This window comes from Coregonus lavaretus, assembly GCF_964263955.1.
Source record: "Coregonus lavaretus genome assembly, chromosome: 30".
Taxonomy (NCBI): Eukaryota; Metazoa; Chordata; class Actinopteri; order Salmoniformes; family Salmonidae; genus Coregonus; species Coregonus lavaretus.
This window is the reverse complement of record NC_140017.1, coordinates 30132226-30195883: the sequence shown is the minus strand read 5'-3', so window position 1 is coordinate 30195883 and position 63658 is coordinate 30132226. Positions and strand designations below refer to the sequence as shown.

Here is a 63658-nt window from a genome sequence, read left to right as displayed (position 1 = left end):
CCAGAAACCCTAGACCCACTCCAATTTGCATATCGCCCCAGCAGATCCACAGATGATGCAATCTCTATTGCGCTCCACACTGCCCTTTCACACCTGGACAAAAGGAACACCTATGTGAGAATGCTATTCATTGACTACAGCTCAGCGTTCAACACCATAGTGCCCCCTAAGCTCATCATTAAGCTAAGGACCCTAGGACTAAACACCTCCCTCTGCAACTGGATCCTTGACTTCCTGACGGGCCGCCCCCAGGTGGTAAGTGTAGGTAACACCATATCCGCCACGCTGATCCTCAACACGGGGGCCCCTCAGGGGTGTGTGCTCAGTCCCCTCCTGTACTCCCTGTTCACTCATGACTGCATGGCCAAGCACGACTCCAACACCATCATTAAGTTTGCCAATGACACAACAGTGGTAGGCCTGATCACCGACAACGATGAGACAGCCTATAGGGAGGAGGTCAGAGACCTGGCCGTGTGGTGCCAGGACAACAACCTCTCCCTCAACGTGTTCAAGACAAAGGAGATGATTGTGGACTACAGGAAAAAGAAGAGGACCGAGCACGCCCCCATTCTCATCGACGGGGCTGTAGTGGAGCAGGATGAGAGCTTCAAGTTCCTTGGTGTCCACATCACCAACAAACTAACATGGTCCAAGCACACCAAGACAGTCGTGAAGAGGGCACGACAAAACCTATTCCCTCTAAGGAGACTGAAAAGATTTGGCATGGGTCCTCAGATCCTCAAAAGGTTCTACAGCTGCACCATCGAGAGCATCCTGACTGGTTGCATCACCGCCTGGTATGGCAACTGCTCGGCCTCCGACTGCAAGGCACTACAGAGGGTAGTGCGTACGGCCCAGTACATCACTGGGGCCAAGCTTCCTGCCATCCAGGACCTCTATACCAGGCGGTGTCAGAGGAAGGCCCTAAAAATTGTCAAAGACTCCAGCCACCCTAGTCATAGATTGTTCTCTCTGCTACCAAGAGGCTTCTAAACAGCTTCTACCCACAAGCCATAAGACTCCTGAACATCTAATCAAATGGCTACCCAGACTATTTGCATTGCCCCCCCCCCCCCCCCACCCCTCTTTTACGCTGCTGCTACACTCTGTTTATTATATATGCATAGTCACTTTAATAACTCTACCTACATGTACATATTACCCCAATTACCTCAACTAACCGGTGCCCCCGCACATTGACTCGGTACCGGTACCCCCTGTATATAGCCTCGCTATTGTTATTTTTACTGCTGCTCTTTAATTATTTGTAACTTTTATTTAGTATTATTTTATATTGTATTTTTTTGTGAATTTTTGGGGGGTATTCTTTCTTAAAACTGCATCGTTGGTTAAGGGTTTGTAAGTAAACATTTCACTGTAAGGTCTACACCTGTTGTATTCGGCGCATGTAACAAATACAATTGGATTTGACTTGATTCAACTCTATATCTGACATGGTACAGGTGTCTTATTAAGCCCATAACCATGTGTGTGAGGTGTATACTTTTGTTTCAAAGTAGATTTGTTTAAGACTACCAAGAAACTCTGATTTAGCCCACTGCAGTAAAAGGTTAAATGTAAATGAATAGGTTACTTAATAAAAGCTTAATTTCTCATTGTTGTTCACAGGTGTCTGACATTAGGGGCAAGGGAGGAGAATGTGTGTCACTCAGGACTCAGATGTGGGTAGAGTATTTTGTAAACTAGCTGTTCATCCTCTCTGAAGTAAGTGCATGTAAACAGTGGTTCAGTACATGCTGCTTGCTCTGCCTGCCTGCCTGTCTGCTTTATATCTGTCTTCCAGTGTAACATCACAAGGGGAAATACGGAGTGGACAGCAGCAAGTGAGAGAGCAAGTGGTGTTTGGAAGCTGTGATGTCAGTTGGTGTTTTTAATCATAGAGAAAGGTGAAGGGTGAAACAGATACAGTGTGTCTGAGAGTAATCAATCCAAAGCATATGTATTGTGACTATAGCTATAGTTTCTATAGTTAGCTCATGAGTAGTCTACTACATCTCCAACAATGCATCTTGCCTAGTAAGTGCCGTTCCAGGCAGTCTTTATTGCAGTCATAATGCACACCGCCCAGTTTTTCAGAAGTTGTCTACTGTAAAACTTCAATTAATAGCCCGGGCATTTTTTTGCTTAAATCACTGAACACAACAATCTCTTATTAGAGATAGGATTCTATTCGAGCCAAGTGCCTATTTCCTTAATGCACACAGCTTTCTCTAATTTGCATAGTTAATTGTTTAATTCCAGCATTCACTTCCACCATTTTAATACATTTCATAATTTCCTGCACTAATGTGTTATCATTTGCACACTGTGTCACGTTTATTTTGTCTTAGTATGCCTCTATTTCTGAAAAAATTAACTTTTCCTTGAAAGAATAATTATTATCCTCTTTGACTGTGCATTTTTGGCAGTTCTTACATTCGCCACTAGACGGCGGTCAGCCTATTTCTGGGGCTCTGTTGTTGACTAGTGGAGGCTGGTGGGAGGAGCTATAGGAGGACAGGATCATTGTAATGGCTGGAATGGAGTAGGTGGAACGGAGTCATGTGGTTTCCATATGTTTGATGTGTTTGATACCGTTCCATTTATTCCATTCTAGGCATTACAATGAGCCCGTCCTCCTATAGCTCCTCCCACCAGCCTCCACTGATGTTGACTGTTGAAAAGATGGCTCGTACGGTATGGCTGCTGTTTTGTGAGCTCTGACCCAACTTTGCTGTTTTGTGATTCTATTGGTGTTTATTTGTACTTTATTTTCACGAAATGTATCCGCTATCATTTCTTATAACCGACAAGAAATGTTGAACATCAGATTAGCAGTTACTTACCTCAATTCTGGCTTCAACTTCAACTTCGACTCATCTGCCCTGGGCTCTTTCTGCAATTCCAACCCAATCGTCGAGGTCTTCAAGAGGAAACACTGGTGTTACAGAGGCAAGAGAGGGGGAGTCCTGGCGAGATTAAGGCGAAGGGAAAACCGCCCACCTCTTCCCTTCATCTATTGGCCACAACGAGTCAACAATCTTGGCCAATAGAATCTCTTGATAATAAGATGAATGACCTCCGATCCCCGATTTGCTACCAATGGGACTCTCGTAACTGCAGTATTCTCTGCTTTTCTGAAACATGGCTTTCTGACAAGATATCCCCCATGGCTATCCAACTCGATGGATTCTCCATTCACCGAGTGGACAGGACAGTGGAGTCAGGGAAATTGAGAGTGGGAGGGGTTTGCCTCTTCATCAACAACAAATGGTGTGCTGACTCGAGCACAGTAGAAGTCTTGACCCATTGTTCACCTGTCTTGGAATACCTGATGATCAAATGCCGACCCATCTACCTCCTGAGGGAGTTTTCAACTATTATCGTGACTGTTGTATACATTCCATCTCAGGACAAGAAAAATAACAAGCTGGCATTTAGCAAACTGTAGGAGGCTATAAACAAGCAGGAAAACTTGCACCCGGAGGCTGCTTTCCTTGTTGACACGTGATGCCCAACTTCCATTAACACGTCTCCTTCGCTACTAGGGGCAATAAAGTCCTAGACCACTGTTACTCTACCCACAAGCAAGCATACAAGGCCCTCCTTATCCCCCATTCAGCAAATCAGATCATGACTCCCTATTCCTGCTTCCTGTTTACAAGTAGAAGCTCAAACAGGAAGTATCCGTGACTAACTCTGCTGAGAAATGGTCATCAGAATCAGAGATTATGCTACAGGACTGCTTTGCTAGTGTTGATTGGAATATGTTCCGAGACTCCAGCGATAACATCGATGAGTTAACCACCTCCGTCACCGGCTTCATCAGGAAATGCATCTGCGATGTTGTCCTCACAATAAAGGTTGGCTGCTTCCCCAATAGAAAGCCCTGGATTAACAGAGATGTTGGCGCTAAGCTAAAGGACAGGGCTGCCGCACACCGGGCTATCGCAGACAACCCTGAGGCTACAGCTGAGGACAGGAACAAGTACAAGAAATCCCGCTACGACCTCCGCAGAGTCATCAAACGAGCAAAATGATGTGGAATCATATTACACAGGCTCCGATGCCCGCCGCACGTGGCAGGGGTTACAGTCCATTACGGATTACAAAGGAAGACCCAGCAATGATTTACCGAACGATGCCTCTCTACCAGACGAACTCAATAACAACACTGTGCTGTGCATTAGGGACCCCACCGACCCAGAGGACTGAGTGATCTCGCTCTCCGAGTCCCACATGAGTAAGGTCTTTAATCAGGTCAACACTCGCAATGCCGCAGGACCAGACGATATTCCAGGGGGCGTGTTCTCACAGCATGCGCAGAACAGCTGGCAGGCATATTCACTGTAATTTTCAACCTCTCCTTGTCCCAGTCTGTAATCCCCACGTTTTAAGATGACTACCATCATTCCTGTTCCCAATAACTCTAAGGCTACATGCCAGAATGACTACCGCCCTGTAGCACTCACATCTGTAATCATGAAGTGCTTTGAAAGGCTGGTTATGGCTCACATCAACTCCATCATCCCAGACACCCTAGACCCACTCCAATTTGCATATCGCCCCAACAGATCCATAGACGACGCAATCTCAATTGCACTCCACACTGCTCTCAGATAAGAGAAATACCTACAGTGAGGGAAAAAAGTATTTGATCCCCTGCTGATTTTGTACGTTTGCCCACTGACAAAGACATGATCAGTCTATAATTTTAATGGTAGGTTTATTTGAACAGTGAGAGACAGAATAACAACATTGCCTTGTTGGCAATCACAGAGGTCAGACGTTTCTTGTAGTTGGCCATCAGGTTTGCACACATCTCAGGAGGGATTTTGTCCCACTCCTCTTTGCAGATCTTCTCCAAGTCATTAAGGTTTCGAGCCCGACGTTTGGCAACTCGAACCTTCAGCTCCCTCCACAGATTTTCTATAGGATTAAGGTCTGGAGACTGGCTAGGCCACTCCAGGACCTTAATGTGCTTCTTCTTGGGCCACTCCTTTGTTGCCTTGGCCGTGTGTTTTGGGTCATTGTCATGCTGGAATACCCATCCACGACCCATTTTCAATGCCCTGGCTGAGGGAAGGAGGTTCTCACCCAAGATTTGACAGTACATGGCCCTGTCCATCATCCCTTTGATGTGGTGAAGTTGTCCTGTCCCCTTAGCAGAAAAACACCCCTAAAGTATAATGTTTCTACTTCCATGTTTGACGGTGGGGATGGTGTTCTTGGGGTCATAGGCAGCATTCCTCCTCCTCCAAACACAGTGAGTTGAGTTGATGCCAAAGAGCTCGATTTTGGTCTCATCTGACCACAACACTTTCACCCAGTTCTCCTCTGAATCATTCAGATGTACATTGGCAAACTTCAGACGGGCCTGTATATGTCACGAATTCCGCCGAGACTGCTCCTCCTCCTTGTTCGGGCAGGCTTCGGCGTTCGTCATCCCCGGAGTACTAGCTGCTACCACTTGATGTTCTCTATGTTTGTTTGGTTTTGTCTTGTTGGTGCACCTGTTTCGTCTTATGTATTGATTATGTCACCTATAAGTTTCCTTAGGTTTTGTTTGCAGTTGTGTGTTGTTGTCTGCCTGTCCGTTGGTGTATCTTTATTGTGCTTTAGTAGTTAGTGTTTTTACGCACTGTTAGCGTAATCGCTCGCCTCCTGTGTTTGAGGCCCGTTATTTTTGTTATTGTCTTTGTGACAATTAAAGTCGTTTCGACTAAGCTTCTGTGTCCTGCGCCTGACTCCAACACCGCATCCACATCAGCTTGTGACAGTATATGTGCTTTCTTGAGCAGGGGGACCTTGCGGGCGATGCAGGATTTCAGTCCTTCACGGCATAGTGTGTTACCAATTGTTTTCTTGGTGACTATGGTCCCAGCTGCCTTGAGATCATTGACAAGATCCTCCCGTGTAGTTCTGGGCTGATTCCTCACCGTTCTCATGATCATTGCAACTCTCATGATCATTGCAACAGTTATTTTGTGTTTCTTTCATTTGCGAATAATCACACCAACTGTTGTCACCTTCTCACCAAGCTGCTTGGCGATGGTCTACAATCTTGTGTAGGTCTACAATCTTGTCCCTGACATCCTTGGAGAGCTCTTTGGTCTTGGCCATGGTGGAGAGTTTGGAATCTGATTGATTGATTGCTTCTGTGGACAGCTGTCTTTTATACAGGTAACAAACTGAGATTAGGAGCACTCCCTTTAAGAGTAGGAGCACTCCCTTCTAATCTCAGTTCGTTACCTGTATAAAAGACACCTGGGAGCCATACATCTTTCTGATTGAGAGGGGGACAAATACTTATTTCCCTCATTAAAATGCAAATAAATTTATAACATTTTTGACATGCATTTTTCTGGATTTTCTTGTTGTTATTCTGTCTCTCACTGTTCAAATAAACCTACCATTAAAATTATAGACTGATCATGTCTTTGTCAGTGGGCAAACGTACAAAATCAGCAGGGGATCAAATACTTTTTTCCCTCACTGTATCTGAGAATGCTGTTCATTGACTACAGCTCAGCGTTCAACACCATTGTCGCCTCCAAGCTCGTCACCAAGCTTAGGACCCTGGGACTGAACACCTCCCTCTGCAACTGGATCCTGGACTTCCTGATGGGCCGACCCCAGGTGGTGAGGGTAGGCAACATCAAATCCGCCACCCTGACCCTCAACACCGGGGCCCTACAGGGGTGTGTGCTTAGGGTCCCTCTGTACTCCCTTTTCACCTAAGACTGCGTGGCCTCGCACAACTCCAACACCATTATTACGTTTGCCGATGACACAACGGTAGTAGGCCTGATCACCGATGACAATGAGATAGTCTATAGGGAAGAGGTCAGAGAACTGGCAGTGTGGTACCAGGACAACAATGTCTTCCTCACCATGAGCAAGACAAAGGAGCTGATCGTGGACTACAGGAAAAGGAGGGCTGAGCACGCCCCCATTCACATCGACGGGGCTGTAGTGGAGCTGGTCGAGAGCTTTAAATTCCTCGGTGTCCAAATCAGTAAGGACTTAAAATGGTCCAAACACACCAACACAGTCGTGAAGAGGGCATGACAACACCTATTCCCCCTCAGGAGGCTGAAAAGATTTGGCATGGGACCTCAGATCCTCAAAATGTTATACAGCTGCACCATCGAGAGCATCCTGACTTGTTGCATCACCATTTGGTATGGCAACTGCTCTGCATCCGACTACAAGGCACTACAGAGGGTAGTGCGTACGGCCCAGTACATCACTGGGGCCAAGCTTCATGCCAACCAGGACCTCTATACCAGGCGGTGTCAATGGAAGGCCCAAAACATTTTCAAAGACTCCAGCCACCCAAGTCATAGACTGTTCTCTCTGCTACCGCACGGCAATGGGTACCAGAGCGCCAAATCTGGGACCAAAAGACTCCTTAAAAACTTCTACCTCCAAGCCATAAGACTGCTGAACATTTCAAATGGCTACCCGGACTATTTGCATTGACCAACTTATTTTTTTCTTATTTATTTGTATTTTTTGTACTGACTCTCATGCACAGGCTCGATGTACACTCATAACCACACACTCACACATAGTACACTGACACTTCAACACACACACACATGCATATTGATGCCACACACACACATACATTCACATTCCTTCACACTCTTCACATACGCTGCTGCTACTCTCTGTTTATTATTTATGCATAGTACCCATTCCTACATTTACATCAGTGGAGACTGCTGAGGGGAAGACGGCTCATAATAATGGCTGGAACGGAGCAAATGGAATGGCATCAAACCATGTTTGATGTATTTGATACCATTCCACTGATTCCGCTCCAGCCAAGAGTGTGCAAAGCTGACATCAAGGCAAAGGAAGGCTATTTGAAGAATCTCAAATATAAAATATATTTGGATTTGTTTAACACTTTTTTGGTTACTACATGATTCCATATGTGTTATTTCATAGTTTTGATGTCTTCACTATTATTCTACAATGTAAAAAATTGTAAAAATAAAGAAAAACCTTTGAATGAGTAGGTGTGTCCAAACCTTTGACTGGTAGTGTATATTCTTGACAACTTTTACTTTTACTTCACTACATTCCTAAAGAAAAGTATGTACTTTTTACTCCAAACATTTCCCCTGGCACCCAAAAGTACTCATTACATTTTGAATGCTTAGCAGGACAGGAAAATGGTCTAATTCACACACTTATCAAGAGAACATCCCTGGTCATCCCTACTGCCTCTGATCTGGCGGACTCACTAAACACATGCTTCGTTTGTAAATTATGTCTGAGTGTTAGAGCGTGCCCCTGGCTATCCGTACATTTTAAAAACAAGAAAATTGTGCTTTCTGGTTTGCTTAATATAAGGAATTTGAAATGATTTATACTTTTACTTTTGATACTTAAGTATATTTGAGCAATTATATTTACCATTGATACTTGTGTGGTCCTCTGTAGCTCAATTGGTAGAGCATGGCGCTTGTAACGCCAGGGTAGTGGGTTCGATCCCCGGGACCACCCATTCGTAAAAATGTATGCGCACATGACTGTAAGTCGCTTTGGATAAAAGCGTCTGCAAAAATGGCATTTTTATTTATTTATACTTAAATATATTTAAAACCACTTTTAGACTTTTACTCAAGTAGGATTTAACTGGGTGACTTTCACTTTTACTTGAGTCATTTTCTATTAAGGTCTCTTTACTTTTACTCAAGTATGACAATTGGGTACGTTTTCCACCACTTACGAAATCCAGAAAGATATAAACTTTTGAAATACTGGGCCCAGATTATCAGATCTCACAATGTCTGCCATAGAGAAGTGTCAGGAACCAACATGATATGATCATCTGCGCAGCCTCACAGAATTTAAAAGACGACCTGGAACGCGGCCACTCTGTCAAACACAATGCAGAAATAAGTAGCCTACGTAGCTCGTGAGAATACACGGAACCAAGTGCAGTGACAGACAGCTAAAACAGTAAAGGTTTTAGATTAACTGTTCTGTTAGTTTCGTTTGCAGCTCTTGTGAGCCTATTACTAAATTCAGTTTATTTGTGTGTACGCGTTCCAGTAGCGTGTCTACTTTTTAGCTGTTCAAACTCAACTCAACTTGTCAAGCCGTGCCAACGACAAGGAATGGATAGTGTGCCAGTCAAAGGTGGGAGGATGGTTCAAAGTAATTAACTATCGGAAGGGGACAGTGAAGGTGGCGCAGCGATGGACATGGACGCACTCCACCAGTGCGAACTCATCCAGAATATGATCGAGATCTCCATCTCTAGTTTACAAGGACTCCGCACCAAATGCGCTGCATTGAGCGACCTCACACAGCAAGAAATACGTACTTTGGAGGTACAGTATGGGTAGCATAGGCATAACATACACTTTCACAGGTATCATAATAAAGTTCCTGCTTGTTGGTGTGTGTGTGTGTGTGTGTGTGTGTGCGTGCGTGTGTGCGTGTGTGTGTGTGTGTGTGAGGGAGAGAGAGACAGTGGAAAATGTAAATGTTTGATGTGTGTTTTTCTCGTGATATAGGCTACTAGATTTTTTATATAGAAATAATAGAATAGACATGGCAGGCACTCCACATTCTTAAATTAAATACAAATGATACTGTAATCTCGTGCATATACAGTTGAAGTCGGAAGTTTACATACAGGTTGGAGTCATTAAAACTCATTTTTCAACCACTCCACAACTTTCTTGTTAACAAACTATAATTTTGGCAAGTCAGTTAGGACATCTACTTAGTGCATGACACAAGTCATTTTTCCAACAATTGTTTACAGACAGATTATTTCAGTTATAATTCACTATATCACAATTCCAGGAAACAGGTACAAAAGTATCTATATCCTATATTGACATAACCTGAAAGGCCGCTCAGCAAGGAAGAAGCCACTGCTCCAAAACCGTCATAAAAAGCCAGACTACAGTTTGCAACTGCACATGGGGACAAAGATCGTACTTTTTGGAGAAATGTCCTCTGGTCTGATGAAACAAAAATAGAACTGTTTGGCCATAAGGACCATCATTATGTTTGGAGGAAAAAGTGGGGCTGCTTGCAAGCTGAAGAACACCATCCCAACCGTGAAGCACGGGGGTGGCAGCATCATGCTGTGGGGGTGCTTTGCTGCAGGTGGGACTGGTGCACTTCACAAAATAAATGACATCATGAGGAAGGAAAATTATGTGGATATATTGAAGCAACATCTCAAGACATCAGTCAGGAAGTTAAAGCTTGGTCGCAAATGGGTCTTCCAAATGGACAATGACCCCAAGCATACTTCCAAAGTTGTGGCAAAATGGCTTAAGGACAACAAAGTCAAGGTATTGGAGTGGCCATCACAAAGCCCTGACCTCAATCCTATAGAAAATGTGTGGGCAGAACTGAAAAGGCGTGTGCGAGCAAGGAGGCCTACAAACCTGACTCAGTTACACCAGCTCTGTCAGGAGGAATGGGCCAAAATTCACCCAACTTATTGTGGGAAGCTTGTGGAAGGCTACCCAAAAATGTTTGACCCAAGTTAAATAATTTATAGGCAATGCTACCAAATACTAATTAAGTGTATGTAAACTTCTGACCCACTGGGAATGTGATGAAAGAAATAAAAGCTGAAATAAATCATTCTCTCTACTATTATTCTGACATTTCACATTCTTAAAATAAAGTGGTGATCCTAACTGACCTAAGACAGGGAATTTTTACTAGGATTAAATGTCAGGAATTGTGAAAAACTGAGTTTAAATGTATTTGGCTAAGGTGTATGTAAACTTCCGACTTCAACTGTAGGCCTAGAGATGAACAGTCCTTGATCTGCTGTAGGCCTATAGTAGGTATATTGTCTTTAGGTTAAACTTCCTTGTTCCTTCCATGCCCATACTCAATAACAGTTTCGTAGCTTAAGGCAACACACAATATGTCACACATCAAAATAGCCTAACAATCAAAGTTTCAACCAATGTGTTAAAACTGTTTATTACAGATTATAAACAAACAATTAACAGTTTATGAATTTATAGAACTGTAAGAAAACAAACGCATTGATGAAAGGAAATGGGGTACAATGAAGGATATGCCTGGCTGTCATCAGGCAAAGTCTGTGTTATATTCTCACACATCTGTCCCTGTAACTGCCTCTGTCGCCAGTTTATTTTATGTATTAGCACTTTAGTTTATTTCATGTATTTGCACTTTTTATTATTTAATTTCTTCTGAATTGTACGTTTACAGCAAGACGGAACTAATTTGGTTCCGCCCGAGTGTTGTCACCCGAGCGCCTTTAGCGACGCACCGAGGAAACTTTACCGCAAAAAGCGAATTATTTTTCCACTGTTATCGTGTTTAAGTGCATACTTACAAAGAAAGTATACAGAAGAAGATAAAGGACATTTAAAAGGATGTTTAGCACCTCTGTGTGATAAGCAGCAATGAGTTCTCACGGGTTGACCAGCATTAAAGCCCTGTATTCAAATCAAGACCTCTTGCCTCATGCCTGTCACTGGAGGAGCTACAGTGAGAACTCATCTGCTCTGCATGAGTAGACGAGGAAGACAGTACCAAAGAGCCGTGATCCATGGACAAGAAGGGACATCTCTACATCCAAGAGTGTGCATCTGCTCCTGACATTTACACAGCCGCAGCATCCACAGAAGAATCCAGGCGCCTTACCATGAATCCAGCTGATGCAAAGAAGCTTAAACTATTTCCCACAAGAGACTGACACATTTTTGCCTTCATATTCATACGGTATAGTTGTGTGTATGTTTAAGTGTTAACTAAGCTACAACCAAGAGACTGAATTTTGCATTTCATAGAACAACGTGATATTGATTTGTGTGAAGTAGATGTGAATATGTTCTAAAAAATAATATTAGTGGTAAAAATAGTATAAATGTGAATAGCTAATGGGAGCTGAATCACTTAGCTACAGGCCAAATTAGATTTAACCCAAATTTAAGTACACCAAGTAACAATGTCAGAGCCTAGTCTTACCTCTGGGAGAAAGCAGGTTAATGTAGGTGAAAGTATAGAGCAGCAGTGCATAGACATGCAACCACAGGCTACTAAAGGCACAAGAGCTAATGACCACACTTCCTCACAAGAACCACGAAGAAGCCAAAGAGACCGAAAGTTAACAGAAAAGGGCCAAGAACTGTACAATGAGCAAATAAGAAGATTTGCTCACCGTTTCACTGTGAGCTATGAGGAGTGGAATGCTATTGCTAAAGACGCCAAGCAAGCTTTGAGTGGACAATGCTCAAACAACCTGCTACATGAACACATAAGCAAAATAAGTGCTGCCTCAGAGAATCTGAACATTGCTTATGATGAGTTAAGGCGCATAGACAACCCTGACCATGACACACGTCGCAGAATTGACACCTGTGATGCAGTAACCAGGAAGATCATCCAAACTGCAAAAGATCGTTTGGAGACAGCAGATAACGGTGGAAGAGATGAACAACGAGGCAACAGGGCGACATCGTCTATATTCAAGTCTGTAGCCTCAGACAAGATAAGTATCAAATCCCAATGCACTAAGTCCTCTCATGCTCAAAGCAGCTCCAGACATTCAAGTCGGATTTCTGTTAGCAGACAAGATGCCGCTGCTGAAGTTGCTGCCAATGAAGCTACTCTAGAAGTACTACTAGAACAAGAGTGTTGCATTGAGGAATTGGAAAGGCTTGAAGCTGAAGCTGCTGAGAGACAAAAGGTGCTAGATGCAAAGCGGAGACAACTGGAGCGACTAGAGACAGTTAAAAAGTTAAAGGCTGCTAAGGCACGTCAGCGAGTGTATGATCAGAGTGAGTGCTCAGATAAAGAAATAAGCAGTCTACTCCATCAAAGTGTCTGTATGAAGGAAAAGGAAGAAGTTAAACATGAAAATAATCTTTTGCAGCACCATTCTTCACCACAAGACCGGGCACATTCAAAGCAGGATGACAGCACAGCAGCTCTTGTTAGAGCACTTGCAGAGTCCATCAGTGCAGGTCGTCTTCCTATACCTGAACCAACAATATTCAATGGCGACCCACTCAGATTCAATGACTGGAAGGTTTCATTTCAGACACTCATTGATCGGAAAAACATTCCAGCCGAAGAAAATATATATTACTTGCGAAAGTATGTGGGTGGACCTGCTAAAAAGGCTATAGAGAGCTACTTCCTGCTTGGTTCAGAGTCAGCCTATCACGCAGCATGGAGGATTCTCGAGGAAAGATATGGAAATCCATTCCTCATAGCCAAAGCATTCAGAGATAAGCTGGAGGCATGGCCCAAGATAAGCTCCAAAGGCAGTATCGAACTTCAAGGGTTTGCTGATTTTCTTCAGAGCTGTGAGGCTGCTATGACTCAGATCAGAGGCCTCGAAGTACTTAATGACTGCAATGAGAACCAGAAGTTACTTGCAAAGCTTCCAGACTGGCTGACCTCGAGATGGAACAGAAAGGTCATAGAAGTGGAGGAAGAAAGTCACACATTCCCAAGCTTCCAGCAGTTTGTAAAGTTTCTCACACGTGAAGCTAAGATTGCAAATAACCCAATAACATCTCTCCATGCTCTGAAACCTGCTGAAGGTGAGCAGATCAAGGTTTTAAAGAACAGAGCTCTCGGAGCAAAGGTACTAGCAACTAACTCAGATGAAAAAGCTTCCTCCACAAGCTGTGTTTTTTGTGAGAAGTCAGGTCACAGTCTACACAAGTGTTGGAAATTTATGAATAAAACCATCTCTGAGCGAGTCAAGTTTGTTCAAGGGATGAAGTGGTGCTTTGGCTGTCTGAAGCCTGGCCATCGCTCAAAGTAGTGTGAAAATAGAAGGATCTGTGATACTTGTGAGAAAGGACATCCAACCTGCCTACACGATAATCGCAGCAAAGAAGAGGAATGTCAACAAGGACTGATGGAGAAATGGAGAGTGACAAGTCAAGAGAAGGAACGACAGATCGTTCACAAGAGAGGGTGACAAAACCACCACGCAAGGTAACATCTAACAGAGTTATCCAGAATGTTAAAGGCACCCATACATCCTCAGTCATTCCTGTGTGGTTGTCCACTACAAGTAAGCCAAATCATGAAGTCCTTGTGTACGCTCTTCTCGATACACAGAGTGACACGACCTTCATCCTTGAAGAGACAGCAAAGATGCTTCACACTAAAAATGAACCAGTCCAGTTAAAGCTCTCCACAATGGCTTCAAGAAATACAGTGGTGCCTAGCAGAAGGCTGACTGATCTACAAATAAGAGGATTCTACTCCGATAAGATAATCTACCTGCCAGTAATTTACTCAAGAGAATTCATCCCTGCAAACAGAGATCATATTCCCACACCAGAGACTGCCAAGGCATGGTCTCATCTTGAGCACATTGCAGATGAAATTGCTCCTCTGCAGAGCTGTGACATCGGCCTACTAATTGGCTACAACTGTCCTCAAGCTCTTGTACCAAGACAAGTGGTTGCTGGAGAAGAAAATGAGCCCTTTGCTCAGAGAACAGACTTGGGTTGGAGTGTAGTCGGCTATGGCAACCCATGTCTTGACTTTGGAGATGCCTTTGGAATAAGCCATCAAGTCATTGTGAAGCAAGTGACATCAGTTCTTCCAAATCTCCCAAACGAAGTGCACTATGTCTGTAGAACACAGATCAAAGAAGTAGTCCTTCCAACAGACGTCATCAAGGTGTTGGAATCTGATTTTGTAGAAAGGGCTTCAGAAGATGAACACCTTTCTCAAGAGGATCTCCAGTTCATGTCAATTATGGATAGTGGCATCAGACTCAAGGATGATGGGCACTATAAAATGCCACTTCCCTTCAAGAAAGGAAGACCAAACTTACCAGATAACAAGGTATGTGGCATCCACCGTCTCAGATGTCTGGAGAAGAAGTTAAAGGGAAATGAGCAGTACTGCAGAGACTATAAGACCTTTATGGATGAGACAATAGCTTGTGGAGACGCCGAGCTTGTCCCTGAAGAGGATATTAGCAAGACCCCAGCGTGGTACATCCCCCACCATGGGGTGTATCATCCCCAAAAGCCCGGTAAGATCCGTGTCGTTTTTGACTGCTCTGTAAGGTTTCAAGGGACAGCCTTGAATGACCATCTCCTGACTGGCCCAGAGTTAACAAACACCTTGGTGGGAGTTTTGTGTCGGTTCAGAAAGGGTCGTGTGGCAGTTATGTGTGACATAGAACGTATGTTCCCCCAGTTCCATGTTAAGCCAGAGGACCAAGATTACCTCAGATTCTTGTGGTGGAAGGATGGAGATCTTAAAGCCCAGCCCTCCATCTATCGAATGAAGGTCCACTTGTTCGGTGCAGCTTCATCACCTGGATGTGCTAACTATGGCCTGAAGCACCTTGCCGCTCAAGGACAAGGACGCTTTAGAGAAGAAACCATCAGGTTCATCCAGAAGAACTTCTACGTCGATGATGGATTGGCAAGTGTAGAATCTGAAAACCAAGCAATCCAACTAGTGAAGGAAGCAAGAGAGCTTTGTCGCACAGGCAAACTTCGATTGCACAAGTTCATCTCCAACAGCAAAGAAGTCTTAGCCACAATTCCTGAGGAAGAGTGTGCTAAAGCCGTCAAGGACCTGACCATGATGTTGGGAGAACAACACATGGAAAGAGCACTAGGAGTACAGTGGTGTGTGACTTCTGATGAGCTGCAGTTCAGAGTGGTTGTCAAAGAAAATCCACTTACCCGCAGAGGGGTCTTGTCCACAGTTGCCTCGGTGTACGACCCACTTGGATTTGTGGCACCCTTCATCCTGGTAGGAAAGCAGATCCTGCAGCAGATGTGTCGTGACAAGCTCAGTTGGGATGATCCTTTGCCTGATGACCTTCGACCCCTGTGGGAGTCTTGGTTGCAAGATCTAAAAAACTTGGCTGGTGTGAGAATCCAAAGATACTTTCTGCCATCAAGCTTCAAGGTCCAGCATTATGAGCTCCACCACTTCTCTGACGCCAGCGTGTCAGGCTATGGAGAGTGCTCGTATCTAAGAGCAGTCAGTACATCAGGTGAGGTCCACTGCTCCTTGGTCATGGGAAAGTCAAGAGTTGCTCCTACTAAAATCACGACCATACCAAGACTCGAGCTGTCAGCAGCAGTGGTAGCAGTCCGGACCAGTGACATGCTCAAGAAAGAACTAGAAATAGACTGCCAACAAGAATGTTTCTGGACTAACTCAAAGGTTGTACTTGGATACATCAGTAATGAAGTCAGAAGATTTCATGTTTTTGTAGCAAATAGAGTTGAACGCATCAAGCTAAGCACAGAGGCCAGACAATGGAGATATGTAGCTTCAGAAGACAACCCAGCTGACCACGCCTCAAGGGGTGTCACAGCAGAACAACTCACAGCTTCTAACTGGTTCACAGGTCCAGACCTTCTTTGGCAAAAAGAGCTACCAACTGGAGTTGTCATGGTGGGAGAGATCGAGAGCAGTGACCCAGAGGTCAAGAAAGCTCAGGTTCATGACACTCAGGCAGAAGAAGCAAAAACAATTTTAGATCGTCTACACAAGTTCTCAGACTGGGCAAGAATGGTGAAGGCTGTTGCCAGACTCAAGCGCCGTGCTAAGGAAATCAATGGTCTCAAGCCAAAGTCCTGTGAGGCCTCGAACTTGGAGGAAAGGAAAGAGGCGGAGCGGACCATAATCAAGATGGTCCAGGAAGCAACTCTCTCTCAAGAAATTCAACGCCTTAGACATCATAAGGAGACAAAGGTCAAAGACAAAGCCAACTTGTTGCACAAACTATGTCCGTTCCTGGATGATCAAGGTGTAATCAGAGTAGGAGGCCGCTTAGCTAATGCTGCCCTACATCCACATGTGAGGCATCCAGCAGTACTTCCTAGAGACAGTCATGTATCTGCATTGCTCGTCAAGCACTATCATGAGAGAGTGTACCATCAAGGTCGAGGAATGACTATAAATGAACTCCGATCCAATGGCATATGGATCCTGGGTTGCAGCAAGCTTGTTTCATCCCATATTCACAAGTGCACAAGTTGCAGAAGGTTCCGAAGATGCACAGAGCAACAAAGGATGGCAGACCTTCCAGAAGAGCGGATGGAAACAACTGCTCCATTCACTTACTGTGGAATGGACTGCTTCGGACCATTTCACATTAAGGAAGGAAGAAAGGAGCTAAAGCGTTATGGGCTGTTGCTCACCTGCATGTGTTCAAGAGGAGTTCACATTGAAGCACTTGATGACTTGACCTCAGATGCCTTTATCAATGCTCTGCGTTCATTCATCGCCATTCGTGGATCAGTAAGGCAGATAAGGTGTGATCAAGGGACAAACTTTGTCGGAGCAAGGCGTGAGTTCATTGAAGCACTGAAAGAGATGGATCAAGAAGAGCTCAAAGATTTGGGCTGCGAGTTCATCATGAACACCCCTGCCTCAAGTCATATGGGTGGAGTCTGGGAAAGACAAATCCGCACTATCAGAAGTGTCCTGGCGTCCATTCTAGAACAGTCGTCCAGACAACTTGACTCCTCTTCCCTACGAACATTTCTATATGAGGTTATGGCGGTTGTGAATAGCAGACCTCTAACCACTGATCATCTGAACGATTCTACCAGTCCAGAGCCCTTGACACCAAACCACATCTTGACCATGAAATCCACAATCATTCTCCCTCCTCCTGGAAAGTTTGTCAAGGAGGATCTCTACCTCCGCAAAAGATGCAGCAGAGTTCAACTCTTAACCAACAACTTTTGGGTACGATGGAAAAAAGAGTATCTCCTGAATCTCCAACACAGACAGAAGTGGACCAAAGATCGCAGAAATGCAAAGGTCGGTGACATTGTTCTGTTACAAGATGCTGCCACACCACGAAACCAATGGAAGCTAGCAAGAGTCATCGAGGTGTATCCTGGAAGTGATGAAAGAGTGAGGAGACTCAAGTTACTCATCAGTGACTCCTCCCTGGATGGAAGAGGAAAGCGTACAGCCAAACCTGTTTACCTGGAGAGACCCATTCAGAAAACAGTTACATTGCTAGAAGCAGACTGATGGTTCTATCATACACTCACACACAGTTTATTAGTTGTTTATTAGGACAGAGTTTCATTTAATTTATTCATGCAGTAGGTTTGTCTCCAAGTTTTAAGAAATCACTTGTGATTTGGTGGGAGTGTAACTGCCTCTGTCGCCAGTTTATTTTATGTATTAGCACTTTAGTTTATTTCATGTATTTGCACTTTTTATTATTTAATTTCTTCTGAATTGTACGTTTACAGCAAGACGGAACTAATTTGGTTCCGCCCGAGTGTTGTCACCCGAGCGCCTTTAGCGACGCACCGAGGAAACTTTACCGCAAAAAGCGAATTATTTTTCCACTGTTATCGTGTTTAAGTGCATACTTACAAAGAAAGTATACAGAAGAAGATAAAGGACATTTAAAAGGATGTTTAGCACCTCTGTGTGATAAGCAGCAATGAGTTCTCACGGGTTGACCAGCATTAAAGCCCTGTATTCAAATCAAGACCTCTTGCCTCATGCCTGTCACTGGAGGAGCTACAGTCCCCCTCAATGAATCCTGTCAGTTTCACTTCTCCCTTAAGTCAGTCTGTCCCCCAAGCAACCCACAATGCATATCTCTACTCCTCACTAAAGGAAACATTGAGTTGCGGCTTCCACTGTGATCCATTCACATTGTTAATCAACTGGGTATTTCAAACGGAGCGACGTCCTTATAATGTAAAGCCCTTTAGGATCATACATACATGGAGATGGCAACTATCATTATCATAACATCACCTATTCTGTACAGGTCATATCAGGAAGAGGACCACTAAACTGGCCTACTAGCCTCTCTCCCAGTACTCTCAATCTCCCATGAGGTTGTTGAATTCGAAGCACTGGAGAAGACCGTGTGTTCTGGATTTCTCATCGCTATCATTGTCATCTTCCCAGGGAGGGAGCTGGTTCAGGGAGTGCTGATGAGAGTGCTTGTTGTGTACTAGTGACAGTAACAGCATCTACTTTTGGACCTCTCCCTCCCACGCATTCTCAGTGCGGGCTGTTGAACAAGAAAATCAAATGAAGCGCAAAAGATAGAAGGGAGGAGAAGATAAAGGAGGAGATATCCAACATAGCTGTCTCTTATTACAGCTGAACAGCGAAGGGTTGTCTTTGAGACTGAACTGGACTGGGGGAACCAGGGAACCAGCAGACAACAACATGGTTACGAACAAAAGAGGCCGGCTAAGCCACTGCCAGGCCTTTTTCTCTTTCTCTGTCTTTGTGTGTCTCTCTCCTCTCTCTCTCTCTCCTCTCTCCTCTCTCCCTTCTCTCTCTCCCCCCTCTCTCTTTCTCTTTCACTCTCTTTTTATTCTCTCCCACTCTCTCTCTACCCCCCCCCCCTTTTCATATCTAACCCACAATAGGCCTGTCTGTCTGTCTGTATAGGGTGGTCAGGCCTGCGCTAAGTGGCTGCATGGGGAGTTGGGTTACTCAGGTCTGTCCATGTAAAACGGCCTGTATTGTGTTTACATGGGATATTGTAGATGAGCAGCACTGTCCTACGCTGTCATTGCCATAAAAAGAGGGACAAAGGACTCTGACCACAAGGGGCAGATGTTGTGTCGGTCAGGTCAGGTGTGTGGGGGGTTGGGATAGGCTAGACTTGAGCGTTGCTGGACACCAGATGATGAAGAATTGAAGAGATGTTTGGTGCTGCCTCAAACATGGATCTTATGCAATTGCAGAAGTGGTGTTGTGTTTCCAACTGGGTTTCAACTTCCTCATATTAGCTGCACTGGAATTGCACAATAATAAGGTAATTCTTGTGTGAAAGGGTCATTCTTGTGTACAACATTGTCTTTGAATTGTTTGAACCAAAACACTGTCTTAGAGGATTGAGCAGTGCAGCTCTTAAAGTGACTTATTTAAAATCATGTCATTGGTCTCGTAAACTGAAGTCACTGTCCTTGTAAACTTCACAGACCTGTGATGTTGAATGTATAGAGAGGCCGGCGTCAGATTCATCCTGGGTGCTACTTAGGGCTGTTACGGTGACCATATTACTGCCACACCGTCAGTCACTAGTCATGACTGCAGTCAAATTCCATGTGACTGTTTAGTCATGGTAACTAGGCTTCTCCAAAACTGCGCACTGGCTGATGGTCATTAGTAGCCTACCAAACTTGCTAACTGATTTTGTACATAATGTTTCTGCCACCGTCTCTTATGACCGAAAAGAGCTTCTGGATATCAGGACAGCGATTACTCACCTCGTACTGGACAGAGATTTTTTCTTTAACGAGTCGGACGCAAAGGATTTCTTCAGACACCCGACAAGGCCCAAATCCCCGTTATTCGCATGAGAAAGAGACGGAGATATCAGGGACGTAGGTCGGGGTGCCTTGTAAGGATCCGATGGCGAGTGGGTAATCAGCCTCTACCATCAGTCCTATTAGCCAACGTACAATCATTGGATAACAAAATAGATGAACTATGATCACGGATATCCTACCAACGGGACATTTAAAAACTGTAATATCTTATGTTTCACCGAGTCGTGGCTGAACAACGACATACGCTGCTGGCGGGATATACACTGCATCAGCAAGATACAACAGCTGCCTCCGGTAAGACAAGGGGTGGCGGTCTGTGTATATTTGTAAACAACAGCTGGTGCACGAAATCTAATATTAAGGAAGTCTCAAGGTTTTGTTCGCCTGAGGTAGAGTATCTCATGATAAGCTTTAGACCACACTATTTACCAAGAGAGTTTTCATCTATATTTTTCATAGCTGTCTATTTACCACCACAAACCGATGCTGGCACTAAGACCGCACTCAATGAGCTGTATAAGGCCATAAGTAAACAGGAGGCCGGGGACTAGTGCAGGGAAACTTAAATCCATTTTACCTAAATCCTACCAGTATGTTAAATGTGCAACCAGAGGAAAAAAAACTCTGGACCACCTTTACTCCACACACAGAGACGCGTACAAAGCTCTCCCTCGCCCTCCATTTGGCAAATCTGATCATAACTCTTCCTCCTGATTCCTGCTTACAAGCAAAAACTAAAGCAGGAAGCACCAGTGACTCGGTCAATAAAGAAATGGTCAGATGACGCAGCTGCTGAGCTACAGGACTGTTTTGCTAGCACAGACTAGAATATGTTCCGGGATTCTTCCGATGGCATTGAGGAGTACACCACATCAGTCACTGGCTTCATCAATAAGTGCATCGATGACATCGTCCCCACAGTGACCGTACGTACATACCCCAACCAGAAGCCATGGATTTACAGGCAACATCCGCACTGAGCTAAAGGGAAGAGCTACCGCTTTCATGGAGCGGGACTCTAACCCGGACGCTTATAAAAAATCCCGCTATGCCCTCCGACGAACCATCAAACAGGCAAAGCGTCAATACAGGACTAAGATTGAATCGTACTACACCGGCTCCGACGCTCGTCGGATGTGGCAGGGTTTGCAAACTATTACAGACTACAAAGGGAAGCACAGCCGCGAGCTGCCCAGTGACACGAGCCTACCAGACGAGCTAAATTACTTCTATGCTCACTTCGATTCAAGCAACACTGAAGCATGCATGAGAGCATCAGCTGTTCCGGACGACTGTGTGATCATGCTCTCCGTAGCCGATGTGAGTAAGACCTTTTAAACAGGTCAACATTCACAAGGCCGCAGGGCCAGACGGATTACCAGGACGTGTACTCCGAGCATGCGCTGACCAACTGGCAAGTGTCTTCACTGACGTCCCTGACTGAGTCTGTAATACCAACATGTTTCAAGCAGACCACCATAGTCGCTGTGCCCAAGAACACTAAGGTAACCTGCCTAAATGACTACCGACCCTTAGTACTCACGTCTGTAGCCATGAAGTCCTTTGAAAGGCTATTCATGGCTCACATCAACACCATTATCCCAGAAACCCTAGACCCACTCCAATTAGCATACCGCCCCAAAAGATCCACAGATGATGCAATCTCTATTGCACTCCAAACTGCCCTTTCCCACCTGGACAAAAGGAACACCCATGTGAGAATGCTATTCATTGACTACAGCTCAGCGTTCAACACCATAGTGCCCACAAGGCTCATCACTAAGCTAAGGACCCTGGGACTGAACATCTCCCTCTCCCTCTGCAACTGGATCCTGGACTTCCTGACGGGCCGCCCCCATGTGGTAAGGGTAGGTAACAACACATCTGCCGTGCTGATCCTCAACACGGGGGCCCCTCAGGGGTGCGTACTCAGTCCCCTCCTGTACTCCCTGTTCACCCATGACTGCATGGTCAGGCATGACTCCAACACCATCATTAAGTTTGCAGACGACACAACAGTGGTAGGCATGATCACCGACAATGATGAGACAGCCTATATGGAGGAGGTCAGAGACCTGGCTGTGTGGTGCCAGGATAACAACCTCTCCCTCAACATGATCAAGACAAAGGAGATGATTGTGAACTACAGGAAAAAGAGGACCGAGCACGCCCCCATTCTCATCGAAGGGGCTTGGAGCAGGTTGAGAGCTTAAAGTTCCTTGCTGTCCACATCTCCAACAAACTATCATGGTCCAAACTATCATCGCCTACTCCCCCTCAGGAGACTGAAAAGATTTGGCATGGGTCCTCAGATCCTCAAAAAGTTCTACAGCTGCACCATCAAGAGCATCCTGACTGGCTGCATCACCGCCTGGTATGGCAACTGCTCGGCCTCCGACCGCAAGGCACTACAGAGGGTAGTGCGTACGGCCCAGTACATCACTGGGGCCAAGCTTCCTGCCATCCAGGACCTCTATACCAGGCGGTGTCAGAGGAAGGCCCTAAAAATTGTCAAAGACTCCAGCCACCCTAGTCATAGACTGTTCTCTCTGCTACCGCACGGCAAGCGGTACCGGAGCGCCAAGTCTAGGTCCAAAAGGCTTCTTAACAGCTTCTACCACCAAGCCATAAAACCCCTGAACAGGTAATCAAATGACTACCCGGACTATTTGCATTGTTCCCCCTCCCCACCCCCTCTTTTATGCTGCTGCTACTCTCTGTTTATTATCTAAGCATAGTCACTTTAACTCTACCTACATGTACATATTACCTCAATTACCCTGTGCACACATTGTCTCTGTACCGGTACCCCCTGTATATAGCCTCGCTACTGTTATTTTACTGCTGCTCTTTAATTATTTGTTATTTAAAAATTGTTGTTATCTATTTTTTACTTAACACTTATTTTTCTTAAAACTGCATTGTTGGTTAAGGGCTTGTAAGTAAGCATTTCACTGTAAGGTCTACACCTGTTGTATTCGGTGCATGTGACAAATACAATTTGATTTGATTTGAAATGCAATCGAAAATCAAATCAAACACTTAATGAGAGCCCATAAACCAATGTTGCGTAACATTTCTATAAGCTATGCAATAGGGTGGGAAAACAGAGTTTTGATGGCCTCTATTAAAAAAGGGAGGATCCCATCAGCTTTCTATAAGCTAGGCCTGCTATATTTATTTCTCAACTTTCCTAATATTAATAAGCACATTGCTTCGCTTTACAGCCGGAGTAGCCTAACTGGCTAGCATGAAAATGAACCGCAGGAAAAGCGTCCTCCATTCGCTATTCAAGTGCATACAGATGACATGTATTTTTTCCCAATGCTTCTGTTCCGACAGGTGCATGACAATGGCCCATTCTAAATCAAAATTAATTTCACACATATTTTATTTAGTATATGTAAAGACAAGATTAAATTGAGAATAGTCTGATGGGTGACTATATTATCACTTGTGAATGATGCCCAGCATGTGCAGTCTAAGGCAATAAACAGTGCATACCTTTTTTCTGCGACTTCTTCAAATCAGAGTGGCATGCTGTAGCCTAGCCCATAGGCCTGTATGTTTTGATAAGGTTTGTATCACAACTGAACTGGCCAAATAACTCCAAACGTAGCCTATAGGCCTATGACCCCTGGAACAGGGTTGGAGAGCACATAGCCTACAGAGCCTAGTAAAACATGTGTTCTTATAAGCCTATCCCAGCTTTCTTGTGCTGCTATATTTATTGCTCAATTATTAAAATTAAGCACATGATTACGCTTTACAACCGGTGTAGCCTACCTGTCATTGGCATATTAAAAACGTAACTGCACGTAACCTCCATACGCTATACGATTGCAGGCTACAGATGACTTTTTTTATTTTTATGGGCCATTCTAAATAAAAAATAATTCCATACATATATTAGTAGGCTATACAGTGGGGGAAAAAAGTATTTAGTCAGCCACCAATTGTGCAAGTTCTCCCACTTAAAAAGATGAGAGAGGCCTGTAATTTAAAAAAATCCAGAAAATCACATTGTAGGATTTTTAATGAATGTATTTGCAAATTATGGTGGAAAATAAGTATTTGGTCAATAACAAAAGTTTCTCAATACTTTGTTATATACCCTTTGTTGGCAATGACACAGGTCAAACGTTTTTTGTAAGTCTTCACAAGGTTTTCACATACTGTTGCTGGTATTTTGGCCCATTCCTCCATGCAGATCTCCTCTAGAGCAGTGATGTTTTGGGGCTGTCGCTGGGCAACACAGACTTTCAACTCCCTCCAAAGATTTTCTATGGGGTTGAGATCTGGAGACTGGCTAGGCCACTCCAGGACCTTGAAATGCTTCTTACGAAGCCACTCCTTCGTTGCCCGGGCGGTGTGTTTTGGGATCATTGTCATGCTGAAAGACCCAGCCATGTTTCATCTTCAATGCCCTTGCTGATGGAAGGAGGTTTTCACTCAAAATCTCACGATACATGGCCCCATTCATTCTTTCCTTTACACGGATCAGTTGTCCTGGTCCCTTTGCAGAAAAACAGCCCCAAAGCCTGATGTTTCCACCCCCATGCTTCACAGTAGGTATGGTGTTCTTTGGATGCAACTCAGCATTCTTTGTCCTCCAAACACGACGAGTTGAGTTTTTACCAAAATGTTCTATTTTGGTTTCATCTGACCATATGACATTCTCCCAATCCTCTTCTGGATCATCCAAATGCACTCTAGCAAACTTCAGACGGGCCTGGACATGTACTGGCTTAAGCAGGGGGACACGTCTGGCACTGCAGGATTTGAGTCCCTGGCGGCGTAGTGTGTTACTGATGATAGGCTTTGTTACTTTGGTCCCAGCTCTCTGCAGGTCATTCACTAGGTCCCCCCGTGTGGTTCTGGGATTTTTGCTCACCGTTCTTGTGATCATTTTGACCCCACGGGGTGAGATCTTGCGTGGAGCCCCAGATCGAGGGAGATTATCAGTGGTCTTGTATGTCTTCCATTTCCTAATAATTGCTCCCACAGTTGATTTCTTCAAACCAAGCTGCTTACCTATTGCAGATTCAGTCTTTCCAGCCTGGTGCAGGTCTACAATTTTGTTTCTGGTGTCCTTTGACAGCTCTTTGGTCTTGGCCATAGTGGAGTTTGGAGTGTGACTGTTTGAGGTTGTGGACAGGTGTCTTTTATACTGATAACAAGCTCAAACAGGTGCCATTAATACAGGTAACGAGTGGAGGACAGAGGAGCCTCTTAAAGAAGAAGTTACAGGTCTGTGAGAGCCAGAAATCTTGCTTGTTTGTAGGTGACCAAATACTTATTTTCCACCATAATTTGCAAATAAATTCATAAAAAATCCTACAATGTGATTTTCTGGAATTTGTCTGTCATAGTTGACATGTACCTATGAAGAAAATTACAGGCCTCTCTCATCTTTTTAAGTGGGAGAACTTGCACAATTGGTGGCTGACTAAATACTTTTTTTCCCCACTGTATGTAAAGACCAGATTAAATTGAGAATAGTTTGATGGGTGAGAATATTATCAAGTGCTTGTCAAATTGTGAATGAGAGACTGATGAAGTGTGTACAGCTTGCACAAGAAACAAATCAGAGCTCATGCCTTTCATGCAACTTTTTTCAAATCATAATTAGAGCCGCATCATGCAGCCTTAGAATGTATAAAAAATCTAAACATATAGCCTAACGTTTGTATCACAGCTAAAGTTGCATAAATAACTCTAAATTAAGCATATATACTAAACAAAAATATAAATGCAACATGTAAAGTGGTCCCATGAGCTAATAAAAATAATCTCAGAAATGTTTCTATATGCACAAAAATCTTATTTCTCTTAAATTTTGTGCACAAATTAGTTGACATCCCTGTTACTGAGCATTTCTCCTTTGCCAAGATAATCCATCCACCTGGCAGATGTGGCATATCAAGACGCTGATTAAACAGCATGATCATTACACAGGTGCACCTTGTGTTGGGGACAATAAAAGGCCACTCTAAAATGTGCAGTTTTATTTATTTAAATTTTATATTTTTTACCTTTTACGTGATATTCAATTGGTAGTTACAGTCTTGTCCCATCGCTGAAACTCCCCTACGGACTCGGGAGAGGCGAAGGTCAAGAGCCATCCGAAACACAACCCAGCCAAGCCGCACTGCTTCTTGACATACTGCTCGCTTAACCCGGAAGCCAGCCACACCAATGTGTCAGAGGAAACACCGTACAACTGGCGACCGAAGTCAGCGTGCATGCGCCTGGCCCGTCACAAGGAGTCGCTAGAGCGCGATGGGACAAGGACATCCCGGCCGGCCAAACCCTCCCCTAACCCGGACGATGCTGGGCCAATTGTGCGCTGCCTCATGGGTCTCCCGGTCACGGCCAGCTGCGACACAGCCTGGGATCAAACCAGGGTCTGTGGTGATGCCACAAGCACTGCGATGCAGTGCCTTAGACCGCTGCGCCACTCGGGAGGCCTCCTAAAATGTGCAGTTTGTCACACAATACAATGCCACAGATGTCTCAAGTTTTGAGGGAGCGTGCAGTTGGCATGCTGACTGCAGGAATGTCCACCAGAGCTGTTGCCAGAGAATTGAATGTTAATTTATCTTCCATAAGCCGCCTCCAATGTTGTTTTAGAGAATTTGGCAGTACGTCCAACCGGCCTCACAACCGCAGACCACGTGTAACCACGCCAGCCCAGGACCTCCACATCCGGCATCTTCACCTGCGGGATCGTATGAGACGAGCCTCCCAGACAGCTGATTAAACTGTGGGATTGCAAACCGAAGAATTTCTGCACAAACTGTCAGAAACCATCTCAGGGAAGCTCATCTGCGTTATCGTGGTCCTCACCAGGGTCTTGACCTGACTGCAGTTTGGTGTCATAACCGACTTCAGTGGGCAAATGCTCACCTTTGATGGCCACTGGCATGCTGGAGTGTGCTCTTCACAGATTAATCCCGGTTTCAACTGTACCGGGCAGATGACAGACAGCATGATTGGGGTTATGGTATGGGCAGGCATAAGCTATGGACAACTAACACAATTGCATTTTATCGATGGCAATTTGAATGCACAGAGATACCGTGACGAGATCCTGAGGCCCATCCACCACCATCAAGTCATGTTTCAGCATAATAATGCACGGCCCCATGTCGCAAGGATCTGTACACAATTCCTGGAAGCTTAAAAAGTCAAATTCTTCCATGGCCTGCATAGTTACCAGACATGTCACCCATTGAGCATGTTTGCATGTTGCGTTTATATTCAGAGTAGGAGGACCTGTTTCTTTGTTAACCGCTCAATACAGAATAGCCGCATGTGGAAATCGTTTGGGGAAAATATCCTTTCTATTTCATTCAACTATGTTCAATTGTGTTCTTCTTGCTATAAAATAATATAAAATAATGCCACAGGAATTATAAGCAAATCTTGTCTGGTAAATTAACTAATGTAGCCCACAGACATATGGTATAGCCAGATCAGGGCCTAACATAAGGACAACTCAGAGTATGCTATTCTGTTCTTCTGAAATAGGCTACATTTTCTTCATATCATGTTTCTTTAGACCTGCCTAAAATAAATAATGGATTTATTGTGATGGTGTAGGCTATATTAAATGGATTTATTAGACTTTTTAAAATGTAGATGTTCCAAAGGTCAGCATCATTGGCTTCTAGGCTATGTGTGGAAGCCAGGAGATGCTAAACGTGTTTATGTTAATTAACGGTAAATTACTTTGAGACCTGCAGTTATTTGCATGACATTCACCGGCTGACGACACGTCATGACCGCCACAGCCCTAGTGCTACTGCCACCTTATTACATGGCCATGTGACTCCTTCAGTCTAAAGTCAAATCTACAGATGGACCACACCTAACAAACAGCCGTCATCTGATTTCCATACACTAATTAATAATGTTCCAGTGGTTAGCTTCTACTCTGTAATCAGATCTGGCAACCCAGGGATGGACATGGCCCATATTATCTACCCACATTGTCTGTCATTAAATAAACACTCAGTCATTAAATGATTATCATTTGGCAGGGATTTTGACTTTTGAGGCTCTGTCACACTTTATTGGTAAGATCATAGAAGTGCTAGTTTGATCATTTTGACGATTATCCAAAGCAGCAGCTACGGTGCAGTCAGTGGAAGAAACAGAAATGCAAAATGATGGGTTGTGTAGTGTCAGGAAACTCCCATGCGGTTTTGTCTCTCATTCCCCTCCCCCCTTTTTTCTCTCTCTTTCTCTCCGTCTTGTTCGCTTTCTCCTTCCTTTCTGGACCTTTTTGCTCGCTCTCTTTGTCACATCTATCACTGTTTCCTTTGCCTTAACTAAGACACACAAAAATGTTTTTTCCATAGATGGAAATGTACATGGAGGAGTGATGCTTACCATTTGCGTACTGTGGTATTTTTCATAACTGCAATATACAAGCACAGCTTCAAGGTATGAACTGTGATAGTGTCTGAGAATGATATCTTGAGAACCACTATCGTCCCACCCCCACACAGGCGTTGTCTGGTACATAGAGACTAACATTCAAAGGTTAAGTGCTGGCAGCCAAGGCCACCTCCTTTATTCTATTGTCACACACAATACACACAATTTAGTTACACACACTGTGGTAAAACTGGTGGGCACAGATACGTGCTGCCTGTCTGCCCCATGGTCCCCACTCAGCCTGCCCTACCCCTCGCTGCGTGTGCCTGCCATGTAACAGAGCTGGGAGATGGAGAGAAAGATAGACAGTGAATAACGGTGAGCGCCACAGCGGAACGAGGCCAGGCGTTGTCTAGTGCAAACCAACACCGCCTGGTTTCCTCTAGTCGCTCAGTGAAGTGCATCAAATCAGCCACAGCCATTCTCTGATAGGGAGCGAGACAGGAGGGCATTCAGAGACAGTCTCCCTCAGACTGGTCCAGTGCTGATGAAACTTTAATGCTGTTCCACTAGGCCAGGCTCCCTAAAACCTACCAGAACCATCAGCGACTAAAGATGGGAGCCTAAACATGAACTAAAACCTCCATATTTACAGTTGCCCACCCCCTTAACTCACTCACCTCCAGCCTCAGCTTTTTGGTTAAGAGGTAAGTAAATCTGGCTTTGAAAAAAGAAAATACTTAAACACTGACTGAAATTCTGCAGACTTATTACATTCAGCTGGAAAAAGTGCTAGAAGTGATACTTGTGGCTGGACAGAGGGATAAGACTAGAAGTAATGCTTGTGGCTGGACAGAGGGATAAGACTAGAAGTAATGCTTGTGGCTGGACAGAGGGATAAGACTAGAAGTAATGCTTGTGGCTGGACAGAGGGATAAGACTAGAAGTAATGCTTGTGGCTGGACAGAGGGATAAGACTAGAAGTAATGCTTGTGGCTGGACAGAGGGATAAGAATAGAAGTAATGCTTGTGGCTGGACAGAGGGGTAAATGTGAGTCCAATTCAGTCCACTGCTTGCCATGTAAAGCTTGCTTTCTGGGATCTGGTGTCCGAAGGTAAGGTGGACATCTTGACTCTGCTATACTCTAACTCAGGGATGGGCAACTGGCCCCCCCTTTTGAAGGCCACCGGGTTAATCTCTCTCCCCCCCACTGCGGCCCCTCATGATAAATTCAGATTGTTTTGTGGTCCCAACCCCCATCAAAGTTGCCCATCCCTGCTCTAACTGATCTCTCTAGTCCTTCTGTGACCCCAGCCCAGCATCTCCCATAATCTCATTTTTGACATAAACAAGTTCCACCGTCTGTGGCTGCAGGGTTTCCATGGCGCTCGGTTGTCATGGCAGTGGCACAGGCCGACGCCCCCATGAGAAAGGCTGCTCTGTGTTCCTCTGAGGTTGTATGTAATGAAGACTATTTGCTGTTTTCTGTTCTGAGGGGAGAACTGTTAAATACCCAGTCAGTCAAGGATGAACTGAAGCTGGCCCCTCCATCTCCACCTTCTCTGTTTAGGAAGTAGGAGTGCATATCAATATTCTACAGAGGCTTTTTCTCCTCGTTTCCTCTCCTTCATCAACATTCTACATTCTTGAGAGTTTTTAACACTGAGGTGCTTCTGAGACAAAGTTGTCCTTTTTTAGACCTGACTGTACAAAACATTAAGAACACCTTCCTAATATTGAGTTGCATTTGAACATAGCTGAATGAAATAGAAAGGATATTTTCTCCAAACGATTTGAGGGAAACGTACATGCAGCTATTCTGTGTTGAGCAGTTAACAAAGAAACAGGTACTCATATATGCTTAATTAGAGTTATTTATGTACATTTTGTTGTGATACAAACGTTGGGCTATATGTTTAGATTTTTAATACATTCTAAGTCTTCGACTCTAATGATGATTTGAAACAAGTCGCATGAAAGGCATGAGCTCTGCTTAGTTTTTTGCGTAGGCTGTACACACTACATCAGTCACTCATTCACAATTTGACAAGCACTTGATAATGCCTAGAATTTCACGGCGGCATCCCCTTTGTGTGGCCGTAATGCCCCCTAAAAAAATCAATGCCTTTTGCGGCCAGTGGCCATTGTGCCCTTGGGCTGAATATAATAATTATAATTCCCTTCTCCAGGCTGCATGCTCCAAAGCACCTCTCACTCAAATGGCTCTCCGTCACGTGATTGGGTCTTTCTCACAGGCTACAAGTGAAGACAGACACATCAGGGATGCAACTGCGTGCGTCCTTATCCAATTCCGAGGCGCATATCGAAGATATTGGAAGAAGTGTCCACATTTACTTTTCGTCAGCCAACGAGATGAGTAGGCCTAACGAACTGCAAAAGCACTAGCCTATGTCAATCTACTATCCCCCATAGTACAAAAGTTGACCTATTCTGTGAGAGAAAGAAATATTCCAAACATAGTCTGGGACAGTTGTGGGATGGGATAAATCCCAAATTAATACAACTAGCATCAAAAAAAACTTTTGGAAGCAATGAGGCTGACACAACAGATCAGAATGTTTAGCTTAAAATGTTGATAAACTATTAGTCTATTTCTTAACATTATAAGCGCAGCAATGCACACATGGCAGTAGGCTATAAGCGCAAATGTTCCAGTAGCGGGAAAACACCATTCTCAAAAGTGACCGCAAATGCAATTATGTAAGTAATGCTTTTATTATAAAAGTGAATTTTTATGGTGAACATTTTCTTCCCCAAACTTGAAACTCATGTGCTACGTATGTATGACAGTTAGGCTCTAAACCTGTTGTAAAGGCCTGTATACAGTGGGGGAAAAAAGTATTTAGTCAGCCACCAATTGTGCAAGTTCTCCCACGTAAAAAGATGAGAGAGGCCTGTAATTTTCATCATAGGTACACGTCAACTATGACAGACAAATTGAGAAGAAAAAAAATCCAGAAAATCACATTGTAGGATTTTTAATGAATTTATTTGCAAATTATGGTGGAAAATAAGTATTTGGTCACCGACAAACAAGCACGATTTCTGGCTCTCACAGACCTGTAACTTCTTCTTTAAGAGGCTCCTCTGTCCTCCACTCGTTACCTGTATTAATGGCACCTGTTTGAGCTTGTTATCAGTATAAAAGACACCTGTCCACAACCTCAAACAGTCACACTCCAAACTCCACTATGGCCAAGACCAAAGAGCTGTCAAAGGACACCAGAAACAAAATTGTAGACCTGCACCAGGCTGGGAAGACTGAATCTGCAATAGGTAAGCAGCTTGGTTTGAAGAAATCAACTGTGGGAGCAATTATTAGGAAATGGAAGACATACAAGACCACTGATAATCTCCCTCGATCTGGGGCTCCACGCAAGATCTCACCCCGTGGGGTCAAAATGATCACAAGAACGGTGAGCAAAAATCCCAGAACCACACGGGGGGACCTAGTGAATGACCTGCAGAGAGCTGGGACCAAAGTAACAAAGCCTACCATCAGTAACACACTACGCCGCCAGGGACTCAAATCCTGCAGTGCCAGACGTGTCCCCCTGCTTAAGCCAGTACATGTCCAGGCCCGTCTGAAGTTTGCTAGAGTGCATTTGGATGATCCAGAAGAGGATTGGGAGAATGTCATATGGTCAGATGAAACCAAAATAGAACTTTTTGGTAAAAACTCAACTCGTCGTGTTTGGAGGACAAAGAATGCTGAGTTGCATCCAAAGAACACCATACCTACTGTGAAGCATGGGGGTGGAAACATCATGCTTTGGGGCTGTTTTTCTGCAAAGGGACCAGGACGACTGATCCGTGTAAAGGAAAGAATGAATGGGGCCATGTATCGTGAGATTTTGAGTGAAAACCTCCTTCCATCAGCAAGGGCATTGAAGATGAAACGTGGCTGGGTCTTTCAGCATGACAATGATCCCAAACACACCGCCCGGGCAACGAAGGAGTGGCTTCGTAAGAAGCATTTCAAGGTCCTGGAGTGGCCTAGCCAGTCTCCAGATCTCAACCCCATAGAAAATCTTTGGAGGGAGTTGAAAGTCCGTGTTGCCCAGCGACAGCCCCAAAACATCACTGCTCTAGAGGAGATCTGCATGGAGGAATGGGCCAAAATACCAGCAACAGTGTGTGAAAACCTTGTGAAGACTTACAGAAAACGTTTGACCTGTGTCATTGCCAACAAAGGGTATATAACAAAGTATTGAGAAACTTTTGTTATTGACCAAATACTTATTTTCCACCATAATTTGCAAATACATTCATTAAAAATCCTACAATGTGATTTTCTGGAAAAAAAATTCTCATTTTGTCTGTCATAGTTGACGTGTACCTATGATGAAAATTACAGGCCTCTCTCATCTTTTTAAGTGGGAGAACTTGCACAATTGGTGGCTGACTAAATACTTTTTTTCCCCACTGTAGGTCTGTGGGCTAGGCTACATGAGGTGTGTGACTATGATGTGAAAAAGTCGCAAAAAAAAGGCATGCGTTTCTTTCCTTACTGCACACAAGCTGGGCATCATGATAAGTGATAATATATCGTTCACAAGTGACAGGCTAATATTGTCACCCATCAGACTATTCTTGATTTAATCTTGTCTTTACATATACTAAATCATATATGTGTGAAATTAGTTTTGATTTAGAATGGACAATTATCATGCACCTGTCGGAATAGGGGCAGGGGGAAAAAAATACATGTCATCTATGCACTTAAATAGCGAATGGAGGATGCTTAAATAGCGAATGGAGGATGCTTTTCCCATGGTTAATTTTCATGCCAGCATGTAGGCTATACTCCTGTGTAAAGAGAAGAAATGTGCTTAATATTAGGAAGTAGGAGAAATAAATATAGTAGGCCTAGCCTATAGAAGCTGATGGGATACTCCTATTTTTAATAGAGGCCATCACTCTGTTTCTAAGCAATTGCTAGCCTTGGGAAATGTTGCACAACATGAGCTCATGGGCTCTCATTAAGTGTTTGATTAGATTTTCGAGTCATTTGCATTGATGTCAGAGTGATTAGAGGGACAATAGTGCTGAGTACCAGGCAGTTAGCAAGTTTGGTAGGCTACTGATGACCATCAGCATCATCAGAGCTTGGAGAAGCCTAATTACCGTGACCGTCACGTGGAATTTGACTGCCTTCATGACTCGTGACCGCCGGTGTGGCGGTAATACGGTCACCGTAACAGCCCTACGCCTGGCACCTACTACCATACCCCGTTCAAAGGCACTTCAATCTTTTGTCTTGCCCATTCACCCTCTGAATGGCACACATACACAATCCATGTCTCAATTGTATCAAGGCTTAAAAATCCTTCTTAACCTGTCTCCTCCCCATCATCTACACTGATTGAAGTGAATTTATCAAGTGATATCAATAAGGGATCATAGCTTTCACCTGGATTCACCTGGTCAGTCTGTCATGGAAAGAGCAGGTGTTCTTAAGTTTTGTACACTCAGTGTATATCTTTCTCTGTCCTCTCTCTCTCTCTCTTTCTTCTCTCTCTTTCTCTCTCTCTCTGTCTCTCTCTCTCTCTCTCTCTCTCTCTCTCTCTCTCTCTCTCTCTCTCTCTCTCTCTCTCTCTCTCTCTCTCTCTCTCTCTCTCTCTCTCTCTCTCTCTCTCTCTCTCTCTCTCTCTCTCTCTCTCTCTCTCTTCTCTCTCTCTCTCTCTCTCTCTCTCTCTCTTCTCTCTCTCTCTCTCTCTCTCTCTCTCTCTCTCTCTCTCTCTCTCTCTCTCTCTCTCTCTCCTCTCTCACTTCACTGCGGCCCACTCTAACCCTTAGTTGACAGGGGGATTTCCTCAGCCTGAGCTCTAGTCTCACTTCTCACCGGCATTTTGCATAGAACACCAGACCTCATGCTGAAAATAACAAGAAAGAAACACCATGCAGTTTGTTCTCAAACATCAGTGGGTTTCACACCTGCAGTTGTCAGTTAGTTGTCAGTCTCCTTTGTTAAAATGAAATGAAACTCCCACACACTGTGCTGGCAAAGGATCAACTGTTTATTGTGCTGCAAGTTTAATTTTCCACTCATTTTGTTCTACTTGGTTATAATAACAATCAGGATAATGCTTTTACTTAGCATCGTCTGTATTTCAGTTATTTTCGGAACTTTCTTAATAAAATTTTCCCCAACAATATTTTTGGAGATCAGACCAAGCGGTGTCTAATCAAGCTTGTGTTTGTGTTGTCGCCCCCTCCAGGTGAAGCTGACTAAGTACATCTGTAAGCAGCTGCAGTGTAAGCAGAGAGTGCCTGAGAGACAGAGGACCCAGGCTCTGGCCAGCTACCCTCGACTGGGAGACTGGCTCTGCACCATCAACCTCAGACCTGAACTCATACAGGTACTATTTGGTCACACAGTGTGTGTGTGTGTGTGTGTGTGTGTGTGTGTGTGTGTGTGTGTGTGTGTGTGTGTGTGTGTGTGAAGAAAGGGAAAGCAACTGAGAGACTATGTAATGGGATCCCTGTACATTCCCCTCTGAATGGTTCAAGTTCCTAGGTTAGTTTGGTTAGTTTGCATCTGACCTAGAGAGGGCAATCAGATTCCATGGACTGGATGATGGTGATGGTGACATGGCATAACAGTTTGTTATTCAAGAGAAGACATTCCTGCACATTGCTTACTATAATTTCAGGACAGGTGTGGTTTCCCATCAATATCCAATGAAAATGTCCACAATAGGAGCAGCTTGTGAGCCGTTTAACTTTAAACATGATTAAAGAACATGGTTAACTCCAATAAATAACATGGTTAACTCCTCCAATGCAGAACATGGTTATCTCTTCTGATACAGAACATGGTTATCTCTTCTGATACAGAACATGGTTATCTCTTCTGATACAGAACATGGTTAACTCCTCCAATGCATTGAAAGCATCCTTAGTGAACCAGCAGTACCGTCTCCCTTTATCTGTGTCAGTTTGGATTTGGGTCTTTGTTTTTTTTGGACGGTAACGTGCTTATGATAGGGCATATTTCATAGCAATTAAGGCCTTTGCTGGAAGCTGAAAGCAGGCTTTTGTAGTTCCGCTCTGTATCCACCCTTCCAGTTGGCAGTAGCAGATTCACAGGGAGAGTTTCTGCCACTATTTTGTCAGGACTAGTACAGACACAAAAACATTTACTCTGGTTTTTATAGAAACTGTTTGTTCTGCCAATGGAAAATGAGCGATCTCTTTTTACCGTCAATTTATTCTCTCCAGGACCTGCATTTAGGACTGTCGTTGTACGCTTTGGGTTCTGAGAACTATCCACCCCCAAACCCTATTGGTCTGTAGTCAACTATTCACGTGATCCTCTCCAATCCATGCTCCTGCTCCTATCCCTGGCCTCTAGCCATACCCCCCTCACTATACCCAGGGCTATGTTTAGGTGTTATGTGTTTTTACTTTGTACCAAAATGGCAGAATATGTATGTACGTATACTGCACACCCAGCAGATTTGTACCAGATGATGTTATTCAGGAGTTGGCAACTGTCAAAGAGGATACTGTTTTGTTATATACGTGTCCTGGCCCCACGTGTTGTCACTAATCTGTGTCTATCACAGACCAGTCTAACCTGCTCCTCTCTACCAAGCCCTCTTTGCAAATACAGCCTACTGGGCAAAAACTGGTTGAATTAGCATTGTTTCCACGTCATTTCAACAAAAACATTTAATGTGATGACGTTGGGAATTTCAAATTTTTTTCACCCAACTTTTAACCTAAATCCAATGACATGGTGATATTTTTTTTTTGATTTCACATTGAATTCATGGTAGTTGGCAACTCAACCAAATGTAAATCAACACTAGACGTCGAAATGACGTCTGTGCCCAGTGGGAGGCCATTTAAATGTGTAAGATCAGCCAAGAGGGGAGAAGGAGGAGTGTTATGTGTGTGTGTGAGAAAATTAGGGCGGGAGAGCGAGAGATAGATTTATTATGTAAGTCTTCAAATTAAGACTGCAATATGAGAGATTCTGCAGAGTCCTACAGAAAGCCTAAGATTAAGATTAAGATTACGATTAAGATTAAGGCACAGAAAGAAAGAGTGAGCTCCGGGAAAGAGATAGAAGGAAAGAGATAGAATTAAAGACATAGTGTGTTATAGAGTTAGTGGATAGGTTGTAGTGTTTTCAGGGCCCCACACCAGCTAAAGAACATTCCCCTCTCTCTCGCTGACGATGAACACTCACCCAATCTGGCTCTGCCTGGCTCTGGCTCTGCATGGAGAGCCCAGAATGTGCACAGTCAGCTGCTCCCCCCTCTGTCCCTGCCTGCAACGCTATTTATACACACAGTCCTGCCTACCCACATACCACACATATGCACACTCACACGAATGGGTGTAAGCACTCTCTCACACACAGACAAGTAACACTGGACAGTGTAGGATCGCTGCTACAGACTACGACACAGGAATTTACGTCAATCCAGGAGATAGTAGTGTCATCCAGGAGATAGTAGTGTCAAACCAGGAGATAGTAGTGTCAAACCAGGAGATAGTAGTGTCAATCCAGGAGATAGTAGTGTCAATCCAGGAGATAGTAGTGTCAAGCCAGGAGATAGTAGTGTCAATCCAGGAGATAGTAGTGTCAATCCAGGTGATAGTAGTGTCAAACCAGGAGATAGTAGTGTCAAACCAGGAGATAGTAGTGTCAATCGCACATGACTGTAAGTCGCTTTGGATAAAAGCGTCTGCTAAATGGCATATTATTATTATTATTATTATTATTAGATAGTAGTGTCAAACCAGGAGATAGTCGTGTCAAACCAGGAGATAGTAGTGTCAAACCAGGAGATAGTAGTGTCAAACCAGGAGATAGTAGTGTCAATCCAGGAGATAGTAGTGTCAAACCAGGAGATAGTAGTGTCAAACCAGGAGATAGTAGTGTCAAACCAGGAGATAGTATTGTCAAACCAGGAGATAGTAGGGTCAAACCAGGAGATAATAGGGTCAATCCAGGAGATAGTAGTGTCAATCCAGGAGATAGTAGTGTCAATCCAGGCGATAGTAGTGTCAAACCAGGAGATAGTAGTGTCAAACCAGGAGATAGTAGTGTCAATCGCACATGACTGTAAGTCGCTTTGGATAAAAGCGTCTGCTAAATGGCATATTATTATTATTATTATTATTATTATTAGATAGTAGTGTCAAACCAGGAGATAGTCGTGTCAAACCAGGAGATAGTAGTGTCAAACCAGGAGATAGTAGTGTCAAACCAGGAGATAGTAGTGTCAATCCAGGAGATAGTAGTGTCAAACCAGGAGATAGTAGTGTCAAACCAGGAGATAGTAGTGTCAAACCAGGAGATAGTATTGTCAAACCAGGAGATAGTAGGGTCAAACCAGGAGATAATAGGGTCAAACCAGTGAAGAGCAGCACATGTGGTGCTGTGTCCGGGACACTGAGGTAGGCTAACGCTGTGTCTAATTGAAAATAACATTATTCTCCACTCACAGCGAGAAGCAGGTGCATGTTTTTTTATTTTATTTTATTTCACCTTTATTTAACCAGGTAGGCTAGTTGAGAACAGGTTCTCATTTACAACTGCGACCTGGCCAAGATAAAGCAAAGTAGTGCAATAAAAACAACAGAGAGTTACATATGGGGTAAAAAACATAAAGTCAGAAATACAACAGAAAGTATATATACAGTGTGTGCAAATGTAGCAAGTTATGGAGGTAAGGCAATAAATAGGCTATAGTGCAGAATAATTACAATAGTATTAACACTGGAATGCTAGATGTGCAAGAGATTATGTGCAAATAGAGATACTGGGGTGCAAAAGAGCAAAATAAATAACAATATAGGGATGAGGTAGTTGGGTGGGCTAATTTCAGATGGGCTGTGTACAGGTGCAGTGATCGGTAAGGTGCTCTGACAACTGATGCCTAAAGTTACTGAGGGAGATAAGAGTCTCCAGCTTCAGAGATTTTTGCAATTCGTTCCAGTCATTGGCAGCAGAGAACTGGAAGGAATGGCGGCCAAAGGAGGTGTTGGCTCTGGGAATGACCAGTGAGATATACCTGCTGGAGCGCAGACTACGGGTGGGTGCTGCTATGGTGACCAATGAGCTAAGATAAGGCGGGGATTTGCCTAGCAGTGATTTATAGATGGCCTGGAGCCAGTGGGTTTGACGACGAACATGTAGTGAGGACCAGCCAACAAGAGCGTACAGGTCACAGTGGTGGGTAGTGTATGGGGCTTTGGAGACAAAACGGATGGCACTGTGATAGACTACATCCAATTTGCTGAGTAGAGTGTTGGAGGCTATTTTGTAAATGACATCGCCGAAGTCAAGGATCGGTAGGATAGTCAGTTTTACGAGGGCATGTTTGGCAGCATGAGTGAAGGAGGCTTTGTTGCGAAATAGGAAGCCGATTCTAGATTTAACTTTGGATTGGAGATGTTAAGTTGTAATGGATTGCAATGGATTGACGTCATTGTTTTGTCAACATTGTTTTGTTGAGTCCATTAATACAAATGTGCATTCTTGCAGAACAAGAATGTTTGGACTTTTCCTGTAAATCTGGTGACCTGTTTTAATTGAATAGGTTAGACTACTCCATTCTCTACTTTAGCTTCTGTGTGGACCATGCTACCACAGCTCATAGGACAGGATTGTCAATTCACTCCATAAAGTCTTTCCATCCCTATGAAAGTGTCCTGGCAACAATGGCCATTCATTTAGCCAGGGCTCCTATCCATTCACTATATGACTCACAGTGCAGGAATGTATTGACCCATGCCTCATCACATTAAAAGTGGCACCAGTCGGCTGACAGTCTCTGTTGTTGGGTACATTTGGGATCCGATGTGCTAAAAGAGCTAGCCTGGTCCTGATATCTGTTTGTGTTGTCTTGCCAAGTCCTGGCAGTAACAATGACCATAGGAGTTAGGAAGACAGCACAAACAGATCTCAGACAAGGCTATAAAAGATCCCAGATAATGAACGCTCTTCTCCCAACCCTCAGCCGTTGTAAACCCTGGGAGATATGAGCAAGAGGGAGGCTTTGGGCCCCGGCCTGGCACTGCCACTGTTTACACAGGAAGAGGTGAGGAATGGCCCTCAGGGCAGAGCTCAGATCAGACGTGCCTGTCTACCACATTTGCATGACTGGACAGTTTAGGAAAATGTATGAAGAGGCAGTGATAACCAGGGGGAAAGAGTTGTGTTTAGTTAGCATAGCTTCACTTTTCGTTCCTATCAACCCATCTAAAATTTGCCATCTATAAATATGTATTTTTTAATTTGTTCTAAATATTTACTAATGTACTTGTATATAGCTACTTCAAGACTTGGGACTTGCTTGTGTACAACTTCAACTAATGGGAGATGTCAATATGTGTTAAGGATGATTTGGTGTCAGCATGGGACCAGACTGAATCAACACATGTATGAAGAACCAGGGGTTAGTTAGTGTAATCTCAGGTCAGCTACAGTAACAGGCTCTCCCCAAGGAAGAGAGGAAGGAGGTCGGTCACAGCAGAAAAAGTACAAAGGACCTCAACAAATCCTCTGTTTCCTGTACCCTTTTGGAAGATATATCCCCCTCCCTCCCTCCCTCCCTCCCTCTCTCTTCCATCCTCCCTTCTCACTATCCTCGGTTCTCTAGCCAGCCTTTGTCTTATCTGGAGCGTCCAGGACGATGATCTGTGGAAAAATGCTGGTGTTCAGAGGAAGTGGAGGCAGTCTTCTGAGATTGGGTGGCAAAGCACTGATTAGTTATGGGTCTCTCCTCGTCCTCATGGTCCTGTCTGGAGGAAGGACTTCCTGAGCCATCAGAGACTGAGAGAGATATATGAATCAACCCCATAAAGTAGTCTCTATGCTTGTTAGACTTGAGGTCACTGGCTGCACAGACTGCCCATCTGTTGGGATTCTCTACTACTACTGTTTATAGCAGTCTCCTATTCTACTGCGGCTGCTTTGTGGGGTTACTAGGGACGCTGTGTTTGGTGGGTTGCTGTTGTGTTGGGCTACTCTGTAGGGCTTCCCTGTGACATTGTTGTGTATGTATGCCCATGGCAGCATGGAGATGTTCTCTTATGCCCAATGCTTCTCTGGCCATGGGAGGAAAGGGGGGGGGGGGGGAAGAGAGGTCAGGTGAGATCAACTGAGTTTGCCACCACCAGTTGCTGATGCACCGCTTTGGCATGCCAGAAGCAGGAAAACAGACAGGCTGGCTATCTGGCGAAGCCTGCTTGGAAAGAAAAGAGAGAGAGACAGAGAAGGAGGGAGGGAAGGGAGGGCAGGGACTGAGGGAGGGAGGGAGGGAGGGAGCGAGATAAAAAAAAACAGGGAGTGTGAGCGACTGCGCTGAAGAGAGGAGTTGAGTTCTCACAGTGTTTTTGACAGCAGTTTGGAGCGCTAGGGATATCACTGGGACATTAGAGAAGAGGCTACAACACAACAGGGTCCGTAAGGAGCACATGGTACGTACTATAGGAAAGCTTTAGAACGATCTACTGAAGGAAAGCCTTTTGTACAGCAACATGGCTGTTTTTACCAGGTGTTTCCTTGTTTCCTGTTAGCCAGAGGTTTCTTACTAGAGAGTGACTTGTTTCCGCAGTGTTGATAGAGCTTTAGCTCTGTGTACGCTAAGTAAGTTATTAGCTGATAATACTGTGTTAGTACGCAAGACATGGGATTTAGTAGTACAGAGAAGATGAATGTTGTTTAGTCTGGCCTCTTTTAATGTGGGGATTTAAGAGGTGGTTGTTTAGTTTAGTTTGTTGATGTTAACAGGTTTTAGTATGCTCCTGTCTGTGTGTATTTGTGCGTGTTTGCGTTTGTGTTTGTGTGTGTGTGTCTGTGTGTGTGTCTGTGTATGTGTCTGTGTGTTCATGTGTGTCCCTTGCTAAGTTTTTTTTATTTTTTTTATAGTATTCAATTTCACTCCAGATACAAACTTATACATACAAACAACAACTTACAGACACAAACATTGACAACATCTCCTCTGCCCAGACCAACATGCTCACACCCCCATCCCTAGTACCTGCATTATTGTTTGCCACTTGGCCTTAAATGGTATCAATTTGCTTTTCTCTGTCCCCCATGCTATTTCAATAATAAATCCATTGATTTTCCCCTTGTGCTAATGATGGGTGGATTGATTGATTTCCAACTTTTTAGTTTACATTTTTTAAAGATGAGTGATGAGAAGAGAATCGTCCAGCCCATTGGGTATCTCACTACACATCCATATGTTTCTATATGTATTCCTGTAAGAGTTGGTGTGAGGTGTGACCCAGGTGCAGTGCAGGATAGACAGTAGGCAGTAGGCAAGGATGGTGAAACAAGGATCTTTACTGGTGGTCCAAAAGCCAGGATACAAAACAACGGACTATTCACGAAAACAAATGAGGAGCACATTGGTCTCCAAAAAACAGGCTGACAGCAAACAATATGAAATACTAACTCTGACTGGAAAAACACAATGACACAGGGAGAACACTTCTCGAGGACCTGTAACGCCGTCACGTGAATGCTGTATCAGCCCTGGGTCCAGAATGTCCCTCCTGGCCACCCCGGACCGCTCCTCCGGCCCATAACCCTCCCAGTTCACCAGAAATAGGAGACCCCTCCCCAACCGCCGGCAGTCCAGGATCCGGTCCACCGTAAAAGCCGGCTGCCCTCCGACGAGGCGCAGCGGGGGAACAGGACGAGGAGGGGGAGCCAGGGGACAGGTGGCGATGGGCTAGAGGAGGGACACATGAAATGTGGGATGCACCTGCATGGTGGGGGGAAGTTGCAGGCGGTAGGTCACTGGGTTGACTCGCCGTACCCCTCTGAATGGCCCGACGGGATCGCCGCCTCTTCCTCTTGCTCGGGGAATAGGGGCGCTTGGGGATAGGCAGGGGTCGTAGCAGCCCTGCCGCGGGCTGACGTGAGCTCTTCGTGCGTGCACACACCGGGCAAGCAGACACGAAGGCGTGCGTATCCCACTCAGCAGATGGCCACCAGAGCCTCCTACGCAGGGACCCCAATGTCCTGGCAACCCCCGGATGGCTGGTGAGGTCGGACGCGTGCGCCCACTGAAGCAGTCGCAAGCGCACAGCCTTGGGTACGTACATCCTCCCCGAAGGGCCTCCGCCCGGATCGGGCTCTCGCCGTAGCGCTGCTCTGACCAGCCTATCAATTCCCCACAAAACTGGGGCAGCCATCAGGGCGTTGGGGACAATGGGGTCGTCCCTCATGGCCAGCTTCTCCGGTCGGGACAAGGAAAGCGATCGCCCTTGTGTGTGCATGGCGCCCGGCAGGAGATCGATAGCGCAGTAATAAGGCCTGTGAGGAGGTAGGCCCTTGGCATGCCTCCTACTAAACACCTCCCCCAGATCCCAATACTCCCGGGGAACGCCTACAAGGTCTGGGCCGGTGACGGAATGCAGGACCTGGGGAAGAGGTGAGGACTGGTAGGTGGTCTGGGACGGGGGTTTGGGCTGATGAGTGGTCGGTGGCAACCGGAACCGGACGGGGCGGAGCCTCCCTCCAGGATGAGCCACCCCATGGACCAGTCTATCCGGGTGTTGTGGGCGACCAGCCAGGGGTGCCCGAGGATGAGGGGACACTCCGGAGAGTCCACAATGAAAAACGGGATATATTCCCATAGCCCCCCCCACCACCCGGACACGCACGGGGACAGTGCATCGGGTGATGCAGCCCAACCCCAACGGCGGCCGTCCAGGCCCATGACCGGAACCGGCTCGGAGAGAGAGTAACGGAACGCTCTACCCTTGGGCCAGCCCCGCGTCCATCAAGTTTCCCGCGGCCCCAGAATCCACCAGTGCATGCGCCCTACGCGCAGCGTGGGCCCACTGAACCCTGACGGGGAGGAAAGTCCGGGAGTCTCTGGAGTTGGGGTTTTGGTTCGCTAGCACCCCTCCCAATCCTAGCGAACCCTCCCGTTTCCCCGGCTTCTCCGGGCATGAGTCGCAGTAGTGACCTACGTGGCTGCAGTACCGGCAACGTCCCTGGGGCAGACGCCTCTGCCTCTCCATCCTGGACAAGCGCGCAGCCCCCAGCTGCATAGCCTCCTCCTGAGGTGTCTCCTCCCTGAATCGGTGGAAAGCCTCCGGGCTGATAGGGAGCCGCGGAGGCGAGCCTTGCGTCATGCCTCTCTCGTACGCCCTCTCACGATGCCGATTGTCCACCCGCACCGAGAGGTCGAAGAAAGCCATCCATTCGCTCAGGCAGCTCCCTGAAGGAGAGTTCGTCCTTCATCCCCTCTGATTGCCCCTGCGCCTACAGGACGACCAGGGCGGCCCCCTCCCATCCTGCCTCTCGAGCCCGGGTCCAGAACTCCACGGAGTAGTCCGCCACCGAACGCTCACCCTGCCCACAAGCCGTGAGCCGCCTCCCGGCCTCGTGCACTGACACCACTCGAGAGGTATCGAACACCTTGCGTAGCTCCCGGGTGAACTGGTAGTAGTCGGAGCACGCTGGAGTTTGGCTCACCCACTCCGAGGTAGCCCAGGAAAGGGCCCGACCCTTCAACAGAGTGATAATGTAGGCCACCCGGTTCTGCTCTGTCAGGAAGGAGGAGGGTTGTAGGTTGAACATCAGGGAACACTGGGTGAGGAATTCCCTGCAGCCCTCTGGACGTCCGTCGTACCTCTCCGGAGGTGGTAGGTGGGGTTCCCGCGATGTCGCAGGCGAGACTGGGACGGCGCGGCCTCTGCTCCGCCGGCTGCCGGGGCTGGTCAGGTGTCCACCTGGCTCTGCACGGCGATCGTCAGCTGGTGGAGATTCTCGATGATCTGCTGCAGGCTGCGGTCATGCTGATCCAACAAGGCTCCCTGCACTGCCAATGCGCTATGATACTGTGCTGCCTTCGCTGGGTCCATATTGACTCCGTTTTCTGTAAGGGTTGGTGTGAGGTGTGACCCAGGTGCGGTGCATGATAGACAGTAGGCAGTAGGCAAGGATGGTGAAACAAGGATCTTTACTAGTGGTCCAAAAGCCAGGATACAAAACAACAGACTATTCACGAAAACAAATGAGGACGGTCTCCAAAAAACAGGTCTCCAAAAAACAGGCTGACAGCAAACAATGTGAAATACTAACTCTGACTGGAAAAACACAATGACACAGGGAGAACACTTCTCGAGTACCTGTAACTCCGTCACGTGATCCGACACTGATACATACTGCTTGACATCAAGGAACTAGCAGAGAAAACTGAGCAATGGAACACAGGGAAGTAAGGGCATAAATACACAAGTGAATCAGATAGACACAGGTGACACCAATAGGCAGATAATTAGTCCCGACTGTGAGTGAGGAGGTGCCTATGGTTGTCGGAGGATGACACCTAGTGGGTCGCTCCGGAACTGCGACCCACTCCTGTAACATATTCCAGTAGCTTCCAGTAGCTAGGCCTATTAGTGTGTTCACCTCCTGGCTCACGTGTATGTTCTGGGTGTTGTGGGTGTATGTTCTGGGTGTTGTGGGTGTCTGGATGAGTGTGTTTGTTTGATGATTTATCGAAGGGGGCTTGTCCTGGGTGTTATTAAATCCTTAAGAGTCTATTGACTCGTGCGTCAATCTAAGTAACATAATAAAAACATCGACATCAAAATCTGTCAGTTTAAGCTAGAAATATCTGCATGGGCTGCGTCTCAATCCACCACATCTGCCTATGTCAGCCTTCTGCATCAGCGGTGGAAGGTGGCCGAGCTACAGCGGTGTTTGTCAGACCATGAGACATCTCGAAAATGTTCTCATCTTCTCACAAAATGTCTGTAGCGTCCGAACGGTTTGGCTTACACTGGAAAGATGAGACTCTTACGAACACGATGGTTTTCTCCGTTTTGCTCTACGACCCCCACAAGTGCAACGGGACTCGTCTGAAGGTAACGCATACAAATTAATGGAAGTATGGAGGTCGTTTTGTGCCAACAAAAATAAGGGTTTAAATATGTGTCCAAAAGAACCAAAATATTTCCTGAGCTTTCGTATATCTCCTAGATGTATGACAGACACTTCAAAACCTTATATTCCTTATGATTAATTTTGTTGCCATTTATGAATGTGTTATTCAATGCGTTTTTATGGGCTATAGTAGTAAAGACTTTTAGAGGTTTAATGGGTGCAGGTGGGACAGGGATGAGATAAGTGGTTTGTGTGTGTTCATGGTGTGCGTAATCATGTGTCTGTTTGTGGTAAGGGACTGATTAGTTGAGCTGCTTTTGGAAATCTCTCTCTGGTTCTGTGTAGTCAGTCAGTCATCTGTTCTATCATTATTCAGTTACGTCAACACCAAACACAGCCAGTCATGACATGCCCAGATAGGCTGATACCCAGGTATCGGTATGTGTCAGCCTTTTCATATGCTTTCAGTTTGAAGTTCTGGCCTGCCCCACACACAGTATAATAACCCACAGCACGCAGTGTGTGTGTGTGTGTGTGTGTCTCTCTCTCTCACACACACAGCTACTGTGTGTGCTCTGCAGATGAGTGAATAGTTGGACATGTTCTACTGACATTTGTCTCTGGCTGGCATGACAGTGCAGTTGGTTGAGATTGTGTCATATAGTCCTAAGATAAAGAGTCTAAAGGTACCTTCAAGCAAAACCCTATCCCCATTAGAAACCTTGCTTCCTGGTGAATTTCCAGCTCAGCTTGTCTTTTGTTGTGGGTAAAAATTCTGTCTGCTGATAAGAAGAAAGTGACATTCTATGGAGGGATTGAGTTCCACGTTAGACCATTGCCACCTCAATACACATTAAGTGCCACAGTGCTTATTGAAGAAGCAATACCTTAGGCAATAGGCATGACAGGCAAAGAAGTTATCAGGTTTTAATGAGGAGGTTCCAGCCAGGGGCTCTGTATCCTGGGACTCTCCTCTCTATCCATCTGCCCAGATACAGATACAGAACAGTAGCCCTGGTCTGGCCCGCTTCCACCCACTCCACCCTCCCTTTGATCCTGCTACTACTGGAATAAGTGGGCACTTATCTAGGCCTCTAGTCCCAACCATGTCCCTTCCAAAATAACAACGACTGAAAATAGAACCCGGCATGTCTGTTGTCACCAGTTGCCCAACCTCCTGGGCCCTGCTGTGAAGGCCAGTGGTTCTTAGGGGGTGAGGGAGTCAGTGTGAGGGCTTGGGGAAGGTGACCTGCTATTCTACAGCTGTGTAGTCTCAGTGCTTGTCTCAGCTGATGACTCTGAATGTCAAATGTATTGAGGTCCATTGTTGTGTGGACATATTAACGTTATGGTCAGCTAGGTTATTGGGAATAGCCTTTATGAAGTAGAATTCTGATAACCAGGTCTCATCATTTCAGTGAAGCAGGGAAAGAAATACCTTTTTTATTTCCATGAGTATTGTGAGATACTACAGTAAAATAAACATGCCACAGTAAGAAACTAGGCAAAGGGCCTTTGAAGTTGATTCAAGCCCCAGTTTTCCAGAGCAGCATTGATATGACTGTAGAAACGTATACTCAGTGGTCTCCAGATCGTGACAATAACTAATAGACCTAGATCAAATCCAACTCCTCAGTCTTCTGCCTCCCTCACTGGGCCAAACACCACTTCATGCTCCCTTTTGCCCATTTCATCCCACCTCTTTCATCCATTTACCATGGAGACAATGCAGGAAGCACATGGTTGCCAGGTGATTAAGCCTCCATCCCAGAAACCCCCCTACCACACCACTCTGGTTAGTACGGTCCACTGGGCTGAGGACTGTCGTAGGGAGACCAGAGGTGGGAGAATTCATTCCGGTAAAACAACGGGGGTTGATGGTGGTATATGGGTTAAGCCTTATTTTCGTGGCTTGCCAGTAGATTCCGGAACTCACCAGTCCAGCACTGGGGTACCTCATCTCGGAAATCTCTGAGTGAACTATACTGAACAAAAATATAAACGCAACATGCAACAATTTCTAATATTTTACTCAGTTACAGTTCATATGAGGAAATCAGTCAACTGAAATAAATTAATCTATGGATGTCACATGACTGGGATTACAGATATGCATCTGTAGGTCACAGATACCTTAAAAAAATGGGCCTCAAAATGGGCCTAAGGATTGCATCACAGTATTTCTGTGCATTAAAATTGCCATCGATAAAATGTCAGTAGCTTATGCCTGCCCATACCATAACCCCACCGCCACCATGGGGTACTCTGTTCACAACGTTGACATCAGCAAACCGCTCGCCCACATGACGCCATACACGTGGTCTGCGGTTGTGAGGCCGGTTGGACATACTGCCAAATTCTCTTAAACGATGTTGGAGGCGGCTTATGGTAGAGAAATTAAAATTAAATTATCTGGCAACAGCTCTGGTGGACATTCCTGCAGTCAGCATGCCAACTGCAAGCTCCCTCAAAACTTGAGACATCTGTGGCATTGTGGCCACTAAGGCCTTTTATTGTCCCCAGCACAAGGTGCACCTGTGCAAGGATCATGATCATGCTGTTTAATCAGCTTCTTGATATGGCACACCTGTCAGGTGGATGTATTATCTTGGCAAAGGAGAAATGTTTACTAACTTGGAGGTAAACAAATTTGTGCTCAACATTTTAGAGAAATAAGCATTTGTGCGTATGGAACATTTCGGGGATCTTTTATTTCAGGTCATGAAACATGGGACCAACACTTTACATGTTGCATTTATATTTTTGTTCAGTGTAGCTATCCCTTTAAGGATAGTGTTTTTCATTGGACTTGAAATAGCCACCAAGTAACCTCCAGAGTGACCAAATGTCACATCTTACACAATGTCCCCCACTCCCTGCCTGCCCTGAAGTGACACAGGGTTGACACAGTCCTGTCTGAGGGTTGGGTTGATAGTGTGTCACAGCACGTCTGTGTAGAATGTCATAGCAACTTGTCTGAGACAACCACACACACACATTGCCCACGTTTCTCTCTCTCTCACCCTTCTCTCTTTACTTCATCTCTGGCACACACACCTCCCTGCCTCAGTCTTCTACCCAACTGTTTCAGGTCTCCTTCCATCCTCCCTTTCTCATTCTCATCCTCTCTCTCTCTCCATCTCTCTCTCTCTCTCTCTCTCTCTCTCTCTCTCTCTCTCTCTCTCTCTCTCTCTCTCTCTCTCTCTCTCTCTCTCTCTCTCTCTCTCTCTCTCTCTCTCTCTCTCTCTCTCTCACTCATACTCTCACTCTCACTCACTCTCTCTCTCTAGGCTGTACCTGTGAAGCTGTCCCTGGATGCTTTGCTGCAGATGTCCAGTTGTCAGGTGCAGGACACCATGAGAAGGCTGGGCTCCAAACCAGAGGAGTGCTCTCGACTCACTGCTGCCCTCTCCTGCCTAAAGAGTGCCACTGAGACAGGTCAGTCACACCATTATGGTATTTTTCTGTAATTAATAACACTGCTTATTGGTGCTGTGTGCTCTGTAGTTTAGTACTGTTTGTAACTCTAACCTCTGACCTCTGCTTTAGGTGGGGACATCAGCGAAGACCCAGGACCCTGGATATCAGAGCCGCCCCGCCGCGACAGTAACACCTTACCTCCTTCGGACCGCCGCCCCTCCACCCCCACCACCCTACCCCGTGGCTCCATCCTCAGTCCCCACGCCCACGCCCGTTCTGTTTCTGTGACTGTCATACCCTGTGTGGACAATAAAAGGCATCAAGTCTATACAGGAGGCATGTCGGACGCTTTCCCCTCCTCGCCACTGCTCCTGTCCAATTCCCCTCCCTCCAAGAGACGCACCAAGCACCCCCCACGCACGTCCCCGCCCCCTTCCCGAAAGCTGCTGCAACTCCCCTTCAACATCACCCTCACACGCAGCAAGAGCCAAGAGTCACAGCTGGCCAACCGCATAGAAGAGCCAGTGCCCAACACAAAGTGGGTGTTTCTCTATTCTGTCGTCTTTAAATAAATAAATGAAGGCAGCTATTTTGCTGTTTTCCTTTGTTGATTGAACTAGCTATTTTGTGTTTTCGCTATTGAATATGTGTGGCCATTTTCATCGCAAGTGTGGGTGTTTGAGTCAAAACCTATGGAATGAGTTTGTTTCTGTGTGAATGATGTGTCTGTTCTCTGAGTGACCCACACAGCTAACCCTCTCTCTGTTCTGCAGGGGTGGGAAGAATAACAAGCTGCTCCTGAACGTTCACATCAACAGTAGCAGTGGGAACGGGTGTGAAGACTCCGCCCGCACCCCTGGCCCGGCCACCGCCCCCTACACCCTCCCAGGCACCCCTACACTGCTGGAGCGTGAGTCCTGATGCCCCAGTGGAACCTGGGAACTCTGCCTTTCTGCGTTTCCCTCTCTCTCTTTTCCTATTTTTCTGTTTCCCTCATACTCGATTGGAACTCCATCACTTTTCTCCCTCTTTCTTTCTCCCACTCTTTGTTTGGCTCTCTCTTCCCTCTGTCTTTCTATCTCCTGTCCTCTGTCTAGCTCCTCTCACACTCCCTCTCTCTCATTCCCTTCCAGATAACCTGGCATTGCATCGGGGGTCTCCACAGATGAGGAGAGATATCGGCCTCTCTGTAACACACAGGTAGGACACATCATCATCATCATCATCATCAAGACCTGTACGACACCATACTTACGTATCTATTGTTTAAGCCCTAGAGGCCCTCTGGGTCTTAGTGGAGTATGTGATGGGATTGTGAAAAAAATACATTCCCGGTTTTGAGCTCAGCATTCTACCTTGGCACAGACCCCAAACATTTCTTGCATCGGTCTGGTGAGAATGGCGCCTCAAGAATCTGAGAATTTTAGTTATGCAGACACTCAGTCAGACCCAGTGTTTATCTGACTGGAAAGTGTGTATTTATTCATTTTGATCTTGCGTAACAGTTTGGGGAAAAGAGATAACAGATTCCAATGAAAACCATTTGGGATCTGGCAGAATTCTAACACACTTCTCTGGAACATTCTAGTTTGTCCACTACCCAGTAGGCAACTCCAACATTAGAAGTTGTGAAATATATTCATGTTTTGCTTCTCTCTCTCCTTCTAAGGTTTTCAACCAAATCCTGGCTCTCACAGACATGCCAGGTGTGTCATAGGAACATGATGTTTGGTGTTAAGTGCAAACACTGCAAGTAAGAAGAAGCCTTCTATACATCTCCACTTTCATTTGTTATCAAGTCACTCTGTGCTCCTCTGCGAACTACTGTCTCCTCTGCTTCCAGGTTAAAGTGCCATAACAAATGTACCAAAGAAGCTCTTCCCTGCAGGATATCTTTTCTCCCACGTAAGTCCTTGTCCATTCCTGCATACAAAACAACAAAAAATGCACAATATAATTATCATTTTCCCGGTACATCCCAAGAATGTCAATTTAGTACTGAATCATTGTTCCCTATATTTCAGTCCCGCAAATCCGCCGGGCAGAATCCGTACCTTCAGATATCAATAATCAAATTGACCGTACGGCCGAGTTACCAATCCAGTTTGGCACTTTACCAAAGGTGCTAACCAAAAAGGTAGAAAATTAGTGTTTAAGCATACATGTGTGTATGTGTATTAATAGTAATGTCACCATACATGGAACCTATAATTTGTCCTGAACCTTAATTTATGAAACCTTTCTGTTGAAAACCCTCTCTCAGGACTACCCTCCCATGCTGAGCCAGATGGATTCCAGCAGTAACCCCTCCTCCACCACTTCCTCTACGCCCTCCTCACCCACCCCCTTTCAGCAGAGCAACCCCCCCAGCATCACCGCCACGCCGCCCCCCAACCCCTCGCCCGGCACCCAAGGGCCCCGAGACAGCCGCTTCCACTTCCCAGGTCAGGCCCTCACTATGACAGGCCCAAGCACTCTCTAGATTCCTACTCTGTTCCACTCTGTTTTACTCCAAAGCAACACTTCTCCAGTATCTCTCACAGGCATTCCCCCAAAGACTCTAGATTCCTACTGTGTTCCTCTAACTCACAACACTAAACTCTAAATCTACCCTAAGCCAGTATCTCTCACAGGCATTCCCCCAAAGACTCTAGATTCCTACTCTGTTCCTCTAACTCACAACACTGAACTCCAAATCTACCCTAAGCCAGTAATAGCACATCTCTAATCATATTCCAATTCCTAATCACACTTAATTTGCTCTTTTACCACTAATCATATCCTATTATAACATCTCCTTAACGGCTTGTGGCTTGTCTAACCTTGTCTAACCCAATCATATCGCTCTCTCCTCTCCATTTTCCTCTGGTGGTTGTTTCTCCTCTTGTCCTTTAGCTGGCAGTTATTTACAACCTAGACAGTTTATCTTCCCTGGTGAGTTAACAATGAGTTAACACCACTCCTTCCCTGTGTGTCCTGTAGTCCTGCCCTAGAAGTACAGTACCGTCCCCTTTTCATGTGTTGTCGTCTGCTGCTGTAGTTTATGACAAGCCTTTAGCAGAGCCATAATATTACATGCTGATAGCTTTGGCTTTTATAGTGCATGCCTGCCCTCTGGCGAGCAAAGAGGTGAACTGACTGACTGTGCTGCTTGGCGCTGTGTATGGTCTGACAGAGTTAGAGGCAGCCATCACAATTTAGAGGATGCATGCTCTGAAGTGAAGTGAAGACAGATTGGCTTAGTTAAATAATAGTTTTACTATGAATCAGATATTTGTGTCCCACACACAGATGTTTCCTCTTCACCGTATCCTGTTGGACTACACTCTGAAGGCTATCATGACACTGGGTAAGAGGCAACAGCTTTTAATGACAAAGTCAATATAGAGTCAGAGTAAAGACCATTTAAAATGCTGTGGTTTTTCACCCACATTGTCTACTGTAAGTCCCACCAAAGTTTACCATAGTTTCTACTAGACAGGGTTAGGTTAAAGTTAGGAACCCCTGTTTATGGTGATGTTTGTCCCCACAGAGACACACAGCAACTGGCCCAATCAGACCCTCCATGTCAGGGACAGGAATGTGGAGCGGTGAGTACCCAAAATCCCCGGTGGCAGGAATATAATAATAATAACAATTAATTAATTAAATTTATAAAGCGCTTTTCATTATACAAGAATAATCTCAAAGTGCATAAAATAAAATAGAAAGTAGAAAAATAGTTTAAAAAACAAATATGTATATCTAACTATATCATGAAAGCAACAGTCAAAGTCTAGGAGGAAGGGTAGGCCAGCTGATAGAGATGAGTGTTAAGGCCAGCTTTAAAAGCCCCAACAGTCTGAACAGCCCTGAGATTATCAGGGAGGGAGTTCCATAGGTGTGGTGCTTGGGAGGAAAAGGCATGCTCCCCAAGGTAGGTGGGTGGGTCAGATGCCATGTAGGGTTTTTCAGATGAGGAGGAGAATGTTATAGTCAATTATTTAAGGAACAGGTAGCCAATGGAGCTCAGCAAGGATGGTGGGTGATGTGGGCAGACTTTTTAGTTTTTGTCAGAATCCTTGCAGCACCCTTTTGGATGAGCTGTAGTTTTGAATTTGCAGGCAGGGCCCCAAGTACTGCGTTCCCATAATCAATTCTGGAGAAAATGAATGTATGGATTAGCTTTTCTGCATCAGATGTGGTGAGAGAGGGTCTTAGGCGGGAGATGTTCTTCAGGTGAAAGAATGGAGTTTAACAGACGTGACTAATGTGGGCATTGAAGGAGACAGCAGGGACGAATTTCAAACCCAAATTAGTGATGAATGAGGAGAGGGGGATGATATGGCTGTTTATGGCAGGGCGGATGCTGCAGGAGTTGGTGATCTGCTGGGGGCTGCCTATCACCATTGCCTCTGTCTTGCTGCTGTTGAGTTGGAGGAAGTTGTTCTGCATCCAAGATTTGACCTCTTCCAGACAGTTGGACAATGTTGACAGAGCAGATGTTGAGTCAGGCTTTGTTTTAATGTACACCTGTGTGTCGTCTGCGTAGCAGTGGAATTGGACACTGTGCTGTCTGAAGATCTGGCCAAGTGGGAGCATGTAGAGTAGGAAGAGGATAGGTCCTAACACTGACTATTGTGGGACACCGCAGGCTATGGGGTACTCCTCTGATCTTGCCTCACCGAGGGTGATGTACTGCTTGTGGTTATAGAGGTAGGAGTTAAACCAGTTTAGGGCAGATGGCAGTGTGCTCTCTGAAGCGCTGCAGTAGAATGGTGTGATCTACTGTGTCAAAAGCAGCACTGAGGTTGAGAAGAATCAAGATGGTGGGGGATCCTGTATCTGCAGCCATGTGAAGGTCATTTACAACCTTCGCCAGAGCTATCTCAGTACTGTGCAAGAGCCTAAAGCCAGACTGGTGAGCTTCATAAAGCTGGTTAGCACTGATGTATGAGTGAAGCTGAGTTGCCACCATCTTTTCCAGGACATCAGATAAAAATGGCAGGTTGGAAATAGGCCTGTAGTTTGAGAGGAGGTCATGGTCAAGGGATGGTTTCTTGAGCAAGGGGGTGATGGCAGCGATGTTGAACAGTGACTGCACCTGCCCAGTGTGAAGAGAATTGTTGAACAGGTTGAAAGCAGCTGAGCAGATATGGGTGGTGGGGTAGGAGCCAGAGTGGGGTTGAGGTTGGAGGATACAATGTTCTGTCAAATGGTGTTGATTTTAGCCTTGAAGAACTCAACAAATCGTTTGTATTGTTCGGTAGTTGCTGAGGAAGTGAAAGAGAAGATGGTTCCATTTTTTGCAATGGGGAAACCACCCAGCAGCATAACCTGATCTAGTGACAGTTCTCTAGTCTAGTTAATTATGTGGTGCAATGATACTGACATGATCATTTTACCATATAGAAAACTTAATAAAAGGTTGGTTCTCTGTTTGGGTTTCAGTTTTTATTCCAATCTCTCTACCTGTGCTGTTGTGAGCAAATAAACCAGCTAAATAATCTAACAGACTTCTGAAACTGATTTCCAGAAATCTGCAATCTGCAATTGATTGAATATCGGCCTAATTGTATGTTTTGTTTGGGTTGACATGACACAATTTGTGCATGCTTTGTCTCTGTGTATTCAGGAAGAGGAGGCAGAAGAGGAGGAATACCCAGGAGAGGAGGATGAGGGAAACGGTAGCAGGGAGGGCAGAGAGAAGGGCCACTCAAACAGAGAGTGTGATGGGGATGAGCTAGAGGACCTGCCCAGCTACCGGGGCCGAATGGCCGGGAGCCAATGGAGGGGGCCCATCTCTCGTAAGGCCAGCCAGACCAGCGTGTACCTGCAGGAGTGGGACATTCCCTACGAGCAGCTGGAGCTGGGGGAGCTCATTGGCAAGGTGAATGACTATAGCTTTACATAGTGGTAAATATACACTCAGTGGTCAGTTTATTAGGTACACCACCCTGTTCACGAAAATGGTTCGCTCCTACAGACAGTGAGTCACATGGCCGTGGCTTGCTATATAATACAGGCAGACAGGCATGGAGGCATTAGGTTACTGTATGATTGAACGTTAGAATGGGCATAACGAGTGACTAAAGTGACCTTGAGCGTGCCATGATCGTCGGTGCCTGGTGCGTCGGTTCCAGTGTCTCAGAAACGGCCGGACTCCTGGGCTTTTCACGCAAAATTGTGTCTATGGTTTACTGAGAATGGTGGGACAAACAAAAAACATCCAGTCAGCGGCAGTCCTGTGGGTGAAAACAGCTTGTTGATGAGAGAGGTCGAAGGAGAATGGCAAGAATTGTGCAAGCTAACAGGTGGGCCACAAACAGGCAAATAACGGTGCAGTACAACAGTGGTGTGCAGAACGGTATCTCGGAACGCACAACTCGTCGGCCCTTGTTACGGATGGGCTATTGCAGCAGACGACCACACCGGGTTCCACTCCTATCAGCTAAAAACAAGAAGAAGAGGTTCCAGTGGGCACGCGATCACCAACACTGGACAATTGAGGAGTGGAAAAACATTGCCTGATCCGACGAATCCCAGTTCCTGTTGCGTCATGCTGAGTCCAAGGCCCCATCCTGCCTGTTGTCAATGGTACAGGCTGGTGGCAGTGGTGTAATGGTGTGGGGAATGTTTTCCTTGCGCACGTTAGGTCCCTTGATACCAATTTTGTAATGTTTGAACACCACAGCGTCTGAACATTGTTGCATCCCTTCATGGCTACAGAGGGGTCTGACCCGGTACTAGATGGGTGTACCTAATAAACTGGCAACTGAGTGTATATGACAACAGCTGTATCTACACAGAGTTGGGGTAGTAGGGCTCATATTCAAAGTCAATTGGTATCCCCCCCCCCCCCCCCCCCCCAAAAAAAGGCCAATGGACTTAAAATAGAGTTCCTTGAATGGGAACAGAAATAAATAGGCTACAAGGTAGCTAATAACACAAGTACCCATACTGTACCTCCCTATTCCAGGGCCGTTGGGGGAAGGTGCATAAGGGGCGCTGGCATGGAGAGGTGGCCATCCGGCTGCTGGAGATAGATGGTAATAACCAGGACCACCTGAAGCTGTTTAAGAAGGAGGTGATGAACTACAGACAGACCCGCCACGAGAACGTGGTCCTCTTTATGGGGGCCTGCATGGCCCCGCCACACCTCGCCATCATCACCAGGTTAGTGGGAGGGAAGGGGGAAAGGGAGGTGGGGATGGTTAGGGGCGTTGAGCAGGGAAAAGCTGGAACCCTTGAATCAATCTATGAGAGGTATTAAATGTGTCTTGGTTTAACAAATGAGGAAACCAGGAAAGGCTTTGTTTTGACTTCCTTTTCCCCCTGACATTTCCTCTTGTTTTCTCTCAGTTTCTGCAAAGGTCGGACACTATTCTCTGTTGTAAGAGATGCCAAGAACACGCTAGACATCAACAAGACAAGGCAGATCGCTCAGGAAATTGTTAAGGTGTGGTACTACTCGACTTTTCTTGAATTGTAAGTACATTGTAAGTAGCCTACTCTTCCTTTCACTGAAAGTGACTCAACTCTGACCTCTTCCTCAGGGTATGGGCTACCTTCATGCTAAAGGAATCGTTCACAAGGACCTGAAGTCCAAGAATGTGTTCTATGACACAAACAAAGTGGTAATCACAGACTTTGGCCTTTTTGGAATGTCCGGAGTGGTACAAGAGTACCACAAGAGGTAAGCAAAATAAAACGTTGTCAAAAGTTAAACACACTGTGGAGTATACTTCTACACCTTTTGAGTCCAGATAAAGGATCAAAAGTTTACGGTTGTCCATCTGTGGGTGTCTGTTTGTGTGTCTGTGTGTGTCTTGATGTGTGTGTCTTGGTCTGTGTGTGTGTGTCCAGGCGAGAGAATGAGCTGAGGCTCCCTCATGGCTGGATCTACTACCTGGCCCCTGAGATCGTCCGCAGGATGGGCACTGGGAACCATGAGGACCGCCTGCCTTTCTCCAACGCTGCAGACATCTACGCCTTTGGGTACACACAACTTCCTCTCATCTTACATCCTGCCATAATAATAATGCTGCATTTATACTGAACAAAAATATAAACGCAACATGTAAAGTGTTGTTCCCATGTTTCATGAGCTGAAATAAAAGATCCCAGACATTTTCCATATGCACAAAAAGCTTATTCTTCTAAAATGTTGAGCACACATTTGTTTTCATCAGTGTTAGTGAGCATTTCTCCTTTGCTGATTAAACAGCATGATCATTACACAGGTGCACCTTGTACTGGGGACAATAAAAGGCCACTCTAAAATGTGCAGTTTTGTCACACAACACAATGCCACAGATGTCTCAAGTTTTGAGGGAGCGTGCAATTGGCATGCTGACTGCAGGAATGTCCAACAGAGCTGTTGCCAGAGAATGGAGGGGGTGCTGAGGAATATTTCTGTCTGTAATAAAGCCCTTTTGTGGGGAAAAACTGATTCTGATTGGCTGGGCCTGGCTTCCCAGTGGGTGGGCCTGGCTCCCAAGTGGGTGGATCTACAGTGAGGGAAAAAAGTATTTGATCCCCTGCTGATTTTGTACGTTTGCCCACTGACAAAGAAATGATCAGTCTATAATTTTAATGGTAGGTTTATTTGAACAGTGAGAGATAGAATAACATCAACAAAATCCAGAAAAACGCATGTCAAAAATGTTATAAATTGATTTGCATTTTAATGAGGGAAAAAAGTATTTGACCCCCTCTCAATCAGAAAGATTTCTGGCTCCCAGGTGTCTTTTATACAGGTAAAGAGCCGAGATTAGGAGCACACTGTTAAAGGGAGTGCTTCTAATCACAGCTTGTTACCTGTATAAAAGACACCTGTCCACAGAAGCAATCAATCAATCAGATTCCAAACTCTCCACCATGGCCAAGACCAAAGAGCTCTCCAAGGATGTCAGGGACAAGATTGTAGACCTACACAAGGCTGGAATGGGCTACAAGACCATCGCCAAGCAGCTTGGTGAGAAGGTGACAACAGTTGGTGTGATTATTCGCAAATGGAAGAAACACAAAAGAACTGTCAATCTCCCTCGGCCTGGGGCTCCATGCAAGATCTCACCTCGTGGAGTTGCAATGATCATGAGAACGGTGAGGAATCAACCCAGAACTACACGGGAGGATCTTGTCAATGATCTCGAGGCAGCTGGGACCATAGTCACCAAGAAAACAATTGGTAACACACTACGCCGTGAAGGACTGAAATCCTGCAGCGCCCGCAAGGTCCCCCTGCTCAAGAAAGCACATATACATGCCCGTCTGAAGTTTGCCAATGAACATCTGAATGATTTAGGGGGAACTGGTTGAAAGTGTTGTGGTCAGATGAGACCAAAATGGAGCTCTTTGGCATCAACTCAACTCGCCGTGTTTGGAGGAGGAGGAATGCTGCCTATGACCCCAAGAACACCATCCCCACCATCAAACATGGAGGTGGAAACATTATGCTTTGGGGGTGTTTTTCTGCTAAGGGGACAGGACAACTTCACCGCATCAAAGGGACGTTAGACGGGGCCAAGTACCGTCAAATCTTGGGTGAGAACCTCCTTCCCTCAGCCAGGGCATTGAAAATGGGTCGTGGATGGGTATTCCAGCATGACAATGACCCAAAACACACGGCCAAGGCAGCAAAAGAGTGGCTCAAGAAGAAGCACATTAAGGTCCTGAAGTGGCCTAGCCAGTCTCCAGACCTTAATCCCATAGAAAATCTGTGGAGGGAGCTGAAGGTTCGAGTTGCCAAACGTCAGCCTCAAAACCTTAATGACTTGGAGAAGATCTGCAAAGAGGAGTGGGACAAAATCCCTCCTGAGATGTGTGCAAACCTGGTGGCCAACTACAAGAAACGTCTGACCTCTGTGATTGCCAACAAGGGTTTTGCCACCAAGTACTAAGTCATGTTTTGCAGAGGGGTCAAATACTTATTTCCCTCATTAAAATGCAAATCAATTTATAACATTTTTGACATGCGTTTTTCTGGATTTTTTTGTTGTTATTCTGTCTCTCACTGTTCAAATAAACCTACCATTAAAATTATAGACTGATCATTTCTTTGTCAGTGGGCAAACGTACAAAATCAGCAGGGGATCAAATACTTTTTTCCCTCACTGTATTTCAGTTGACTGATTTCCTTCTATGAACTGTAACTCAGTAAAATCTTTGAAATTGTTGCATGTTGCGTTTATATTTTTGTTCAGTATACTTAAATATAGGACATCTGAATGCTTTTTTAAAACTTTGCTCAAAACAAACAACACTGGATTTTTGGGGGGTACATACATAAATAGGCTGAAATGTGGCTCCCCATGAAGTGAATGTGTGAGTAGGTGTATGCTGTTTGTATACAGGCTTAGGACTCAGGTACAGTATATTTCAATCCCCAGCACCATTTGGTACGAGCTGCAGGCCCGTGGCTGGCCACTCACCAACCAGCCGGCAGAGGCCACCATCTGGCAGGTGGGCAGCGGAGAGGGCATCAAGAAGGTCCTGACAAAGGTCAGCCTTGGCAAGGAGGTTACGGTAAGGTCAAAGGTCAAAGAGCAGTGTGATGTCCTCTGGGAAGCTTAGTGTACTGTATTGACATGATAATTAACCAAACAATATTATCCTCAGTTTGCGAGTGATATCATAAAACAGACTGACATTGTACTACCAGAGCCAAAACGTTGGAATGGATTATTATCTACTGTACATTGTGTGTATCACCATAATGATGGATGTGAGATAAATACCCCCTCCCTCCTGTCCTGTAGGAGATACTGTCTGCCTGTTGGTCCTTCAAGCCAGAAGAGCGTCCCTCCTTCACCCAGCTGACTGACATGCTGGAGAAGCTGCCAAAGCTCAACCGCAGGCTCTCCCACCCAGGACACTTCTGGAAGTCAGCTGAGTATGTATCCTAAAGACCAGGATCCCATTTGAGATATACTGTATATACTCACTGTATATATTTATAATACTTCTCCTACGTCTATGGGGATGCCACTCTGATGGCTTTGGGTTCTCTCATGGCTCACAATGTACCTGTTGATCCCTGTCCCTCCAGTGATGTCACATTGGATGGAGCCGGGAGAACATGGGGTGTTGGTATGAGTGCGTGAATAAGAATATGTTTATGGTGGAGGGGTGTAGCCATCTGACAAACCTGGGCCTACTATGTTTTCTTTTGATTTAAATAACTAAAACGGATGACTGTGATGGAAATTACCAGCTTTATACAGTGAGAAGAAATGTTGTCTTCAATAGGGAATTTTTGCTAAAATAAATGTGATCATTTTTAAGTTAATGTTAAACAGGACAAAAGGTTGAAACTGTTTGGTTTGTGACTGTTCATTTCAGAGCTGATTGTTTTGAATGCCTAAATCTGCCCATGTTTTAAAAGAGAGGATACTTTATAATAATGCCACCCCTACCCTTCTCCCTGTCTCCATGCTGTCCATCTCTGTGATTGGAGGCTTGAGTGTCCCACCTCTCCTGTGTCCTCCCTTCTGTGAATATTTCTGTCAGACCTCTCTCTCTTGTCATCTCTGTTTGGGTCTCACTCACTCCCTCCCTCTCTCTCTTCCTCTCTCTCTTCCTCTCTGGGCGCTGCTGCTCTCTCCTGGATGACCACTGACTGACTTCACCTGTTCCTGCTCCACTTCACCCTCCCTGTCTCCCTTGGACACCTCCTCCTCCACCTCCTATTTACTCCCCAACATCAATTCTTGTTTCCCCATCTTCTTTTTTCCTGTTGAATCATCCCTCCTCCGCTCCTCTCCTTGATCTGTCCCATCCTCCTTTCTTCTTCACTCCTTGCTCTCCGTGTGAAGGCCCTGGGTTCATCATCATTGCCTGCGGGACCATTGCAGTCAGGGCCTTCAGTCTCGCTGCCCCTACATATACAAATAACACATCTCTCAGTGGCACCCGGTGCTTATCAATCCATAGGAATAGCCTGTTTGGTATTAGATTCAGAGGAATTCAGAGGAATGGACTACCCAGCAGATTGACATCAACTGGTATCACAGCCAATAGTGCCACCAATATATAGAGTTGTGTATCTTTGTCTTGCTAAATGTACCATAATGCACTGCCTGGGTTGTTTGTTAGTTTGTTGTTCTTTGCCTAACTTCAGTTCATGTATTGACATTTTGGTGCTAGTAGTAGCTAATGCAAACAGTCTAGTCTAACCGCTTGCTTTCTTTCAATTTTCTCTCTCTCTCTCTCGTCTCTCTCTCGCTCTCTCTCTCTCTCTCTCTCTCTCTCTTTCCTCTCTCACCTGTTAGAAATTGCGTAATTCAAATCTGGTATTGGAATAAGAGAAAACATAATCAAGAGATATTCAATTCCAAGCTAAATTTATTATATGCAAAATGTATGTATGATAAGTATGAAGGTTCATATACGGGCTCACTGAAAAACCACGCAGGGCAGACAGAGAACTAAACCATTGTTTACAGATTCTTTCTCAAATACTCTGACAGAGAGTTCCCACCTCTTCTGTTGGCCAATCAGAGTAAAGGACTGAGTGTGGTTTAGACTTTACTCAGCCAATCCGTTAGTCCCAACCCCTTGGCGCTCCACCCCTTGGCGCTCCACCGTTCCCAGGCATAAGTTGCTATCATAATAACCTGTAGAGTCAGCACCCAATCTGTACTCTATGTACCTACGTTCAAGGACGGTTTCACAGACAACAAAGAGAGAGTGTTCGTATCTGTAAGAAATACAAGTCTTATCTGTCCTTCCCCCTAACGTTCCTTACATGAATCACAGCCTGTTATGTGAAACAATTTATATCAGTATAGTACAAACCTATGCTCCTCATTAATGCATTCCCTCTAAGCTATTCATCACTTCAATCCAATTATTAGAAAATAGAACCCAACACACCCTACAACTTAGGTTGTAGCCTTCAGCATGCAAGAGGAAGTAATAATGAGGTTCAATGTAAGATGTTGACTTGCCTCTTGTGCACTCTTTGTGTGCCTGTGTCAGCATGCCCTGTGTGTGTGTGTGTGTGTGTGTGTGTGTACGTAGCGTATGTATAGGGACATGTGTGCATGTTTGTTTGGTTGGTTGCTGAATGTAATGTGCTGGACAACCACAGATTAACCCAGTGAAAGACTGCAGTGATTTAATGTTAGCAGTGATAACACAAAGATACATGTATCTGATATATAAATATATATATAATTGTTTTATTTAATGTACAGATAACATTGATTTTATTATGTGTACAAAGTTTTTATTTTACATTGTAAATTACATTATAGGTACTTCACATCTAATTATGTAGAGATTTAAACATATTTTTTCCCTCACAAAACACTGTGTAAACAAATTGTACATTACTTAAAGATGGGTTGGTGTTTTTTATGTCATAAGAATGCATATTTTTGTACAGATTGTGGCTACACTCTGAAAGCGTTTCTGGTTTCCTCAGTGAAAGACGATAAAACTAAACTCAAGTCATTTGGTTCTGTGTCTTGTTTTGGAATGCTTACAACAGTTTGAATGTATGATCAGTTAGGAAAAAAAGGTAGCACTTTATATTAAGGATTTAAGCAGCTAAATTACAGGCACACAATTTCCACACCATTTATACAATTGATTTATCTCCAAGTGTTTGATATGATTTAAAGAGGCAATCCGGGATTCAAAACTTTGATTGACCTCATAATTTATATGAGTGTCACTCACTAACCAGTTCCCAGGAGAGAGAGGAGCATGCAGAGAACAGACATGTTCATGACTCCCATGATGACCGAGTCAATGGTGGTCTTCTGGTGTTCCCAATACACTTCTGCTACTGATATGCAGGATTACATCAAAAAGTGTGTAGCGCAATATACAGTATGTACAAAATGTCTGTACAAACGTAATACATGGTTATTTATCTTCTAGAACATTTTGAGACAAATACAAATACATGTGTCTATTTGTGGCATTATTACTAAAATACCAAAATTAGAAAGATCCTCACTGAATCCAGGAGAGACAAATGGAAGTGCCTCCTTATCAGAAAGTTCACATTTCTTCTCACGAAAATAAAAACGCAACATGCAACAATTTCAATGATTTTTACTTCAATGAGTTACAGCTCATATAAGGAAATCAGTCAATTGAAATAATCTATGGATTTCACATGACTGGGCAGGGGCGCAGCCATGGGTGGGCCTGGGAGGGCATAGGCCCATCCACTTGGGAGCCAGGCCCACCCACCGGGGAGTTGGCCCAGCCAAACATAATTCGTTTTCCCCCACAAAAGGGCTTTATTACAGACAGAAATACTCCTCAGTTTCATAATCTGTCCGGGTGGCTGGTCTCAGACGACCCTGCAGGTGAAGAAGCCGGATGTGGAGGGCTGGCGTGGTTACACGTGGTCTGCGGTTGTGAGGCCTGTTGGACGTACTGCCAAATTCTCTAAAATGACATTGAAGGTGGCTTATGGTAGAGAAATGAACATTACATTCTCTGGCAACAGCTCTGGTGGACCTTCCTGCAGTCAGCATGCCAATTGCACACTCCCTCAAAACTTGAGACATCTGTGGCACTGTGTTGTGTGACAAAACTGCACATTTTAGAGTGGCCTTTTTTATTGTCCCCAGCACAAGGTGCACCTGTGTAATGATCATGCGTTTCAATCTGCTTCTTGATATGCCACAC

General features: G+C 45.1%; 1 protein-coding gene across 1 annotated transcript; it reads left to right on the top strand.

Moving 5' to 3' along the window:
* Positions 1-3770: 3770 nt before the first annotated feature.
* LOC311106197 (kinase suppressor of Ras 1-like) lies at positions 3771-60300 on the top strand (the record flags this gene model as incomplete). Its single annotated transcript, XM_084148509.1, has 23 exons — positions 3771-3991; positions 14877-15075; positions 15214-16674; positions 34944-35084; positions 35947-36013; positions 41093-41166; positions 48898-49045; positions 49157-49565; positions 49801-49937; positions 50161-50227; positions 50697-50780; positions 50871-50932; positions 51052-51164; positions 51291-51471; positions 52319-52376; positions 52560-52617; positions 54642-54896; positions 55986-56182; positions 56369-56465; positions 56563-56702; positions 56873-57004; positions 59398-59533; positions 59767-60300. 23 exons carry the CDS (start codon positions 3771-3773, stop codon positions 59911-59913), a joined length of 4584 nt encoding a protein of 1527 aa, XP_084004635.1. The 3' UTR covers positions 59914-60300.
* Positions 60301-63658: the final 3358 nt, after the last annotated feature.